Source organism: Dendropsophus ebraccatus, chromosome 7 (genome assembly GCF_027789765.1).
Source record: "Dendropsophus ebraccatus isolate aDenEbr1 chromosome 7, aDenEbr1.pat, whole genome shotgun sequence".
Lineage (NCBI taxonomy): Eukaryota > Metazoa > Chordata > Amphibia > Anura > Hylidae > Dendropsophus > Dendropsophus ebraccatus.
The window spans coordinates 22,584,653-22,656,741 of record NC_091460.1 but is presented as its reverse complement, the minus strand read 5'-3'; the positions used below and the strand labels follow the sequence as shown (position 1 = coordinate 22,656,741).

General features: G+C 45.3%; 1 protein-coding gene across 1 annotated transcript; it reads right to left on the bottom strand.

The window, feature by feature from the left end:
* Positions 1-40,475: 40,475 nt before the first annotated feature.
* Positions 40,476-58,270, bottom strand: LOC138796497 (vomeronasal type-2 receptor 26-like). Its single transcript, XM_069976102.1, has 4 exons — positions 58,064-58,270; positions 56,714-57,013; positions 49,419-49,545; positions 40,476-41,383 (listed from the first exon to the last, which is right to left on the bottom strand). Exons 1-4 carry the CDS (start codon positions 58,268-58,270, stop codon positions 40,476-40,478), a joined length of 1,542 nt encoding a protein of 513 aa, XP_069832203.1.
* Positions 58,271-72,089: the final 13,819 nt, after the last annotated feature.

The following is a 72,089-nucleotide window of genomic DNA, read 5'->3' as shown; positions in this document are numbered from 1 at the left end:
ATCTTGGGCGGGGGTAGGAAGAAAGCAGTCCCTTGATGCGACCCAATCCCCGCTTCCACATGTCTGTGTGTTAGTGGAGTGTGTGTTAGTGGCTGAGTGAGTATAACTACAGCTCCCAGCATGCCCTGACAGCCTGTGTATAACTATAGCTCCCAGCATGCCCTGACAGTCTGTGTATAACTACAGCTCCCAGCATGCCCTGACAGCCTGTGTATAACTACAGCTCCCAGTATTCCCTGACAGCCTGTGTAGAACTACTAGTCCCAGCATGCCCTGGCAGCCTGTTAAGGACTACTACTCCAAGCATGTCCTGACAGCCTGTATGTGTATAACTACTACTCCCAGCATGCCCTTACACCCAGTCACCCAGCTGCTCCAGCTGCCCTTTATTTACCCCCAGCTCCCTCTCAGTCACCCCCAGCTCCCTCTCAGTCACCCCCAGCTTCCCCTCAGTCACCCCAGGGGAGCACTGTTAAACTGGGAAGCAATACAGTTGTCTCAAATGTCATTTAAAAAGTAACTGACTTCACAGCTTCTCTGGCGACTTCTCTTCCCAGTTTCTCTGGCAATTTGTCATGTCCTCTCTCCGCAGTTGTACTGTACATCAGTAATACGTAAATATTGCAATTAAATATTATTGGAAAAGCTGGGGACATCTTTGGGATGTAACCAAAGTAGTAGTGAGTGGCTGCCCAGAGTTTAGGATCCTATGAATGAGGCTGCCGGCTGCCCAGTAGAATTGTCAGTGCTGAGAGAAGAGATGACAGATCCTGTGCGGTGAGAGACAGAAGTAGCTGGTATGAAGGTTACCATACTTTCACCACCACATCTCACAGTACATGGGCTCCAAAACATAGGCTGGGGATGGGATGGGCAATCAGAAGGGGGAGGGGGGCACCAAAAGAGTATTCTGCATAGGGCGCCATCTACCCTAAGGCCGGCCCTGTACCCAATGTGCCGTCAGGAAGATGTAGCATCTCTTGCCACAGGCGCTTGTCCATGGCAACATCTCCAGGGCCGGCAGTTTGGAGATGTGGCAGTTTAAAGCTTAGGCATGTGGGTGACTTGAGGCATACTTTTGCCTCAGATCAAATGCCTGGTAGATGGAAAATTGATGGGACGAGGTGCATGATGATGCAGGCGAAGTAGCGGGCTCATGCGGAGGGGAGGTTGAAGCTGAAGTCCCCAAAGTGGCAGAAGCAAAGGCAGATGGCGAGGTGTCCTTGCTGGTGGCCTGGACTGCAGAAGGGGAAGAACCAGTGGCGGCAACACCTGGCGCAGATTGTTGTGTACTTACTTTCTCCCACTCAGCCCAGTGCTTGTCTTCCAAGTGATGCCGCATGCTTGAGGTGATCATGTTGCTCTTCTCAGAGCCTCTTCTCAGCTTTAAATGGCAGAGTGTGGCAACTGCGCAGAGTTTCTAGTGTTTGGTCATTGCTACACAGAAAATCTTCAGGTAGCTGGGATTCTTCAAGTACTTTACTGGAGTCCAATTCGGGAAAAGGGCAAGGGTAGCATGACTCTGTTGGTGAGATTGGGCAGTTTGAGAGGAAGGATGGGACTAGGTAGATGATTGGGTGCTGGAAAAGTAAGTGCAAGCATTATCGTCTATCCACTTTACCACCTGTTCATGTTGCTCTGGCCTCAGCACAGGTGAAGCCTGGCCCCTGCTTAATTGTCCAGTGAACCCAGGGATGTTGGATGAGCGTGATGGTGGCTGCCCCTCATCAGCATGCATTGCATCTCCATTCTCTTGACCGCGGCTTGCGCCCCCACTGGAATTTCCACGCCCCCGTTCCTTCATGCTAGCCTTTTGGCCTTGCCACACAAGGAGTATACAGCCTTATACCCTATACAGACAGATACACTGCAGCCTATTACTCACAGTGAATACACTCCAGATCCCTGCCTCTCTGAACACACTGATGTGCTGCTAGCCGGTTTAATATCTTTATATCTTTAGATAAATATATTCTTTCTATAATTTTAGTCCTAACAAGGGCTTTTGTGGGCAGGGCCGTCTTAACAAAACGATGGGCCCCTGGGCATAGCTGTGAACTGGGCCCCCCGACCCAAGATCAAGTCCCCGCATCCCCCCTACCCCCAACCTTGTGCTGTGCAGCCCCATGTGGGTGTATATTGTACTGTATAGTTCTGTATGGGTGTATATTGTACTGTATAGTTCTGTATGGGCGTATATTGTTCTGTTTGGGTTAGGGCTGGGCGATTAATCGAATTAATTCGATTAATCGCCCAGACAGTTAGAATCGATTTGATTTTTTGTGAAAATCGTAAATTCGATTTTCACAAAAAATCATTGCGGGCGGCGCGGTAAAGTGTCGGGTCCGGAGAGAGTTGCAGGACGGCGCGGTGAGGTGCAGGGCCGGCGGTCAGGAGAGATGTGGTATCGGCGGCTCCAGCCTCTTCACAGAGCCGCGGCTGACCTCTCCCGCCCCTTACACGTTAGTGCCGCGCTGAGCTGCGTCCCGCTCTCTTACTGTCACACGTGCAGGTCCCGTTCTGTGGAGGAGGCGGCAGGGATCGCAGCAGAAGGAGAGAACGTCGCTGCCCGCTGTACAGCTCCAGGACCCGCAGCGACGTTCTCTCCTTCTGCTGCGATCCCTGCCGCCTCCTCCACAGAACGGGACCTGCACGTGTGACAGTAAGAGAGCGGGACGAAGCTCAGCGCGGCACTAACGTGTAAGGGGCGGGAGAGGTCAGCCGCGGCTCTGTGAAGAGGCTGGAGCCGCCGGTACCACATCTCTCCTGACCGCCGGCCCTGCACCTCACCGCGCAGTCCTGACACTTTACCACGCCTGCCTAGTCCCCCTCAGCTGCCCCATACCCCCTCAGTGTCCCCTCAGCTGCCCCATACCCCCTCAGTGTCCCCTCAGCTGCCCCATACCCCCTCAGCTGCCCCATACCCCCTCAGTGTCCCCTCAGCTGCCCCATACCCCTGAGTGACCCCCAGCCGGCTTCATATCCCTCAGTGACCCCCAGCCTGCCCCATACCCCTCAGTGACCCCCAGCCTGCCCCATACCCCTCAGTGACCCCCAGCCTGCCTCATACCCCTCAGTGACCCCCAGCCTGCCCCATACCCCTCAGTGTCCCCTCAGCTGCCCCATACCCCTCAGTGACCCCCAGCCTGCCCCATACCCCTCAGTGACCCCCAGCCTGCCCCATACCCCTCAGTGACCCCCAGCCTGCCCCATATCCCTCAGTGACCCCCAGCCTGCCCCATACCCCTCAGTGACCCCCAGCCTGCCCCATACCCCTCAGTGTCCCCTCAGCTGCCCCATACCCCTCAGTGACCCCCAGCCTGCCCCATACCCCTCAGTGACCCCCAGCCTGCCTCATACCCCTCAGTGACCCCCAGCCTGCCCCATACCCCTCAGTGTCCCCTCAGCTGCCCCATACCCCTCAGTGACCCCCAGCCTGCCCCATACCCCTCAGTGACCCCCAGCCTGCCTCATACCCCTCAGTGACCCCCAGCCTGCCCCATACCCCTCAGTGACCCTTAGCCTGCCCCATACCCCTCAGTGACCCCCAGCCTGCCCCATACCCCTCAGTGACCCCCAGCCTGCCTCATACCCCTCAGTGACCCCCAGCCTGCCTCATACCCCTCAGTGACCCCCAGCCTGCCCCATACCCCTCAGTGACCCTTAGCCTGCTTCATACCCCTCAGTGACCCCCAGCCTGCCCCATACCCACTCAGTGACCCCCAGTCCACCCCATACCCCCTCAGTAGTACTACTACACCCATCATCTATACCTGTACTACTACCACACTCCTCATCTTTACCTGTACTATTACACCCCTTATCCACTATACCCTCACTACTACTCCCTACCTAGATGAAGGCACAAAGAAGATCGCCTATACTATATGGGGGCACAGAGTACATAGGGCACATATTTGGGAAAACTACTTATATGGGGCACACAATGTGTTTGTCTACTACATGGGGGCACAGGAGGAGCACTGTTACACTGGGAAACAATATAGTTGTCTCAAACGTCAATAAAATCGTATCTGATGCTGCAGGGAGAAAAATGTCCTATTTATTTAGCAAAAACAAAAAAATCGAGATTTAAATCGAGAATCGTCCAAAATTTTTTAAAAATCGAGATTTTATTTTTTGGCCATATCGCCCAGCCCTAGTTTGGGTGTATATTGTACTGTATGGTTCTGTATGGGTGTGTATTGTACTGTATGGTTCTGTATGGGTGTATATTGTACTGTATGGTTCTGTATGGATGTATACTGTTCTGTATGGCTCTGTATGGGTGTATATTGTACTGTATGGCTCTGTATGGGTGTACTGTATATTGTACTGTATGGTTCTGTATGGGTGTGTATTGTACTCTATGATTCTGTATGGGTGTATATTGTACTGTATGGGTGTATACTGTTCTGTATGGCTCTGTATGGGTGTATATTGTACTGTATGGCTCTGTATGGGTGTACTGTATATTGTACTGTATGGTTCTGTATGGGTGTATATTGTACTGTATGGTTCTGTATGGTGTATATTGTACTGTATGGTTCTGTATGGGTGTATATTGTACTGTATGGTTCTGTATGAGTGTGTATTGTACTGTATGATTCTGTATGGGTGTATATTGTACTGTAAGGTTCTGTATGGGTGTGTATTGTACTGTATGATTCTGTATGGGTGTATATTGTACTGTATGGTTCTGTATGGGTGTACTGTATATTGTACTGTATGGTTCTGTATGGGTGTATATTGTACTGTATGGTTCTGTATGAGTGTGTATTGTACTGTATGGTTCTGTATGGGTGTATATTGTACTGTATGGGTGTATATTGTACTGTATGGTTCTGTATGGGTGTATATTGTATTGTATGAGTGTATATTGTACTGTATGGTTCTGTATGGGTGTGCATCGTTCTGTATGGATGCATATTGTTCTGTATGTGTGTATCCTTCTGTCTGGAGCAGTTTTGCAGCATCTGTGGGGGGGGGGGCGGGGGGTCATTCCTCTCCTTCAATGCTCAGGAGCAGAAAAAACAAAACAAAACCACAAATAGGAACCAAGCCTAACGTGTAACGAGATATATATATATATATATATATAATATATATATATATATATATAAATAATCTTTACACATGTTAGGCTTGTTTTTACATAGTGCAAACCTGGCCATACATGCAGTCTGGGGGGGGGGGGGGGGGGGTACAGCAGCCTCAAGTGTATGGGGGTACAGCAGCCTGAAGGGGAGAACACAGCAGTCTGGGGGGGAGGGGGTGCACATTGCAGCTTGGGAGGTACAGATCAGCTACAGGTGGACAGGAGCAAAGCAGCCTGGGGGAGAGGGGGCAGCTATAGGGGGAACAGGGGTAGGGCTGTGTGTGTGTGTTCTTCTCTCAGCCCAGATCTGCAGACTCCCCCCTCTTCTCTGTCCCGACCTCCCTGCTATCTACAGCCCCAGGTACCTGACATTTCCTGCAGTGGAGCACCAGGACAGGAGGGGGATGGTCAGGAAGCTCTGTAGCTGGAGGTTAGCAGCCTGTAGCCTCCTGCTCTCCACACTGCTGGTCTCCTGCTATGGCAGCACAGACTGCAGCTGCTGTGAGGCCCCGCACATAACCATCCCAAGGCCTGCTGGGGGCAGGAAGCCCCAGGCCAGGAGGAACATGGGACCAGTCCACAGGGGGTGGGGCTTAACGGAGGGGGGAGCTTCAGCCGCCCACATCACAGTGCGGCCCTGTAATGTACTGGGGAGAGGGGGCACAGGGTGGCTTATCAGCTTCCCTTCCTTTCTGCAGGGTAGGCGGCTGCCACTGGGGCCCCCCATGAGTCATAGGCCCCCGGGCAGCCGCCTACCCTGCCCAATGGGAAAGACGGCCCTGTTTGTGGGTCTCTCCTGCCTAAAATCACCTAAAACCTGACTGTCCCTGCTACACACCCTCTCCCTCTCTAGCTCCAAGTCTCATCTAAATACGAATCTCAAATCCACTTTTCTTTACCTGTAAAGGTCAAATGGTTTAGCCAGCCAATGAATGCAGATGTTTTTTTTTTTGTTTTTTTTTTACTTTCTGTGTGCTCCTAGTGCCTGTCCCACACCCCCTGCATAGTTATTGGTTAAAATAAAATCCCAGGCAAGGTGGGAGGAGAATCAAATTTTTACTACGTTTTTGATCGAATACTCGCTCATCTCTAGTGTCCACCCCATAATATCCCCCAGATATCTGGGGGAGAGAGAAGGGGAACGCTAGACAATTCTATCAACCAACCTTGACATATTCTCGGTTCCATGTATCTATGCCAAACATTGTGAAACTCAAGGAGAGACACAAAGTCAAAGGTCATAGATGTATACAGAATTATGTCCTGGTGAGAGCGTCCATCTGGGTCTTTCACACGGCCATAACTTTTGTCTGAACAGGCCTGAGCCTGACTCCCACATATGCTCACATCCTCCTTCCATCCTAATGGAGGCTAAACTAACCAGAAATCCAGGTCCAGTCTCCTGAAGGCAGCTTTTTAGACTTGTGCTGGTTGAAATAAAAACAGACTTAGGGTGCGTTCACACATACAGGATCCGCAGCAGATTTGATGGTGCAGATTTGATGCAGTGTTCAGTTATTTAGATGAAATCTGCTATGGATCCGGTACGTGTGAACATACCCTAAAAACAGGAATTCCGACCAGTATAGAGTCACGGCTCAATGTGTCCGTCAATCACATGACTGCGGTCCCTCTGCAAGCGCTCAGATGGCCTGGGATACACAAGAATTCCTGTTTTCTGACTGTTTCCTGTTTTATGAGAAAATAAAAAAAAGAGTCAGAAAACAGAAAGTGCCAGGTTTTCCATGATAACTAATATATATATATATATATATATATATATATATATATATATATATATATATCATAAAAATCAAAGTCTGTCTGTCTGTCTGTCTGTCCTTCTGTCTGTCTGTCTGTCCTCTATAGACTTCCAAACGCCTGAACCGTTTGACCCCAAATTTGGCACACAGATACATTGGGTGCACGGGAAGGTTATTGCGAAGGTCCCGTCCCCGCCAGATGTACAGGAGGGGAGGGGGAGGGGAAAGAGAGGCGCCCCATAGAGATGAATGGGAAAATCTCCTCACTGCAAACACAGGTGATATAATTAGCTGCAGCAGACACGGCAGCTGGAGCCTTAGCAACCAATAGGATTACTGCTTTCATTTTCACAGGGAGCAATGGTTGCTAGGGAAGCTGCCTCACAACATCCACAGTAATAACTGGTAGATCCCCTACTCCATCTATACAGTACATGTATATACAGGACCCCCTACTCCATCTATACAGTACATGTATATACAGGACCCCCTACTCCATCTATACAGTACATGTATATACAGGACCCCCTACTCCATCTGTACAGTACATGTATATACAGGGCCCCCTACTCCATCTATACAGCACATGTATATACAGGACCCCCTACTCCATCTATACAGGACATGTATATACAGGACCCCCTACTCCATCTATACAGTACATGTATATACAGGACCCCCTACTCCATCTATACAGTACATGTATATACAGGACCCCCTACTCCAACTATACAGTACATGTATATACAGGACCCCCTACTCCATCTATACAGTACAGGTATATACAGGACCCCCTACTCCATCTATACAGTACATGTATATACAGGGCCCCCTACTCCATCCATACAGTACATGTATATACAGGGCCCCCTACTCCATCTATACAGTACATGTATATACAGGACCCCCTACTCCATCTATACAGTACATGTATATACAGGGCCCCCTACTCCATCTATACAGGACATGTATATACAGGACCCCCTACTCCATCTATACAGTACATGTATATACAGGGCCCCCTACTCCATCTATACAGTACATGTATATACAGGACCCCCTACTCCATCTATACAGTACATGTATATACAGGACCCCCTACTCCATCTATACAGTACATGTATATACAGGACCCCCTACTCCAACTATACAGTACATGTATATACAGGACCCCCTACTCCATCTATACAGTACAGGTATATACAGGACCCCCTACTCCATCTATACAGTACATGTATATACAGGGCCCCCTACTCCATCTATACAGTACATGTATATACAGGGCCCCCTACTCCATCCATACAGTACATGTATATACAGGGCCCCCTACTCCATCTATACAGTACATGTATATACAGGACCCCCTACTCCATCTATACAGTACATGTATATACAAGGCCCCCTACTCCATCTATACAGGACATGTATATACAGGACCCCCTACTCCATCTATACAGTACATGTATATACAGGGCCCCCTACTCCATCTATACAGTACATGTATATACAGGACCCCCTACTCCATCTATACTGTACATATATACAGGGCCCCCTACTCCATCTATACAGTACATGTATATACAGGACCCCCTACTCCATCTATACAGTACATGTATATACAGGGCCCCCTACTCCATCTATACAGTACATGTATACAGGACCCCCTACTCCATCTATACAGTATATGTATATACAGGACCCCCTACTCCATCTATACAGTACATGTATATACAGGACCCCCTACTCCATCTATACAGTACATGTATATAGAGGGCCCCCTACTCCATCTATACAGTACATGAATATACAGGACCCCCTACTCCATCTATACAGGACATGTATATACAGGGCCCCCTACTCCATCTATACAGTACATGTATATACAGGACCCCTACTCCATCTATACAGTACATGTATATACAGGACCCCCTACTCCATCTATACAGTACATGTATATACAGGACCCGCTACTCCATCTATACAGTACATGTATATACAGGGCCCCCTACTCCATCTATACAGTACATGTATATACAGGGCCCCCTACTCCATCTATACAGTACATGTATATACAGGACCCCCTACTCCATCTATACAGTACATGTATATACAGGGCCCCCTACTCCATCTATACAGGACATGTATATACAGGACCCCCTACTCCATCTATACAGTACATGTATATACAGGGCCCCCTACTCCATCTATACAGTACATGTATATACAGGACCCCCTACTCCATCTATACAGTACATGTATATACAGGACCCCCTACTCCATCTATACAGTACATGTATATACAGGACCCCCTACTCCAACTATACAGTACATGTATATACAGGACCCCCTACTCCATCTATACAGTACAGGTATATACAGGACCCCCTACTCCATCTATACAGTACATGTATATACAGGGCCCCCTACTCCATCTATACAGTACATGTATATACAGGGCCCCCTACTCCATCCATACAGTACATGTATATACAGGGCCCCCTACTCCATCTATACAGTACATGTATATACAGGACCCCCTACTCCATCTATACAGTACATGTATATACAAGGCCCCCTACTCCATCTATACAGGACATGTATATACAGGACCCCCTACTCCATCTATACAGTACATGTATATACAGGGCCCCCTACTCCATCTATACAGTACATGTATATACAGGACCCCCTACTCCATCTATACTGTACATATATACAGGGCCCCCTACTCCATCTATACAGTACATGTATATACAGGACCCCCTACTCCATCTATACAGTACATGTATATACAGGGCCCCCTACTCCATCTATACAGTACATGTATACAGGACCCCTACTCCATCTATACAGTATATGTATATACAGGACCCCCTACTCCATCTATACAGTACATGTATATACAGGACCCCCTACTCCATCTATACAGTACATGTATATAGAGGGCCCCCTACTCCATCTATACAGTACATGAATATACAGGACCCCCTACTCCATCTATACAGGACATGTATATACAGGGCCCCCTACTCCATCTATACAGTACATGTATATACAGGACCCCTACTCCATCTATACAGTACATGTATATACAGGACCCCCTACTCCATCTATACAGTACATGTATATACAGGACCCGCTACTCCATCTATACAGTACATGTATATACAGGGCCCCCTACTCCATCTATACAGTACATGTATATACAGGGCCCCCTACTCCATCCATACAGTACATATATATACAGGACCCCCTACTCCATCTATACAGTACATGTATATACAGAACCCCCTACTCCATCTATACAGTACATGTATACAGGACCCCCTACTTCATCTATACAGTACATGTATATACAGGACCTCCTACTCCATCTATACAGTACATGTATATACAGGGCCCCCTACTCCATCTATACAGTACATGTATATACAGGACCCCCTACTCCATCTATACAGTACATGTATATACAGGAGCCCCTACTCCATCTATACAGTACATGTATACAGGACCCCCTACTCCATCTATACAGTACATGTATATACAGGAGCCCATACTCCATCTATACAGTACATGTATATACAGGGCCCCCTACTCCATCTATACAGTACATGTATATACAGGACCCCCTACTCCATCTATACAGTACATGTATATACAGGACCCCCTACTCCATCTATACAGTACATGTATATACAGGACCCCCTACGCCAACTATACAGTACATGTATATACAGGGCCCCCTACTCCATCTATACAGTACATGTATATACAGGGCCCCCTACTCCATCTATACAGTACATATATATACAGGACCCCCTACTCCATGTATACAGTACATGTATATACAGAAACCCCTACTCCATCTGTACAGTACATATATATACAGAACCCCCTACTCCATCTATACTGTACATGTATACAGGACCCCCTACTCCATCTATACAGTACATGTATATACAGGACCTCCTACTCCATCAATACTGTACATGTATACAGGACCCCCTACTCCATCTATACAGTACATGTATATACAGGGCACTACAGGACAGGTATACCAAACTGTGACTGGGTAACACCGCCACACCAGACCTGACCAATACCGCCATACTGTGACTGGATAACACCTCCATACCAGACCTGACCAATACCGCCATACTGTGACTGGATAACACTGCCACACCAGACCTGACCAATACCGTCATACTGTGACTGGATAACACTGCCACACCAGACCTGACCAATACTGCCATACTGTGACTGGAAAACACTGTCATACCAGACCTGACCAATACCGCCATACTGTGACTGGATAACACTGCCATAACAGACATTACCAATACCGCCATACTGTGCTGGATAACACTGTCATACCAGACCTGACCAATACCGCCATACTGTGACTGGATAACACTGCCATACCAGACGTGACCAATACCGCCACACTGTGACTGGGTAACACCGCCACAACAGACCTGACCAATACCACTATACTGTGACTGGATAACACCATCATATCAGACCTGACCAATACTGCCATACTGTGACTGGATATCACCGCTATACCAGACCTGACCAATACCACCATACCGTGACTGGATAACACCGCCATACCAGACATGACCAATACCAACACACTGTAACTGAATAACACTGCCATACGGGTAAATACAACCCTGCAGGTATACAGGACACTACAGGTATACAGGAACTCCACCAACTATATACTACAGGTATATAGGACCCCAAACTATACACTACAGGTATACAGGACCTCAAAACTATACACTACAGGTATACAGGACCTACACCAACTCTATAATACAGGTATACAGCACCTTCACCAACTCTATACTACAAGTATACAGGACCCCAAATATACTACAGGTATACAGGAACTACCCAACATAAAAACCAAAAAAAGAAATAACAGATGCAAGACCAATATATATATAAGTACTTATTTTTATTTCGAATATCAAAGAATAATTATTTCAGTTAAAAAATACATAATACATAACAAAGGGGCTGAAGCAAATACAAATCCCCATAAAAACGGTGGATTAACTGGGTTCTTATACATAAGATGCTATATCACAGAATAACTAACAGTAAAATAGAGAACCTATATATATATACACGTATACTGGGCACTGGGTTGGTACTACATACAATATATAAATACAACTCAAAGTGAGTACATAGAGAAAAAACACCATTTAAATGTAGTGAATATTACCCATACATGTCCTAAGTATACGAGTCCACCTCACCATACACCCGACGCGCGTTTCGATCGATGCTTTATCGAGGGTGATCGAGGGAGTAGTAGGGAGCGAGATCTCCAGCCCGTCCACTGCTCCTAACACAGATAACACAGACAAGTGGTCGGGAACCTAGACAATGAGCTGTAAACATGACTGTCACAGCTGAGAGGTTTTTTTTTTTTTTTTAACTTTTAATGACCTATTGTTTTAGATATTGTTATTGTGATGAGAATACCCCCTTTAAAGCGGAACTATCAATGCCACATTAGCTGTGTCCCTCAGTAGTATATTGCAGTTAGTTGCACGCCTCTCGGCCCACGTATTGTTTGTAAAATCACTAAATGCTCTTATGCAAATTACTTGCTTAAGAGCAGTTAAGGCGTTGCTCGGGGCTGGAGAGCATCGCTGCGCCCCGCCCAGCCCGCCCCCTCCCATACTGCCCACTAGGCATATTCATTACTGCATAGTGGGCTCTATACACCGCGGCTGTGCAGGGAAGCATTCCCACCGGACTGAATCTCCTGGGCCCCCGCCGAACCTCCCGGAGGTTCCTAAAGACGTGTGTATAAGATATACTTTATACTTTTGTCTTGAGGAACCTCCGGGAGGATCGGTGGCGGCCTGGGGGATTCATGCATGCACAGGAGCAGTCCGTCTCCAACGGGACTGCTTCCCTGCGCAGCTGCCGTATATAGAGCCCACTATGCAGTTATGAATATGCATACTGGGTGGGACGGGAGCGGGCAGACTGGGTGGGGTGTGGCGATGCTCTCCGGCCCCGAGCAACATCCTAAATGCTCTTAAGCAAGTAATTTGCATAAGAGCATTTAGTGATTTTACAAACAATGCAGGGACCGGGAGGGGTGCAACTAACTGCAATGTACTACTGAGGGACACAGCTACTGCGGCATATCAGCAGGTTCTCTGGAAAGAACCTGCTGATAGTGCCGCTTTAATATAGCCTGTCTACAGCAGCCAAGATAATGGATCAATAAAGAACATCAAGGTATTGCTCATAAAAGTCACCTTTATAAAGTTTTCATTTTTCCATCTATTAACTTCTTAACGACCCATGACGTATCGGTACGTCATAGGATCCTGTCACTTAAAAACCCCTGACCAGTGAGTCTGGCAGAACTATGAAGGTAGCTCACTTCATAGCACGTGGGCACCGGTTGCTATATGCAGCCAGATCCTCACAATGGCGGGCTGCCGCAAATGCACGGTGGCCCACCATTAACCCCTGCGTCACTTACAACAGTGACAGGAGCTGCACTCCTGTCACTGTCTGAACGGGACCCCCGCAGTCACACCAATCATTCTATCTGAATGCTGGGGGTCCCTCACCTTTCTCTGGTCAGTCAGATGAGCGATCAGTGTACAGTATGTGCGATGATCGCGTATTAAACTGATCAATGCTATGCTATGGCATAGCAATAATGAGTGTATATAATGTAATGAGAAAATGTTAAAGTCCCCTAGGGGGACATAAAAAGTGTAACATAAAAACGTGCCATAGCCCCTCTCCCATTTTATAAATAAAACACATAAAAATAAAATACTGTAAACAAACATATTATACAGTGATCCCTTAACTTACAATGGCCTCAAGATATTTTTCAACGTATAATGGTTCTTTCTGCACCATTGTTAACTTGAGACCAGACCCAACATACAATGCTACAGACAGTCAGAATCTGGTATCATCTGGTTTTGGTTAAAGCTCTCTGGCTTTTTCATTGCAAGAGTAGTTAATAGATGACAAAGGCTGCTATGTAATTCTCGTATGCACCATTAACAATTCTCAGTACACTATTGTGTCTGTGTATGGTCCAAATAGTAAACAACACGAATCATCTCCTACCTGTTTTATCTCTAATTAAACAGGGATCCTTGTGGGGCAGAGCCTGACCAGGCATGGGAGCGGACAGGAGTTCTGAGAGCTCCTGCGGGTTTTGCTCAGTATCGGAGCAATATTACTCCTGTGGCCCACCACTATCTCCCACAGTGCTCCCTGGGGTGCAAAGAAGCCCTGAGTGTGCTCCGGAACTGACAGGATGGCAGGAGGAATGGGCAAATCGACAATAGGGGTGAGCGGCCAAGAAATCCACAATGGCGGCGACACATCATTCCCCACACACCGCCCAACCAGGCAACCCACTGTAGGGACTGCTGCTAAGTTCCACAGTACATAGGCCCCACGGGTGAGCAATATACACACACCTCACACTGACCTGGTGGAGGGGGAAGAGATAGAGGACAACCCACTAGATCCTGAACCCTCAGAGGCTGAAAATATGGAGGAGGGCTGCAGAGACAAAGATGATAATGATTAGAGATAAGCGAACCTGGAGCATGCTCGAGTCGATCCGAACCCGAACTTTCGGCATTTGATTAGCGGTGGCTGCTGAAGTTGGATAAAGCCCTAAGGCTATGTGGAAAACATGGATATAGTCATTGGCTGTATCTATGTTTTCCAGACAACCTTCGAGCTTTATCCAAGTTCAGCAGCCCCAGCTAATCAAGTACCGAACATTCGGGTTCGGATCGACTCGAACCCGAGCCCGGTTTGCTCATCTCTAATAATGATGATGCTGGCGCCACGACAGGGGGAATACAGCAGATCAGTGCTCTAATACATGCCCCACCGACAGTCAGTGATCAGGAACCCACACTAAGGGACATTCCGCTCGCAGTCTCACAATGTACTGTAATTCAGTGAGAACAGTGAGAAGCAGTGGGGCTCAGGGAGACTGTGAGTAGTTACACTGTAATAGTCTCCATGGGAGAGATGGCAAAGCAAGTAGCACTGTAGCCTACAGATAGAGAGAGGGGAAGAGACTGCTAAGTGGCACAAATGAATTGTGGCAGATGGATGCTGAATATTGTTACATCTGAAAACAGTGACAATTGACATATTGGGAGCGTAAAGAAAAATAAAATAAATGACTGTTGCATAGTGTAGTTGTGGTATCCTACCACGGGTGTTACATTTATATACACCCGTCGCGAAAGTCTGTACTTATTGTGTTATTATGGTGATGAAAGCAGTTCTAAGTTTCGCCACTAGATGTCGCTGTATTATGTATATGTATTTAGAAGCCGCACAGCTGAAGGTTGTAAAGGGTTACTATTTCCTTGTTTGTCACCAGAATCTGTAGACCAGTAGGATTCTTGTTTTCTTCTATCACCTCTCCTCTTGTTTCTTCTATTGTACTCTTCACCCACTCACAGTGCACCTTACATGCTGGGAGAAAGTAAGTCACGTGGGAGACAGGAAGAGAAGTGCAGTCTTAGCTAGCACCCTGTATGGGAAGGACGCAATACAGTACACCTCCACAACTTTCCTATAAGTAACACTACCAAGAACTATGCAGTGTTAAAGCCTCTTAGTAGAGGAAAAGCCAGAGACGACCTCAACCCATACCGTGGACAAGGAGAAGTCACAGTGCAGGACAGTATCCACGACAGCCAAAGAGCAAGGAACTGATCTAGATAGAGCAAAGATGCAGTAAGCCTATGAACTCTATCTCACAGCGCAGGTGTCAGCAGGGAACCCTCAGCATTCCACTCATCCCACAAAACAAAAGGAGTAACACTTGGCACTACTACGACAAGCAGAGAGTCCAGGGTTCCAATGGTTGAAAGGGTGATTACAGCAGGTGGTGCTCAGCAGAACACACAGAGTTAATAGTATCAAACAAAATCCAGTGAAGTAAAGGAGAAACTCACCGTTCTGTAGCAAATTCTTGTTTATTGATGAAACAGTCTTGTACAAAAAGGCATCAGAGGGGTGAATGGGAGGACGTACACACGGACATACTAGGTAGCGACGATCATTTCGTGTGGATGAAAATTGTTACAGCGAGAATCTGCATTAATTTTGCTGCCACAAGTCCCCTTAGTTTTAATGACAGAAATGAATTTCATGATTTTCTCTAACATTGCATTCTGTTTGTTTTTAATATTTTTTAATCTGCACCTGTGTTTTGTATCACATGTTCAGTGCTGAGCCATCTGACCAACACGTCTATTTGTATGGAGGGTCAGTGTAGTGCTTGCTGTGTTAGCCAGATGAAGTGTGGCTAGTCCACACGAAAGGAACGTCGCTACTTACTGTATGTCCGTGTGTACGTCCTCCCATACACCCCTCTAATGCCTTTTTGTACAAGAATGTTTCATCAATAAAGAAGAATTTACTACAGAACGGTGAGTTGCAGCAGTTTCTCCTTTACTTCACTGGATTTTGTTTGATACTATTAACCATTTCAGCTATTGGAACTCTGGACTCTCTGCTTGTTGTAGTAGTGCCGAGTGTTACTCCTTTTGTTTTGTGCAGTTTATATAGACTTTCCTTTTTTACACTCTGAGCACACTCCTTGCCCAAGCTTATAATGCAAGTCAATATGGACACCACTACTGAGCCCAGCATAGCTGAAGAGTGGAGGGAAGAAGCCAAGGCATACTTTATCTCTTGCAATGTTAAAAATGAATTACAAAACATTAGTGTGAAATCTCTAGAACATAAAGTGACTAGTTTAGCGGACAAAGAGGTCCGTTTGTTCTGGACATTACAATCACTGCAGTCGTATGACAATAGTGATCGTGTACCAAGAGGCCTGAGGGCGTACAAGAAGCCGTCTCTGTACCAAGACGATTATTGATCAATGCGAACAAGCACATAAAGATCATGCTATGCGTTTGATGCTACTAGTGCTGGAACTAACCAGTTCTCAATCTGATGGTGCCGCAAAATCTAGTGTGAACAGAGCCGCAGTCCCTTTAGAAGGAACTGGAGGGGAAGAGGAAAGGAAAGGAGAAAAGAAAAAATACATGAAAAGGAAACAAGTGTATTGGCGCCATTAACAGCTGTTACCAATGTGGTTAACATTTCAGATGTTGCCCTGGACGAAGACTGTTATTTACTATTGTCCAAAGGACTTAATTTTGGTCTCCCCGAAAATTTTTCGTTTGCCAAATGTAAAGTTGATATATATAAAGCAGCTAGAAAAATCAATTTGTTTACATTTTTTCACAACAGTCCCAGCAGTGACAGTCAGAAAAAAGAAGGAGAAATTCCTGGTACCATAGGACCCCTTGGCTTCAAGTTATCTGGTGATCTCGATGACCGAGATATGGAAAGGATAGAGATTCTACTGGATTTAGCAGAAGCTAATCCAGTAGCACCTAATGAGTCTACCATTATACATGAGTTTAGAGGAGGTAAACCTGCTATTTTCAACCCCCCCACTCAACCTGGAGGTTCTATTGAAACTTTAACCCAGACGGTCTTGAATGAAGTCAGGGCCCTCTTCTACCCTAGCTGTCACAGTAATTTTAACGAGGGTGAGAGGAGAGCTTAAAAGACCTCCAAGTAGTTTGTGCAGATAAGGGGGGTAGTAGAGTTGTAATGTAAGCTTCCTATAGTAAAGAGGAATCCCTCAGACAATTGGGGGATGCTACAACTTATAAAATACTGACTAATGATCCTACTTTTAAAACTTTAAATAATTTACGTACCCTCCTTAGAACTCACATAGAAAAAGATGTTCTTTCAGAAAAGACAGCTTCCAAACTTATCCCGAATTTTCCTAAACACGCTAAATGGTACATCCTCCCCAAAATCCATAAGTCACTGAGCTGACCCCCAGGTCGCCCCATTGTGGCAGGGATCGGCTCAGTGACTGAATCCATATCAAAATACATAGATTGGTTACTCAGGCCTTTGCTTCCTACAATACCCACATATTTACAGGACACTAAAGATTTACTCAATGCTCTCTCTGATATACAAGGGTTGCCATCATATCATCTCACGTCACTTGACATAGAGAGCCTATATATGAGAATTCCTCACAAAGCTGGTATTGAGGCAGTTAATGCATTTTTACTTCTCACTCACAAGTCACAGGTTGTTCGGTCTTTTGTATGTGAATCCTCACAGTTCATTTTGTCTAATAACAACTTCAAATTGGAAGACACCTGGTATAATCAGTTGGTCAGTATGGAGTCTGTACTAAGAGAGCGGTCACACTATGGTGTATATACTGTAAGAGCGGTCACACTATGGAGTCTATACTATAAGAGCGGTCACACTATGGAGTCTATACTGTAAGAGCGGTCACACTATGGGGTATATACTGTAAGAGCGGTCACACTATGGAGTCTATACTGTGAGAGCGGTCACACTATGGGGTATATACTGTAAGAGCGGTCACACTATGGAGTCTATACTGTGAGAGCGGTCACACTATGGGGTACATACTGTAAGAGCGGTCACACTATGGAGTCTATACTGTAAGAGCGGTCACACTATGGGGTATATACTGTAAGAGCGGTCACACTATGGAGTCTATACTGTGAGAGCGGTCACACTATGGAGTCTATACTGTGAGAGCGGTCACACTATGGAGTCTATACTGTGAGAGCGGTCACACTATGGAGTCTATACTGTGAGAGCGGTCACACTATGGGGTATATACTGTAAGAGCAGTCACACTATGGAATCTATACTGTGAGAGCGGTCACACTATGGGGTATATACTGTAAGAGCGGTCACACTATGGAGTCTATACTGTGAGAGCGGTCATACTATGGAGTCTATACTGTGAGAGCGGTCACACTATGGGGTTTATACTGTGAGAGCGGTCACACTATAGAGTCTATACTGTAAGAGCGGTCACACTATGGGGTATATACTGTAAGAGCGGTCACACTATGGAGTCTATACCGTGAGAGCGGACATACTATGGAGTCTATACTGTAAGAGCGGTCACAATATGGAGTCTATACTGTGAGAGCGGTCATACTATGGAGTCTATACTGTAAGAGCAGTCACACTATAAGGTATATACTGTAAGAGCGGTCACACTATGGAGTCTATACTGTGAGAGCGGTCACACTATGGTGTATATACTGTAAGAGCGGTCACACTATGGTGTATATACTGTGAGAGCGGTCATACTATGGAGTCTATACTGTAAGAGCGGTCACAATATGGAGTCTATACTGTGAGAGCGGTCACACTATGGAGTCTATACTGTAAGAGCGGTCACACTATAAGGTATATACTGTAAGAGCGGTCACACTATGGAGTCTATACTGTGAGAGCGGTCACACTATGGAGTCTATACTGTGAGAGCGGTCACACTATGGGGTATATACTGTAAGAGCAGTCACACTATGGAATCTATACTGTGAGAGCGGTCACACTATGGGGTATATACTGTAAGAGCAGTCACACTATGGAATCTATACTGTGAGAGCGGTCACACTATGGGGTATATACTGTAAGAGCGGTCACACTATGGAGTCTATACTGTGAGAGCGGTCATACTATGGAGTCTATACTGTGAGAGCGGTCACACTATGGGGTTTATACTGTGAGAGCGGTCACACTATGGAGTCTATACTATAAGAGCGGTCACACTATGGAGTCTATACTGTAAGAGCGGTCACACTATGGGGTATATACTGTAAGAGCGGTCACACTATGGAGTCTATACTGTGAGAGCGGTCACACTATGGGGTATATACTGTAAGAGCGGTCACACTATGGAGTCTATACTGTGAGAGCGGTCACACTATGGGGTACATACTGTAAGAGCGGTCGCACTATGGAGTCTATACTGTAAGAGCGGTCACACTATAAGGTATATACTGTAAGAGCGGTCACACTATGGAGTCTATACTGTGAGAGCGGTCACACTATGGAGTCTATACTGTGAGAACGGTCACACTATGGGGTATATACTGTAAGAGCAGTCACACTATGGAATCTATACTGTGAGAGCGGTCACACTATGGGGTATATACTGTAAGAGCAGTCACACTATGGAATCTATACTGTGAGAGCGGTCACACTATGGAGTCTATACTGTGAGAGCGGTCACACTATGGGGTACATACTGTAAGAGCGGTCGCACTATGGAGTCTATACTGTAAGAGCGGTCACACTATAAGGTATATACTGTAAGAGCGGTCACACTATGGAGTCTATACTATAAGAGCGGTCACACTATGGAGTCTATACTGTAAGAGCGGTCACACTATGGGGTATATACTGTAAGAGCGGTCACACTATGGAGTCTATACTGTGAGAGCGGTCACACTATGGGGTATATACTGTAAGAGCGGTCACACTATGGAGTCTATACTGTGAGAGCGGTCACACTATGGGGTACATACTGTAAGAGCGGTCACACTATGGAGTCTATACTGTAAGAGCGGTCACACTATAAGGTATATACTGTAAGAGCGGTCACACTATGGAGTCTATACTGTGAGAGCGGTCACACTATGGAGTCTATACTGTGAGAACGGTCACACTATGGAGTCTATACTGTGAGAGCGGTCACACTATGGAGTCTATACTGTGAGAGCGGTCACACTATGGGGTATATACTGTAAGAGCAGTCACACTATGGAATCTATACTGTGAGAGCGGTCACACTATGGGGTATATACTGTAAGAGCGGTCACACTATGGAGTCTATACTGTGAGAGCGGTCATACTATGGAGTCTATACTGTGAGAGCGGTCACACTATGGGGTTTATACTGTGAGAGCGGTCACACTATAGAGTCTATACTGTAAGAGCGGTCACACTATGGGGTATATACTGTAAGAGCGGTCACACTATGGAGTCTATACCGTGAGAGCGGTCATACTATGGAGTCTATACTGTAAGAGCGGTCACAATATGGAGTCTATACTGTGAGAGCGGTCATACTATGGAGTCTATACTGTAAGAGCGGTCACACTATAAGGTATATACTGTAAGAGCGGTCACACTATGGAGTCTATACTGTGAGAGCGGTCACACTATGGTGTATATACTGTAAGAGCGGTCACACTATGGTGTATATACTGTGAGAGCGGTCATACTATGGAGTCTATACTGTAAGAGCGGTCACAATATGGAGTCTATACTGTGAGAGCGGTCACACTATGGAGTCTATACTGTAAGAGCGGTCACACTATAAGGTATATACTGTAAGAGCGGTCACACTATGGAGTCTATACTGTGAGAGCGGTCACACTATGGAGTCTATACTGTAAGAGCGGTCACAATATGGGGTATATACTGTAAGAGCAGTCACACTATGGAATCTATACTGTGAGAGCGGTCACACTATGGGGTATATACTGTAAGAGCAGTCACACTATGGAATCTATACTGTGAGAGCGGTCACACTATGGGGTATATACTGTAAGAGCGGTCACACTATGGAGTCTATACTGTGAGAGCGGTCAGACTATGGAGTCTATACTGTGAGAGCGGTCACACTATGGGGTTTATACTGTGAGAGCGGTCACACTATGGAGTCTATACTATAAGAGCGGTCACACTATGGAGTCTATACTGTAAGAGCGGTCACACTATGGGGTATATACTGTAAGAGCGGTCACACTATGGAGTCTATACTGTGAGAGCGGTCACACTATGGGGTATATACTGTAAGAGCGGTCACACTATGGAGTCTATACTGTGAGAGCGGTCACACTATGGGGTACATACTGTAAGAGCGGTCGCACTATGGAGTCTATACTGTAAGAGCGGTCACACTATAAGGTATATACTGTAAGAGCGGTCACACTATGGAGTCTATACTGTGAGAGCGGTCACACTATGGAGTCTATACTGTGAGAACGGTCACACTATGGAGTCTATACTGTGAGAGCGGTCACACTATGGAGTCTATACTGTGAGAGCGGTCACACTATGGGGTATATACTGTAAGAGCAGTCACACTATGGAATCTATACTGTGAGAGCGGTCACACTATGGGGTATATACTGTAAGAGCAGTCACACTATGGAATCTATACTGTGAGAGCGGTCACACTATGGGGTATATACTGTAAGAGCGGTCACACTATGGAGTCTATACTGTGAGAGCGGTCATACTATGGAGTCTATACTGTGAGAGCGGTCACACTATGGGGTTTATACTGTGAGAGCGGTCACACTATGGAGTCTATACTATAAGAGCGGTCACACTATGGAGTCTATACTGTAAGAGCGGTCACACTATGGGGTATATACTGTAAGAGCGTTCACACTATGGAGTCTATACTGTGAGAGCGGTCACACTATGGGGTATATACTGTAAGAGCGGTCACACTATGGAGTCTATACTGTGAGAGCGGTCACACTATGGGGTACATACTGTAAGAGCGGTCACACTATGGAGTCTATACTGTGAGAGCGGTCACACTATGGGGTACATACTGTAAGAGCGGTCGCACTATGGAGTCTATACTGTAAGAGCGGTCACACTATAAGGTATATACTGTAAGAGCGGTCACACTATGGAGTCTATACTGTGAGAGCGGTCACACTATGGAGTCTATACTGTGAGAACGGTCATACTATGGAGTCTATACTGTGAGAGCGGTCACACTATGGAGTCTATACTGTGAGAGCTGTCACACTATGGGGTATATACTGTAAGAGCAGTCACACTATGGAATCTATACTGTGAGAGCGGTCACACTATGGGGTATATACTGTAAGAGCGGTCACACTATGGAGTCTATACTGTGAGAGCGGTCATACTATGGAGTCTATACTGTGAGAGCGGTCACACTATGGGGTTTATACTGTGAGAGCGGTCACACTATGGAGTCTATACTGTAAGAGCGGTCACACTATGGAGTCTATACCGTGAGAGCGGTCATACTATGGAGTCTATACTGTAAGAGCGGTCACAATATGGAGTCTATACTGTGAGAGCGGTCATACTATGGAGTCTATACTGTAAGAGCGGTAACACTATAAGGTATATACTGTAAGAGCGGTCACACTATGGAGTCTATACTGTGAGAGCGGTCACACTATGGGGTATATACTGTAAGAGCGGTCACACTATGGAGTGTATATACTGTAAGAGCGGTCACACTATAGAGTCTATACTGTAAGAACGGTCACACTATGGTGTATATACTGTAAGAGCGGTCACACTATGAGGTATATACTGTAAGAGCGGTCACACTATGGAGTCTATACTGTGAGAGCGGTCACACTATGGGGTATATACTGTAAGAGCGGTCACACTATGGAGTCTATACTGTAAGAGCGGTCACACTATGAGGTATATACTGTAAGAGCGGTCACACTATGGATTCTGTACTGTAATACATAGCAGCATTTCCTGTGACTTGTGATATAATAACCTGCTAAACCTCCTGCTAATGTACAGTATTTTATTTTGATCAGATGCTGGAAAGTCTGTCATTTTCCGGTCTGTCCAGGAATCTGCAGATCCCTGTCATCTCTGGAGCCATAACCCCCATCATCTATTACAGGAATATTACACATAGAAGCCTGTACTGTGTCTATAGATGGAGAAGCTGTGTCTCCAGCAGTCACACTATTCTCTCTCCCTTATAGATGGTGCCTCCAGCAGTCACACTATTCTCTCCCTTATAGATGGTGTCTCCAGCAGTCACACTATTCTCTCCCTTATAGATGGTGTCTCCAGCAGTCACACTATTCTCTCCCCCTTATAGATGGTGTCTCCAGCAGTCACACTATTCTCTCCCCCTTATAGATGGTGTCTCCAGCAGTCACACTATTCTCTCCCCCTTATAGATGGTGTCTCCAGCAGTCACACTATTCTCTCCCCCTTATAGATGGTGTCTGCAGCAGTCACACTATTCTCTCCCCCTTATAGATGGTGTCTCCAGCAGTCACACTATTCTCTCCCCCTTATAGATGGTGTCTGCAGCAGTCACACTATTCTCTCCCCCTTATAGATGGTGTCTCCAGCAGTCACACTATTCTCTCCCCCTTATAGATATTGTCTCCAGCAGTCACACTATTCTCTCCCCCTTATAGATGGTGTCTCCAGCAGTCACACTATTCTCTCCCCCTTATAGATGGTGTCTCCAGCAGTCACACTATTCTCTCCCCCTTATAGATGGTGTCTGCAGCAGTCACACTATTCTCTCCCCCTTATAGATGGTGTCTCCAGCAGTCACACTATTCTCTCCCCCTTATAGATGGTGTCTCCAGCAGTCACACTATTCTCTCTCCCTTATAGATGGTGTCTCCAGCAGTCACACTATTCTCTCTCCCTTATAGATGGTGTCTCCAGCAGTCACACTATTCTCTCCCCCTTATAGATGGTGTCTTCAGCAGTCACACTATTCTAACATATGAGAAAAGAAAAGCCAGCTTACCGCTCCATCCAAGACTTCACTGCACGGACTCACACTCCAATCTGTGCAAAGGTGTTGTATGTGTCAGCAGTAACAAAATTCGAGTCCAGCTTTCCGTCATCCAATTTGAAAGCTTTATTTGTGACACCATGCGGTATGCCCCCAACAAATCCCTTCACGTTTCGGTTGTGTTACACGGCCTTAATCAAGGCTTAGTTCTTACTGGCATTGCCGAATTATATAGCCACAAGTGCTGGAGCATGTCGTCTGCTCCTTCCCCTCCCCCACGGCATCGGCTGACCAGCAAAACTGTGGACTAATGAGTGAAGTCAATTAGTGAAAACCATGTGACTGTGCATGTTAGAAACATCAGTTAAAAACATACATATATATATCCAAATTTTTACCTGATGTTGTTTCTAACATGCACAGCCCCAGCACTTGCGGCTATATAGTGCGGCAATGCCAGTAATGCCGTGTAACGCGACCGAAACGCATAGGCATTTGTTGGGGTCATACCGCACTGTGTGCACAGAACATGCTGTCACAAATAACGCTTTCAAATGGGATGACGGAACGTTGCACTCAAATTCTCCCCTCTTCCTATCGAGACAAGTATCACTTACAGATTACATTTTAGTTCTTCGTAGTTTCTCCATGGTTCTTCATTTTCATCAAAGGCTCGTTTCATTGCCAGTAACCCCCCGATGATGAGGTCTCCATCCTGGTAACGTGACTTTAACAGATCTGTAACTTTTTTTATCCTGAGATCACAAGCTTTTTGCATTGAGAGAAGCCATAGATGCAGCGATATCATGAGGAAAAGCATCATCTCCTCCTGGGAATGGGATGAGGAAGAAGAAGAGAATAATATTCTAGTATTACAGGATGGAGGCAGCAAGAAGAGCAGAGACACAGAGCGTGCGGCAGCTCATAGGATCAGTGACATTATGGGGACTGCTCTCATCTCTCCTCTTCTTATACAGGATGATGGGACATAGGTTACACTGTCTGGTTACATCACACATTATTCTGGTCTGATCCCTGATGATTGTGGCCTGATCCGTCTTTACTCTAGAGAATTGTAGAGTAAGAAGCAGAAATATCCTGATCGGCCATCTTTGTGTTATACAGCTGTATTTCCATATCCACAGTCCTGTATACAGATCCCCATCCCTCACAGTAACCCCGGCCTGTACTAAGGCTTACAATCTAACACACAATAAACACTGGGGACCATTCCATAGGAATCTGTAGGTTTCTGGAGTTGGGGATGAAACTGAAGAACCCAAAGGAACACAAGCATGACAAGGGAATGTCCTAGATCCGCTGTGTACAACCACCACCCTCCCCACCTATATCATGGACACAGGCATTGAGGTTTGGGGCAAAAGCCACCGCGGCCTAATTTTATTAATACATTACAACTTTACAGCTTATAAACCTTTAGAGCAAAACCCCTGAGTATGACAAATAGCAGTAAGGAGACTGGAAGGCAACCCACTTCTCATGAACCACTGTCTCCTATTACTCCCAGCCATGGGCAACACACCCAGGTGCACCATATACTGGAGACCAAACTCCTCCATGGGCCTTGACCACAGGATATCTGCTTATAGTTTAGTAGCATCCCAGCCCCAAAACCATAATATCAAAATGGGGAGGATTCTTGCTCCCCAAAACAAATTCTAAAGCGCCAATTTTACCATCAATGCCTCCAAATGTCCCTCCTGTTCCTGCCACTGGGACTAACACTATGCCACCCAATCTAAAAGTTACTCACAACAACTTAGCGGGCAGGAACTTTTACTGACTGGCTCTATACTGTCCTTTTGCTCTTACACCCTTCCTTATATATCCTTTGGCCTCTCCTAATGCCTGTGGCCTCTATTATTCTCCTGCCACAGACATATTAACCACTTACAAACAGATAGGAGAGTGATATTTTTTTTTGCTGGTGGCACAGTACATTTGAGGACAGTGGTACAGTACATTAGAGAGGGCAGTGGTACAGTACATTAGAGGGGACAGTGGTACAGTACATTAGAGAGGGCAGTGGTACAGTACATTAGAGGGGGCAGTGGTACAGTACATTTGAGGACAGTGGTACAGTACATTAGAGAGGGCAGTGGTACAGTACATTAGAGGGGACAGTGGTACAGTACATTAGAGAGGGCAGTGGTACAGTACATTAGAGGGGGCAGTGGTACAGTACATTAGAGGGGGCAGTGGTACAGTACATTAGAGGGGACAGTGGCACAGTACATTAGAGGGGACGGTGGTACAGTACATTAGAGGGAACAGTGGTACAGTACATTAGAGAGGACAGTGGTACAGTACATTAGAGGGAACAGTGGTACAGTACATTAGAGAGGACAGTGGTACAGTACATTAGAAGGGACAGTGGCACAGTATGTTAGAGGGGACAGTGGTACATTATATTAGAGGACAGTGGTACAGTACATTAGAGGGGGCAGTGGTACAGTACATTAGAGAGGACAGTGGTACAGTACATTAGAGGGGAGCAGTGGTACAGTACATTAGAGAGGACAGTGGTACAGTACATTAGAGAGGACAGTGGTACAGTACATTAGAATGGGCAGTGGTACAGTACATTAGAGGGAACAGTGGCACAGTACATTAGAGGGGACGGTGGTACAGTACATAAGAGGGAACAGTGGTACAGTACATTAGAGAGGACAGTGGTACAGTACATTAGAGGGAACAGTGGTACAGTACATTAGAGAGGACAGTGGTACAGTACATTAGAAGGGACAGTGGCACAGTATGTTAGAGGGGACAGTGGTACATTATATTAGAGGACAGTGGTACAGTACATTAAAGGGGGACAGTGGCACAGTATATTAGAGGGGACAGTGGTACAATACATTAGAGAGGACAGTGGTACAGTACATTAGAGGGGAGCAGTGGTACAGTACATTAGAGAGGACAGAGGACATGGAATTGTCCGCCGCGGAATGCCGTTAGCCTCCCTCTCATAATGGGAGTCTATGGGAGGCGCGCACTCCTGCTTTGTCCGTGCTGAAGAATGAACATGTTCCGCTAGTTTTTCTCAGTGGGAACGAATCATTAAACGAACCTACGTAGCTCCGTAAAGAGTGCATGTGTATGACCGGTTGGCTTACTCCACCGTGTGGGTGTGTCTGTTCGCGAGTGGAACACTCTTGGGGTTCCCTGTCTCCCCAGTAACGTAATAGATAGGGTGGTGGCAGCATATTGTGTTGGTGGGTGTGTGGAAGGCTGAGTCAGGGTGATCAGTGGCGTAGCCACCGTGGTCGCGGGGGTCGCCGCCGCGACCGGGCCCGCCACAAGGGGGGCCCGCGGGGCCCCCCGATCAATCACTCTTGTGACCGCAAGCATTGTTTTGCTTGCGGTCACAAGAGTCTGGCTCCGTCTCCCACGGCTGCTGCGCGGCTGCCGGGGGTGTCGCGTCTTACCCCCGGCACCGCGCCCATCCCAGAACTCCCTGCGCGCCTTGGGCCCTGACTTCCGGTTTCCGGCGCGCAGGGAGTTCTGGGATGCGCGCGCTGCCGGGGATAAGACGCGACACCCCCGGCAGCCGCGCAGCAGCCGGGGACAGATCGAAGGAGTGAGGATCAACGTGGGAGCGCGATGTCAGGTGAGTTAAGTTTTGTTTTTTTATCAGCCTGCAGGGTGGGGGGAAAGAGGGGGGCATCTATGAGGGTGGGGGGAAAGAGGGGGCCATCTATGAGGGTGGGGGGAAAGAGGGGGCCATTTATGAGGGTGGGGGGAAAGGAGGGGGGCATTTATGAGGGTGGGGGGGAAGGAGGGGGGCATTTATGAGGGTGGGGGGGAAAGAGGGGGCCATCTATGAGGGTGGGGGGAAAGGAGGGGCCATCTATGAGGGTGGGGGGAAAGAGGGGCCATCTATGAGGGTGGGGGGAAAGAGGAGCCATCTATGAGGGTGGGGGGAAAGAGGGACCATCTATGAGGGTGGGGGGAAAGAGGGGCCATCTATGAGGGTGGGGGGAAAGAGGGGGGCCATCTATGAGGGGGGGGGGAAAGGGGACCATCTATAAGGGAGGGAGGAAGGGGACCATCTATAAAGGGGGGGAAAGGGGACCATCTATAAGGGAGGGGGGAAAGGGGACCATCTATAAGGGAGGGGGGGGAGGGGACCATCTATAAGGGAGGGGGGGAAGGGGACCATCTATAAGGGAGGGGGGGAAGGGGACCATCTATAAGGGAGGGGGGGGAAGGGGACCATCTATAAGGGAGGGGGGGGAAGGGGACCATCTATAAGGGAGGGTGGGGGGAGAGGGGGCCATCTATAATGGAGGGTGGGGGGAGAGGGGACCATCCATAAGGGAGGGTGAGGAGAGAGGGGGCCATCTATAAGGGAGGGGGTAGAGGGGGCCATCTATAAGGGAGGGGGTAGAGGGGGCCATCTATAAGGGAGGGGGTAGAGGGGGGGCCATCTATTTGGGGGGGGCAACATAGGGGGAGAGGGAATACACAGAGGGGGGCATATATTATTAGGAGGTCACATAGAGTCAGGGCTACCCACTAAATGAGGGTGTAAAGGGGACAGTACAGATGTGCAGTGTGTAGAGAGATGGAGATGGTGTCAGAGTGTGGAGCCTAATATGTCTGTCTGGCAGATTCTGTGGATTCGTGGCTTGGAGAAGTTCTCATAACGGCCTAGAACGGATGGAGAAGATGATGAAAAGGAAAGAACTCCGATCAGAAAAGACGTCTCCTGTGAGTCACCTGATATAACTGCACAGTAATGTATATGGTGTATAGAACCTGTGTAGAGCTGGGGCCACCTCTATATGACTGGATGAGGTGATTTAGTATACTGGATTTGGTCAGTAACAATATGGTGGTGATGGTAGTGGTTGTGGTGTGGCAGTAATGTTTCCTTCCTATATACTGGTATTACTGGTAATATTGGTCTCAGTATACAGGATTTGGTCGGTAACAGTATGGCGGTAATAGGTAATATCTGTCTTGGTGTGTGTGTGTGTGTGTGTGTGTATATATATATATATATATATATATATATATATATATATACATACAGTGGTACCTTGGTTTAACCCCTTAAGGACCGGGCCTGAAATGGCCTTAAGGACCGGAGCAAATTTTATGAATTTGACCAGTGTCACTTCATTCATTAATAACTTCGGGATGCTTTTACCTATCCGGCTGATTCTGAGATTGTTTTCTCGTGACATATTGTACTTCACATATCTTGTAAATTGGAGTCGATACTTATAACGAATCTTTATGAAAAAACCCAAAATAGCGTGAAAAATTGTGAAAAAATGCATTTTTCCAACTTTAAAACATTTCTGCTTATAAAGAAAGTGGTTATACCACATAAATTATATATTAAATAGCATTAGCAACATGTCTACTTTATGTTGGCGGCATTTATTAAACTATATTTCATTTTTTTTAGACAATAGGAAGCTTAAAACATTAGCAGCAAATTTCCAAATTTTCTGTAAAATTTCAAAATCAGATATTTTTAGGGAACTGTTCAGGTTTAAAGTGTATTTGAGGGGACTGTGTGTTAGAAAGCCCCACGAAGCACCACATTTCAGAAACTGCACCCCCTAAACTCTGCAAAAGCACATCCAGAAAGTTTTTTAACCCTTTAGGGGAGTCACAGAAATAAAAGCTAAGTGTGTAAGAAATTTGAAAATTTTAATTTTCTGTGCAGAGATTTTATTGTAATCCAATATTTTTCATAATTATAAACCTATTACCAGAGAAATGCACCCCAATATTGATTGCCCCGTTTCTGCAGTTTATAGAAATACCCCATATGTGGCCCTATTGCGCTATTTGACGCAACCAAAAGCCTCAGATATAAGGGAGCGCCTAGTGAATTTCAATGGCTCCGTTATTTTTGGTCATTTTTGACTGTACCACTTCAGGTTGGCAGAGGCTCTGGGGTGCCAAAACCTAAAAAACACCCCTAAAGGGACACCATTTAGAAAACTACACCCCTCAAGGAATGTAACAAGGGGTGCGGTTAGCATCTGGACCCCACAGGTGCTTCACAGATTTTCCAAACAATATGGCTTGAAAAAAGACTAAAGTATTTTTTACACTAAAATGTTGTTCTAGCCTTCAATTTTTCATTTTCACAAAGGGATAAAAGGAAAAAAAAAACATAAAACATGTAGCGCAGTTTCTCCCGAGTACGGAAATACCCCACATGTGGACATAAAGTGCCAAGCGGGCGCAGGACGAGCCTCCAAAGGGAAGGAGCGCCAATTGGCTTTTGGAAGCTGGATTTCACTGGAATGGATTTCAAGGGCCATGTCGCATTTACAGAGCCCTCGTGCTGCCAAGACACTGGAAACCCCCCACAAGTGACCCCATTCTGGAAACTACACCCCTCAAGGAATCTAACAAGGGGTGCAGTGAGCATATGGACCCCACTGGTGACGGGCACAAATGTGGAAAAATGTGACGTGAAAGTGAAAATTTTCATTTTTTCACTTTCATGGCACAAATGTGCCCGTCATCCAGGGGTCCATATCCTCACTGCACCCCTTGTTAGATTCCTTGAGGGGTGTAGTTTCCAGAATGGGGTCACTTGTGGGGGGTTTACAGTGTTTTGGCAGCACAAGGGCTCTGTAAATGCGACATGGCATTCATCATCCATTCTAGCCAAATCCAACCTCTAAAATCCAAATGGCGCTCCTTCCCTTCAGAGGCTTGCCCTGCGCCCACATGGCGCTTTATGTCCACATGTGGGGTATTTACGGACTCGGGGGAAATTGCTCTACACATTTTGTGTTTTTTTTTCTCTTTTAACCCCTTGTGAAAATGATAAATTCAAGGCTAGACCAACATTCTAGTGTAAAAAATTTAATATTTCATTTTCACGCCACATTGTTCCACATTTGTGCCTGTCACCAGTGGGGTCCATATGCTGACTACACCCCTTGTTACATTCCTTGAGGGGTGTAGTTTCCATAATAGGGTCACTTGTGGGGGGTTTAACTGTCTTGGCAACACAGGGGCCTTTTGAATGCAACATGGCCCCTCGAAATCCATTCCATCCAAATCCAGCCTTCAAAAACCAAATGGCGCACCTTCCCTTTGGAGGCTTACCCTGCACCCGCATGGCGCTTTATGTCCACATGTGGGGTATTTCCGTACTCAGGGGAAATTGCTCTACACATTGTGTTTTTTTTTTATCTTTTAACCCCTTGTGAAAATGAAAAAATCAAGACAAGATCAATGATTTAGAGTAAAAATTAAAAAAAAAATTACACTAAATGTTGGTCTAGCCTTGATTTTTTTCCATTTCCACAAGGGGTTAAAAAAGAAAATGAACACAAAACGTGTAGGGTAGTTTCCCCTGAGTACGACAATACCCCACATGTGGACATAATTTGCCATATGGGCACAGGGCAAGTCACCAAAAGTACAGAGCGCCATTTAGAGGCTGGAATGGGGGATGGAGGCCATGTCGCAATTACAAAGCTCCTGTGCTGCCAGAACAGTAGAAACCCCCCACAAGTGACCCAATTCTGGAAACTACACCCCATAAGGAATCTAACAAGGGGTGCAGTGAGCATATGGACCCCACTAGTGATGGGCACATGTGTAGAACATGTGCCGTGAAAATAAAAAATACCATTTTTTTTCATTTTCACGTCCCAAATGTGGCCGTCACCAGGGGGCCATATACCCGCTGCCCCACTTGTTAGATTCCTTATGGGGTGTAGTTTCCAGAATGGGGTCACTTGTGGGGGGTTTCTACTGTCCTGGCCGCACAGAGGCTTTGTAATTGCATCATGGCATTCTCTAATGGGAATGGCGGCCATACCTATTTAGCTGGGGAAAAGGGACAATTCTAATTTATTTGGGGGTATTAGGCCAATTATTAGTTTATAAGGTTGGAAATGACAGGTGTCCATCAAATTCAACCTGTGTTGATCCAGAGGAAGGCAAAAACCCCTCGTGAGGCAGACGACAGTAGCCTCATCACAGGGGAAAAATTCCTTCCCGACTCCATAATGGCGATCAGAATAATCCCTGGATCAACGTGACCCCTGAAATAGGAATAAGGGACAGAATTTAAATAATGTAGAACTCCAGTGACGTGTGGTGCGCCTTGGAGCGATCCAGTATGCAGAGGCCGGGGGGATCAGGACAGGTGTCACACTGGAAAATGTTGTCCTTCCTGATCCCCCTGTTACCCCACACTCTGCACTTCTTCTGGGGTCTCCCTTTCTCCAGTGTGGGGGACGTCACCTGGAGAATGTTGTCCTGGTGCGATATGTTGTCATTCATATCCAGAAGGGCTGGGTCCGCTCCATGGCTGCTAAATATTAGGGCTCTATTACTACTTCTGATATGTTCGGATCGTGCCGCAAGCTACAGTAGCTCAGGCAGCGAGGGACCAGAAGAGGAGGTGCTGGTATAAAAGTTATCCCGTACAGGTGGTAACCTTTATCCAGCAGTGAGAAGATCAGTTCCCGGACGATCTCCCCACTAACTCCGAGGATGGGGGGGGGGGGGGAGTGGGCATCTGGGGGCTGGATTCGAGTGTCCCTTCCTTCATACACTCTAAGGGTACGTGCACACTGCGGAATGGCGAAGGATAACCCTTTGTGCATTCCGCAGTTGGCACCCGCCGGCGGACTGATGCAGGCGCACGTCTCCGTCCGTGTCGTAGACTCCATTCTATGCACGGGCGGATTCCGCTCTGCGTCCAACGTGTTGATGGAATGACGGATGATGGAATCCGCCCATGCATAGGATAGAGTCTATGACACGGGCGGAGACGCGCCCCTGCATCAGTCCGCCGGCGGGTGCCAGCTGCGGAATGCACAAAGGGTTATCCTTCGCCATTCCGCAGTGTGCACGTACCCTAAATCTGTAAGTGTACCCTGAGGTACGCTCACAGAGTTTGTAGAATTTCACACCATACCGTGATCTCTTATTGGGACGGTACTGGCAGAAAAGACGTGTCTGGGGGGCAGCGTACGCTACGCTACCCCCAGACACGTCACTGGATGATGAGGAGGATGAGGGTGAATGGAGGAACAAAGGATCCCCCATTCATCCTCACTGGCTGTTTCGGTGTCGGAGGCAATAATAACGTATGCGTCCGATACCGAAAACACCCTGGGGGCCATCTTTATATGGGGATTGGTATATAGGGTATGTAGTGGTGTAGTGTAAAACTTTATTCAATGTAGTGTGGTGTAATGTAGTGTTTTTTTACGTGTTTTTTACAGTAAGTATACAAAAAAAACCTACGCCAAAAATAGTGTTGCTGATAAATGCCGCACTTATGTTCGGCACTTATCAGCAGACCGTGGCAGTAGAATATAGAAAAAAAACACCCTACGCCAAAAAGGAGGAGTTGCTGATTAGCAGCGCACTTTCGTGCGATGCTGATCAACACTCAGCGGCGATAGGGTGCGGAAAATAGAAAAAAAAAAAAATTGGGAAAAAAAAATTTTTTTTTACTACATTCTGAACATCCCTGTAGTGGCTGATACGTGTATTACACTTATCAGCCGCTATGGGGCAGCAGAGCGCAAGATCCGAAAATAGACGACGCTGGAGCCGGAAAAATACGAAAAAAGACGACGCTGGAGACGGAAAAAGCCGATCGGGACTCACGGAAGAAGCCAAAGTCCCGACAAGATGAAGAGGACGCCGGGAACCCGGAAGACGCCGATCAGGACCCCGGGACAGGTGAGTAATGTACAAATACCTGCTCTGGACCCCTCAGCTACCTAGCTGAGGGGTCCGGAGCAGGTATTTATTACTTGTGGGGACTTTGATCGCCGTGAACGGCCGGCCGGCTGGCCGGCCGTTCACGGCGATCGGGACGGTGGTACCGTGACCACCATTACTTTTTACAGTAATGGCGGTCGGTGCCGTCCTCGGACAGCACCGACCGCCATTTTTTTCCGGGTCATCGGGCCACCGATGGCCCGGAAAGGTTCCGATCGCCGCTATGGGCTTATCAGCCAATAGCGGCGATCGTCGGCATGGGGGGGTTAACAACCCTCCATGCCGACAGGGAGAGATGGCCTGCTATGTATTATAGCAGGATATCTCCCCCGATCGGGACCCGGCCGGCCGCGGCGCCCGTTTAAAGGGCGGACGTACCGGTACGTCATGGGTCCTTAAGTGACAGTGATCCATGACGTGCCGGTACGTCATGGGTCCTTAAGAGGTTAAGAGTAACTTCGTTTAAGAGCGTTTTGGTTTAAGAGCTCACAGTTTTTCAAAATTGTGACTTGGTTTAAGAGCATTGCTTTGGTTTAAGAACTTCCTGTATTGGGTGGGAGCGCGAGTGGAGAAGGGGCATGGCCTGCATAGCGGGGTCTACAGCACTGTACTCTAAACACCTTCCAAATCATAGCAGATCCCCTTCAGGCTGGGGCTTACATCAGGGGACAGGACTGTGGGGGGGGGGTAATCTCTCCATAGCTGTAACCCCTCTCTCCCCGGACAGAGAGTGCTGCATGTATGTGCCCACATCTGCCCTGCTCATTCCTTCATGCTCCCTGCAGTCTCTGTCAGCCCTTGTGTTTCCCATCCGCTCCATTACTGTACAGTACAGAATAATAAATATATTTGGGGTGTGGAACCAATTGTCTGCATTTACATGATTTCTTATAGGAAAATTTGCTTTGGTTTAAGAGTGGATTTGGATTACAAGCACGGTCCTGGAACGAATTATGCTCATAATCCAAGGCACCACTGTGTGTATATATATATATATATATATATATATATATATATATATATATATATATATATATATACACACACACACACACACACACAACAATAGCATCACTTGGTCGTGAAAGGAGGGGGGGGGGGGGGGGGGGGCAAGTTGGCCTCTCGCACCAGGGCCCAGGAGACATTAGCTACGCCCCTGAGGGTGGTCCTTGTTCTAATCTATGGCCTGAGTGTAGGGGCGTGAGAGATTGAGAGCATGGTAGATCGACCCTGAGCCTGTTACCCGAGTCACATGATAAAGCGAGTCCCGTATACGTGACAGTGTATAAGAAAGCTGGGGTATATAATGTATGGTGTATCAGTATAAGGAGGCTGGGGTATACTATATGGCTGTATCAGTATAAGAAGTCTGTGGTATATAATGTATGGTGTATCAGTATAAGGAGGCTGGGGTATACTATATGGCTGTATCAGTATAAGAAGGCTGGGGTATACTATATGGCTGTATCAGTATAAGAAGGCTGGGGTATACTATATGGCTGTATCAGTATAAGAAGGCTGGGGTATATAGTGTATGGCAGTGCTTCTCAAACATTTTCTACTGGAGCCTCACCCAACAGACCAAGGCAATGCCTGGGCCTCACCAGACTGACCAAGAGGGTGCTGGGGCCTCACTATCTGTGGTGAAAGTCCATTTAAAAGCTTAAAATAATGCTAGGGCTACCTTTCACTCGTCTCTCAAGCTCTATATAGTAATAAAGCAAGTACAAAATAAATTAATAATGTTGCTAAAATTGAGATTTTTCCAAACAGCAAAAGGACTGTGGAGATTATAGTTATTTTTATGAAAACTGGTTCCCAAGCCGGGCCTCACCAACAACTAGGGGGCGCCTCACTGGTGAGGCCCGTCTCACAGTTTGAGAAGCACTGATATATGGTATATCAGTATAAGGAGGCTGGGATATATAATGTATGGAGGAGAAGGAGGAAGAGGAGAAAGAGGAGGAGGACTATTGTACGCAGTACTGCCTGATGGTCACTGTATATACAGATACAGGTACACTATAGACAGTGCTGCCTGATGGTCATTGTATATACATACACAGGTACACTATAGATTGTAGGGAAAGTTTTTTTTTTTTTACAATGTATATATGTATTTGGAGAGAGCAGTCATTAAGACCGTCTGGACCAAATTATTATTATTATTTTTTTACTAGTTCTGTATACATTACGTACAGTTATTCCCTTCTATTTTTTTCCGGGAGCCTCACCATCCTTAATTTTAGTCAAGATTTCATATTCAAGTTCTATTTGAGTTCTAAACAGGCTCATTTCCTTCTGCTCTGGTAAATTGACTTTCCACCACACCCATCTCTTCCCTTCTCCACCAAACCCATCTTTTTTAGCTGCCACTGATAGGCTAAGCGCACACACTGTTGGAGCAACCCAGCACCTCAAGCACTCTGAGTCGAGTCTGCTGAAGATTAAAGACCAACACCTGGGAGGGTAAGTATAATTTTTCTCCATAACAAATGTATTATGCATTTCCATAGCCTTAAAGCATTGGATTAAAAGCAGCTATCCAAAGGTACAAGCGGTTTGGGAGGGTCAGATTGTGGGTACAGAGTCACTTTAAAGCTTGATTTTACTACCGAGCACCCGAGCATCATTAGATATCCGCTCCAGCATACAGCACTCCCATGTAGCCCAATGCTCAAGTGAGTATACTCGAATGAGTGTGCTTGCTCAACACTAACTATATTTTCTAGTGTACGTACCCATCAGTAATTATATTATACCTTGTATTATATCCTGTAGTGTCTAGTCTATGTGTATTTTATACAGGAATACCTCTGTTCTTGAACTTAATTGGTTCTGATAGGCTGTTCCAGAACCAAGCCTTTCAAGAAGCGAGCTATCTGTTCTCATAGGGAACAATATAAATGTCTTTCATTGTTTTTTTACAGAGCACCTGGCCCACAAAGTGCAAAGACTAGCAGTAAGCAACAGTGCTCTCATAGTGCTGGGAATTCCCGCTTAGAGTGGGGATTCTCGTCATTATGACAGGAATCCCCTCTCCTTTACAGTGTGTTCCCCCCAGCAGAGGAAGAGAGAGAAGCCAGAGCAGAAGTGTATGAACTTGCCACGGCGCCCTTGCATCTCCCTGCTGCAGGTAACAGCTCCTCCAGCCTGCTCTAGCTGCTGGCACCCATTTCCAGGCCGCCGGCGCCTGTGCTTCATCATTGGCATCCTAAAGATGAGTGTTTGCAGCTGCGGCAGGCTGGGAGAGCTGTTGTCCGCAGCAGGGAGAAGCAAGCAAGTTGAAACAGCCATCTGCTCCTACCTCTCTCTCTCTGCCTCAACTGCGGGTAACACCCCTTTAGTGCGGGGATTCCCTTCATTATGACGGCAATCCCCGCTACTGTAACCCTGGTGTTCCTGAACCTCAATACCTCTCAGAGAACAGTAGAGATCAGAGTGGCAGTCACAGCTGTTGGGCTCCGCTCCCCCCGCCCAATGAGGCGTCTGGTTCGAGAGGGAGCAAGGCTGATTTGCTCCAATTTACCTCTAATCCTGACACCTCTCCAAAGCTATCTACCAGATCCATAACTTTACTAACTGCCCCCTCGCCACCTCTTACGAACAACAAAATGTCATCTGCATATAGCAAGATTTTTTCTTCTTGGCCTTTCAGCCCAAACCCCAACACTTGTGGGGAAGATCTAATAAGAGATGCAAGGGGTTCAATATAGAAAACTAATAAAAGAGGGGAGAGGGGACAGCCCTGTCTCGTACCTCTTGAGGGGGAAAACCAATCGGAGACCTTATTGTTGACAAGCACCTTAACCAGAGGAAGAGAATACAGCAACTTCACCCAAGAAATAAAGTTAGCCCTAAATTCCATTTTTTCCAGTACCCTCCAGAGGAACCCCCACTCCACCCTGTCGAACGCCTTTGTGGCATCAAGCGACAGGATGGAGCGGGGGACATCCTCATCCAACTGTAAATTTGCAAATACTCTAGAAATATTATCCTGAATGAACCTACCCGGGACAAAATCTGTCTGCTCTTTCCCAATAACTTCCGGCGCCACCTCTGCAAGTCTTTGGGCGAATACTTTCGCAAGAATTTTACAATCCGTATTCAATAAAGAGATAGGCCGGTATGAATCAATTTTTGTTAGATCTTTATTTTTCTTCCCTTTAAGGACTATACAGGCTTCCCGCATAGAACGGGGGAGAGCTCCTTCCAAACACGAGTCCCTGAACGTCTCTAACAATTTAGGAAGGAGTACATCCTGAAATTCTTTTTATATTTCAAATGGAAGCCCATCTGTACCAGGCATGGATTGACCCCGAAAACTATTAAGCGAGCGGACCAAATCTTCCATTGTTATTGGCCTATTCAAAGTTACTTTTTGTTCAGGATTCATTTTGGGCATATCTAGGCCATCTAACAATGCATTTACCCTCCCCATATCATTTTTATCAGCAGACTTGTATACCTCCTGAAAATGGTGTAAGACTATAGTTCTGATCTTATCAGGTTCATGTGTAAGGCGGCCTTGTCTGTCAACTAATGAGGTTACACACTTCCTAGAGTCTTGATTTTTAACTATATTCGCCAAATATTTCCCGGGCTTACCCCCCTCAAAGAAGCGAGTCTGCCCGTGAAAAAATAATTTTTGCTGTGCTTTAGAAATCAGAAATTCTGCATAACTATCTTGCGAGTGTTTTAATTTTACACCGTTCTTCTCTGACGGATCCGAGGAGAAAAGACCCTCTGCAGTATGCAAGTCATTTTTGAACTTCTCTTCCTCCAACGCAAACTCTTTTTTTCCCCTCTTAACCTCTCTGAACAAAACACCCCTCAGATATGCCTTTAGAGCGTCCCATGCAAAATGTAAGTGAGTAGACCCTATATTTTGGGCCCAAAATAAATTAATTTCTTCTCTTATCACTTGCTTACAGTCTAATAGTGCCAGCCAGTAGGGATTAAAGCAAAACTCTCTCCTAGGGCCTGCATCGGTTCCAGGAAGATTAATACAGAACAATAGGGGAGAATGATCAGATAGTGATCTAGGCTCATATCTAATGGAGCTCACCCACCTAATAGAAACATTACTGCAAAAAGCCAAATCTATACGTGAGGCCGCATTATGTGAGGAGCTGAAACAGGAGAATACCGGAGAGTCACCATGTAAGCACCTCCACACATCGTGCTAAGCCATCTCATCAATTACCTTTGAAAGAGGCGTAGGATGCGGGAAATCCTTCCGCATCCTACCCCTCCTGTCCAAGCAACCATCCATTGGACAGTTAAAGTCCCCACACACAAAAAGGGGCACTTCGCCCTTATCATATACAAATTCAACTAACTTAGTTAAGACTGTGAGGGAGAATAGGGGTGGGGCATAGATGGCTGCGATGATAAGCGTAACTTCATAAACAACACAATGTAAAAAAATATATCTGCCAGAAGGATCAATTTTACACTCCAGCTTCTGAAAGGGAATTCTATTATGAATATAAATTGAAACCCCGAAGAGAAACTGGAGTATACTGTATGATACTGACATATAGCCCAGCGTCTCTTAATCGTAATTCTCCTGTGAGCAATGAGTCTCAGCTAGACATACAATAGCCGGGAGAAATTTATTTATTCTATCAGAAATTGCACATCTTTTCGTCCTTTCCCCCAGTCCCCTCACATTCCAGAATAAAACCTTAAGTTTAGAGTAAGTCATACCTCACAGAAGAGAGAGAGAGAAATAAAAAAACCCTTCCTCCGCTTAGGGCCCCCCCCCTACCCCACTCCCTCCCGACCCCCCCCCCACCCTTCCAACCGCCCCTCCCGCATGACCCCCCCCCCTCCCAACCCTCCCCATACCCACCTACCCCACACACAACCTCCCCCCCAACCTCCACTTGGCTCCCTGGGCAGCACCATTGGCCCACAGAACCTCTTCTATACTCGGACTCCACTTCTTTCTGGCCCGACCCCCTACCTCCCCAAGCCTCCAACCGCTAATACAGGATAATATATTCACTTGATTCCCTCCCCATCCAGCCACCGTAGTGCCTCAGAAGGAGCTAAGAAGAAATGAACTGTATCATTGTAAATCACCCGTAGCTTAGCCGGAAAAAGCAATGAGAAAGAGATATTAGCATGATGAAGTCGTCTTTTTATGTCTCTGTAGGTAGAATTTTTAAAGTTAAACAAATGACTTTATTTTCTTCATAACAGTGACACAATAATTTCTGTATTGGTCCACAGATGGTTGCTGGGAAGATACGATACACCAACAGGTCCACCAAGGAAAAAACACTAAATGAAAACCCCTAAGGGAAGAATTCAATATCCTTTGTAGTATTTTTATGAATAATGTTCATCAATAATCCATAATGGGGAGGTGTGTGTGTGTGTGTGTGTGTGTGTGTGGTAATATTTTTAATCATTTCTTCCTTTGCCCCAACACTTCAGTTTTTTTGTTCATTTCTGATTTAAATAAAATAATAAAACATTTGGGGATAAACACACATCCTAACAGTCCAGCACTGGACGCCATCACTGCAAAGATCTCCACGGCCACCATGTTCTTGCCTCTGGTGGTCATATAAGCCGGGATCATGGCGATCCAGACACTGCAGAACACCAGCATGCTGAAGGTGATGTACTTGGCTTCATTGAAAGTGTCCGGTAATGTCCTCACCAGGAAAGCCAGAACAAAGCTCACCGCTGCCAGGAACCACAGATAAACCAACATGGAGTAGAACCAGATATCTGACCCTTCATTACACTGAATGATGATCTTCCCAGGATAAGACTCAGTGTCCAGTTCCTGGAATGGTGGCGATATAGACAACCAGATAACACAGATTATAACCTGAATGGATGAACACAACAACACTATGGTATAGGGCACCTTCACACTCAGCCATTTCCTCCAGGGGCTTCCAGGCTTGGTGGACTTAAAAGCAACACAAACCATCACAGTCTTGGCGAGAAGTGAAGAGACAGCAACTGAGAAGAAAACTCCAAAACTGGTTTCACGTAACCTACAAGTGACATCACTGGGACGACCAAGAAACAAGAAGACAGAGAGGAAGCTAAGGATGATGGAGACCAGGAGGAGATAACTCAGGTCCCGGTTATTAGCTCTAACAATAGGAGTGTCCCGGTAGGAGATAAATATTCTCAATATGGAGCCGGTCGCAAGACATCCAAAGAGAGACACACAGGAGAATACAGAAGCCATTGTGTCATTGTGGTAAGAGATGAAGTCCAGGACTTTGGGCAGACATCGGTCTCTCATTTCATTCGGCCATTCCTCACTTGGACATTTAATACAGTTGTCAGAATCTGCAGGAATATTTCATGGCATATTATCTATTTATTTCCTCTTTATCTATTTTTTGTATACATGTAGTGCTGGCTTTAATAACAAGTAATATAGCATGCCCTCACCATAACTAATGGTAAATTATCAGGTCAGGATAAATCGAATGTCTTGCGACACTCTTGTCTTGGAGACACATCTTACCAAGCAAACGGCACAAAGTGTTAGCAGATGATGGGCCTCACAGGCTTATCATTCTTTTGGTTCTGGTTACTCTGCTGGAGTGTCTGTTTTGGTTCACAATAAGATAGATCTGGTGGTGAAGAAAGTTATAGCTGATCCAAGAGGGCGATATGTGTTTATTTGGGGAGATTTGGAGGGCACTAGCTCAATACTTGCATTTGTGTATATCCCCCTCCCTTCTCTGCAGAGACACTGATAGAGTTACTGAGATTTACCAGAGATAGGGATTATACAAATATCTTCGTGACTGGAGATTTCAATTGTACTATGGAACCCAGAGATCGAAGATCCTCCGGACTTGGTACACCTGGAAGAAATTTGCCACTTAAAAAGTTCTGTGAGCAAGGAGGATGGTTAGATGCTTGGAGAGTTATTCACCCGTTTACCAACTGGAAATTCAGGAAATAACAGTGATCAGGGGTGCGGATGGGAAATTAAAAAACTCACAAGATCAGATTCAGAAGGAGTTTGTTAATTTCTTTGCCTCATTGTGTAATGCCAGAGCTGTCACCAGAAGGAAGCCGACATTCAATCAGAATGAAGGATTAGAGCTTTAATGAAAAGGCACAGTGTTAACATGTTTCGGGAGACCGTTCTCCCTTCCTCAGAACAAGCGTGCATAATAAACAGATAGCAATGACTGAATTTAAATAATATTAAAAAAGCCCGCCAAACACGCCTAGTGGGCGGAGAGAAGGAGGGTATTACACACAAAGCTAATTACAATAAAAACAGAACCAAATAACAAAACATATATATATAAACGTATATAATATTGTGAAATTAACCCATAGTATATTCCTAATGTCTAAATTTATGACCAAATGGGGAGTGCTAGCTGTCTGAAATCTCGCTAGCACTCATACGTAGATATCCAGCGCCATGCGGCTCAGGAGAATCCCCATAAAGCAGTCACAGAGCACAAAAGGGGCGTAACCAGCGGATTCTCACTTGAGATAATATGCTGACTGTGTGAAAAAACGTAACTCCTATTGCATTCTAGCGCCGTGTGGCTCGGGGAGAATCCCCATAGAGCCGTCACGGAGCGCAAGAGGGGCGTGACAGAATTGGAAATTGACAGAACGGAGAAGCGGCCGTAGCTGTGAGTTCAAAAAAGCATCATAGTATCATAGTGCTAGAACGCCCTATAGTTATATAGGAATGCATATAAAGTGTAATAGTGGGACCCAAATGAAATATAAACAGATATAATAGCAAGTGCCGCTGAATTGGAAATGACAAGGGATATATGTGTCTAAAAATATAAGTATGTATATAAAGGCATGAATGAACTATTGAATATATGCCTAATTTAATAAAAACTAATCAATACCAGGCAGATAAGTATAAATAATAATAATAATGATATTGATAATAGTAAATACACAATATTATCATGATGTAAATTAATCATGTAAAAATATAAAAAGAATGATAATATCTAAAATAGATGGTAGTATAAAAAGATGATAGTATTATAAATTAGTCTTATCTAAATCATGTAGTCCTATAATAATATAAAAATAATAGTGATAATATAAGCTAAAAATAATCATGTAGAAATATAAATTCATAATGTACAATAGCTATATTATAATGTAATCAAAATGATATATGGTGTAAATAAATCATGTAAAAATAAAAATACATAAATTCATCATATAAAGGTCTGTAAATATGACAAAAATAAAAATAAAGATAAAAATAAATATATTATAACTATGATGTAATCAGTTTCCTATAAAGGGGGCCAAAAATCAATTGAGTACATTCTCGATGTACTCATTAAGACCTTGTGGTATTAGGGTCTTCATTTTAAAGATCCAGTAATTTTCGCGTCTACGTAACTTCTGGAATCTTTGGCCACCTATTGGTATATGTTCAATAGGGGTAATGGTAAAAGAAGAAAAATTACAATTATTACACATCGTGGCGTGGCGGGATACGCTGTGAAGGACGTATCCTCTCTCAACATTCGACCTGTGTTGGTTCATTCTTGCCCGTAGTGTCAGGGTGGTTCGGCCTATATACTGAATTCCACAGGTACAGGTAAGTAAATAAACAACAAAAGTCGTACTGCAGGATAAGAATGATCTGATGGGATACGTTTACCCTGTCACAGTTGATTTAAAGTTAATAGCCCTATGAGTAATGTTGTTACAACATTTGCATTTAGTTATACCGCATTGGAAAATTCCTAGTTGTTTGGCCAAAAATGTGGACGGTGAGACTGCCGGGATGTTAGTTTTCGTAATGTTTTTTAGGGTACTTGGTGCAAGGATATTCTTGAGGGACCTCGCTCTCCTGAACGTAACCCCCGAACGGTTGGGTATAATGTCCTTAAGAAATGGATCACAGCGTAATATATTCCAGTGCTTATTGAGAATGGATTTAATATTTTTATGTTCAGAGGAATATGTAGTAATAAAGTTTTATATGATTATAGGACTACATGATTTAGATAAGACTAATTTATAATACTATCATCTTTTTATACTACCATCTATTTTATATATTATCATTCTTTTTATATTTTTACATGATTAATTTACATCATTATAATATTGTGTATTTATTATTATCAATATCATTATTATTTATACTTATCTGCCTGGTATTGATTAGTTTTTATTAAATTAGGCATATATTCAATAGTTCATTCATGCCTTTATATACATACTTATATTTTTAGACACATATATCCCTTGTCATTTCCAATTCAGCGGCACTTGCTATTATATCTGTTTATATTTCATTTGGGTCCCACTATTACACTTTATATGCATTCCTATATAACTATAGGGCGTTCTAGCACTATGATACTATGATGCTTTTTTGAACTCACAGCTACGGCCGCTTCTCCGTTCTGTCAATTTCCAATTCTGTCACGCCCCTCTTGCGCTCCGTGTTGGTTTTATGGGGATTCTCCCCGAGCCGCACGGCGCTAGAATGCAATAGGAGTTACGTTTTTTCACACAGCCAGCATATTATCTCAAGTGAGAGTCCACTGGTTACGCCCCTTTTGCGCTCCGTGACTGCTTTATGGGGATTCTCCTGACCCCCCCCCCCCAGCGCTGGATATCTACACATGAGTACTAGTGAGATTTCAGACAGCTAGCGCTCCCCATATGGTCATAAATTTAGACATTAGGAATATACTATGTGTTAATTTCACAATATTATATACGTTTATATATATGTTTTTTCATTTGGTTCTGTTTTTATTGTAATTAGCTTTGTGTGTAATACCCTCCTTCTCTCCGCCCACTAGGCGTGTTTGGCGGGCTTTTTCAATGTTATTTAAATTCAGTCATTGCTATCTGTTTATTATGCACGCTTGTTCTGAGGAAGGGAGAACTGTCTCCCGAAACATGTTAACATTAAAGCTCTAATCCTTCATTCTGATTGAATGTCGGCTTCCTTCTGGTGACAGCTCTGAACCTCAAGGTCCAGTTTTATCACTTTTTATTTTATCCTATCTTACTGCATTACATGGGCCCCTTTCATTGGGAGCACCCCGTTTCTTGAAGTTATCTACAGCTTCTTGCAGTCCCAGGTCTTCGGATACCAGCATTCATCTAAGTTCCATACCCTAGTTTAGGGTGATATGCTACTAGCTCAAGGGGCTACCAGGTGAGCATACCACCTACAATACGTTTTGCTATCAGTTCCTGTTGTGGGGACCAGGGTGGATTTGTTTTAAATCAAACTGATTTAAATCACGATTTAAATCACAATTTAAATCACTAGTCCGGAAGGCTTGATTTAAATCAGTGATTTAAATCAAAGTTTCTACCTAAACTAGTTCTTGCTACTTTAACATGCAAGTAGATGAAGATTTTTAGAATCACTTTTTATATTACTTTTTTCTCCCCAGTTTAATGGGTTAATCATTCATATTTGGACACCACTGTTCTGTTGTACTTAGGAAGGAGAAAAATAATCCTGAACTTAATAACAATTTAAATGGATTTATTCAACTGAAACAATAACAACATTACAGCATACGTTATTTGCTTAAACAAACATCCATGTTAACTAATTTGGCTAAACAAAAAAAAAAAAAAAAAAAAATAGTCCAAACAATCAGAAACATATTGTCTAACTTCTTGGACTTGGTACTGAAGGGGATGATTCTGTATTCATAGGTTTGTAGAACAATAGGATTAAGGTCTTTTTCTCAACTCTGTTCATGTTGTAACATTTGAGAACATATACAGCCTTTATTCTACTGAGTTAAACAACTCAGCTTTATCTCATGATGGAAGAACCTTTGGATGGTAAAATATTTTCCTCAAAAAGCAGTTTATTGAAAAAAATCCGATTTAAATCAAAAAAATCCGATTTAAATCAAAAAAATCCGATTTTTTTGATTTTTTTAAAAAAATCATTGATTTTTATCCACCCTGGTGGGGACACACGAGGTGCCAGCGCCATTTTTTCCTTTTTTTCCTTTCACACTCTATTAAAGGTAATACAGCCCCTGGTCCCGACGGATTGCCTTACGAATTCTACCGGAAATACGCTAAGACGCTGCTGCCTTATTTTTCAAAGGTTCTAGATGAATCCTGTAGAGAGGGGAAGTTTCCAATGTCTATGGAAGAAGCGAACATCATTCTTATCCGTAAGAAGGGGAAAGATGGTGCTGAGATGGAGGCTTACCGCCCCATCTCTTTACTAAACACTGACTATAAAATATTTGCAAAACTACTCGCTAAGAGGTTAGAGAAAGTTATGGAAACATTGGTTTCAACAGATCAGTGCGGATTCATGCCTGGTAGAACGGTATTCCACAAAATTAAACAAGCATATTTGAACATGCAGATTGAATGTGAAGAGCCAAGAGCCCTAGTGGCTCTGGACGCGACAAAAGCATTTGACCATGTTGAATGGCCTTATTTGTGGAAGGCGTTAGAAACCTTCGGTTTTGGGAGTAATTTTTTTAAGACTGACCCAACTACTGTATACTAACCCTAGAGCATTAGTCATGGTGAACGGTTCCTCTTCTTCTTCCTTTAGAATCTCGAGAGGAACGAGACAGGGCTGTCCCCTCTCGCCTATGCTATTTTGTTTGTATATAGAGCCTGTTGCTGAATGGGTTAGGCAATGCTGCTCCTTTAAGGGGTTCGGAGTGCGAGGAGACAGAGAAAACATTTTGCTATATGCCGATGACCTACTTCTTTTTGTCTCCACCCCCGACGATAATCTGTCTGGTGTTATAGTTGACTTTCAGAAATTGGGGTCTTTTATGGGGCTGGGGATAAATTGGACCAAGTCATCGGTACTACCGCTGGGCGGGAAACTCTCTGTCCCCTGGAGTAACCTGAAAATCCTATCAAATGATGAAGGACTAGAATAGTGCACTGTATCTGATGAAGAGAGCTTAGGCTCTGGAGACGCGTTATATTTGTGCTATCTGAAATAAACGCTTCTTATTGCTTTCACCTAAAACTTTGGTCCCATGACTTTGTGAAGACAGCGCTGGTGTTTCCAAGGAGTTTCCTTTCCTGCAATTTTACACGGGCCTCCACATAGGGAGCATCCCGGCGTGCTACTCCATACTAGCTTGCAGTGTTCAGCACCATGACCATTCAGACTCTACATTGGTACCCCATTTCAGGGGTGATATGCATTAAGCCCAAGTGGCAACAAGGTGAGCCTCCTACTTACCTCACCTTTCTTCTTCCTTACTGTACGGTATCACACGAGGTGCCGCCTCTTGCCTGTTTTCTTTTTCCTCTACTATCTATCCTTAAAGCGACTCTGTACCCACAATCTGACCCCCCCAAACCCCTTGTACCTTCGGATAGCTGCTTTTAATCCAAGATCTGTCCTGGGGTCCGTTTGGCAGGTGATGCAGTTATTGTAATAAAAAACAACTTTTAAACTTGCAGACCCGTGCCCTATGGCAGTGGCTTACATTGTGTATGCATTAGGCTGGCACAACCTCTCTGTCCTTCCTCCCCGCCCTCCTCATCATTAGGAATGTTCCAGGCAGATTGCCTACAATTCGGTAGCTGTGTGAATACTGAACAGGATTGTTAAGACACCTGTGCAATGTTCACACAGGAGACAATCTGCCTGGAGCATTTCTAATGATGAGGAGGGTGGGGAGGACGGACGAAGAGGTGGTGCCAGCCTAATGCATACACAATTAAAGCCACGGCCATAGGGCGCGGGGCTGCAGGTTTAAAAGTAGTTTTTTTATGACAATAACTGCATCACCTGCTGAACAGACCCCAGGACAGATCTTGGATTAACAGCAGCTATCCGATAGTACAAGTGGTTTGGGTGGGTCAGATTGCGGGTACAAAGTCGCTTTAACTCTGCTCCCCGACTAATCCACCTTTCCCCTCTCTTGACTGTTGACCATGACGTACAAGGCCATCCACAACCTGTCCCCTCTGTGAATTTCTGACCTGATATCCCGCTACCTCCCCTCACGCAACCTTCAATCCTCCAGTGACCTCCTTCTGCGATTCCCCCTTGTTCGTACCTCACACAACCGCCTCCAAGACTTTGCCCGAGCCTCCCCCATACTCTAGAACTCACTACTCCAACACATCTGGCTCTCATCCACTATCAAGTCTTTCAAAAGTAACCTGAAAACCCATCTCTTCAAAATAGGCTACAACCTATAACAATTCGGCATCACACCTGACTGGCTGCACTTTACCTCCTGTTTGTCTCCCATTACCTTATAGATTGTAAGCCCTCACGGGTAGGTTCCTCTTCCCCCATGTACCAGTCTGCTATTTGCCTTCATGCAATGTGTTTTGATCTTGTATTGTTCCTGTTTGTTACCCCTATCGCTTGTATGGTGCTCTGGAATTAAGGGTGCTCTATAAATAAATAAATAAATAAATAATCATAATAATAATCTCTGCAGATGTCCTTTTGGTCACATAGTAGTGATCTTCATTTGTTCTATTTTGTTGCTGCAGTTGTGTAAGCTACATGTGGCGTGCACTGCTGGTGTGAGTAGAAATGGACTGTACCTCTGTCTTCTTGAACTGGTGCTGTACTATATCCATCAGAGGTGACATACTGGTACATTGCACAGCACTGCATGCCACAGGTAACAGGCTGGTCACCTCTATGTGTGTTGTCTGTATGACTTAATGGAGGAGATTTATCAAACTTTGTGCAATGAAACGATGGTTTAGGTGCCAATAGTAGCAAGTCAGATTTCAGCTGGACTATGTTGCTTTGGCAGCTACACCATTGTTCCATTTCATTGTTCCCACTATACCGTGTTCACAGCGAGTTTGCTGCAATTCTTAGTACCATTACAGCCTATGGCCGTGCATTTTCGCAGCAGATTTTCATTCCACTGTGAGAATGTAGTGACGCTTTGGTTAACTATTTAACTGCCATAGGGTTAATAAATACTAAACAGCCAATGTTTATCTGCCTGCGATCCCCTGGTGCACTCCTGCTTCAGTCTCTGGGTCCCTGCTCACTGGCAGCCTGCTCAGCCAATCACTGAGCTGTCCCGCCACAGTCACTGATTGGCTGAGTGATGATAGAGGTCTGACCACTGGAACCAACACCAATCCTGAGAAAGGGAACACAATCTCCCCCAGAGGGGTGCAGTTATGGCAGTATTGTATTTAGCAGGTATGATGTTTGGCGGTATACACAGGGGTCAGTGTGTGGCAGTATTATATTCAGATCATGCAGTATGGGTTGCTAAGATGAGCTTTCCTTAGTTTGAAGGATCAAGAAGGGGGGGGGGGGGGGGCGAAATTGATTTTTTTCCCCTGGGTGCAGGGAAAGCTAGCTACCCCTCTGCTGGTAAGACAATACTACTACCGGTCTTATTGGATATCTCTCCTTCTGAACACGGGACGCAGTTATAGCAGCAGGTATGGATGGATGTTGGTCTCGCCATTTTCCTACTTCCAGGTAAACAATGGTCTGAGCAGCGGGATACTGGGACCTGAAGGAAAACACAAGAACCTTTACAGAATGACAAACAATAAATCACTAAAATATTTAACTATGATAAAAGTAATAGAGGACCTAGGGTTACAGACTAGAGCAGGGGTCTCAATTTCGCTTTGGCTGTCCCAGGCATGATGGGAATTGTAGTTTTGCAACAGCTGGAGGGCCGCGAGTTTGAGACCCCTGGACTAGAGGAAGGGTCTATCATATGAATATGGGTTTCTTATATACAAATGCAGTGTCCTGGTCAGGGCCAGCCTTAGGTTAGATAATGCCCTCTACAAAACTTACTTTCAGTGCCCTCTTATACATATGTAATATATTTTTTTGTGTGTGTGTGTGAGTATATATACTCAGATGTTCATACAGGCTAGAATATGAAACAGTGACTTATATTCATTAATGGCCGTTATGTTTAGATTCCAGCACAACCAGAACGTATGGCCGATTGTGAGGAGTGCGCCAATGGTGTCCCTGGCAACTGGCCCGGACGGTTTATAGGGGCGTGTTGGCAAAGGGGTCCTTTGTTCTTGCCGCAGCCAGGGCTTCAGTGCTTCTGGCCGATCAGCACAGGTGTCCCTTGTTGTTTTAGGCTGACTGGCGAAAGGCACCGCCAGTAAGCTCTATTGTATGCTAGGAGTTGGAGACTCGGGCTCCAATCAGGCCTGGGGCTGTGACTTTACCTCCTATAAGTTCCTGCCTATTCCCCTCCCTCCTTGCCTGCGATAGAGCCTCAGTACATGAGTGTCTCTTGACCTAGAAATTATCCTGACTGTTGTTCCTGTGCTGGTACCCTGATTTTGGCTTTGGTTTTCTGACTTCCATTTTGCCTGACGATTTTGTACTTTGTCGACCATCTATTACTGACTTGGCTTTCCGACCCTGTATTATTGTGTTTGTCTATCTTGTCTGCGTTTTGTGTAACACCTGTGCAGGCCAGGGACTGTCACTTAGTTATCCGCTGCCATTTAGGTTGTTTGTGGTAAGAAGGCAGTGATAGCGGGATGGGTGTCAGTGCTACGGAATCACCTATCTCGTGTCCTTCCGTCCCCAAGTCCTGACATCAGAGCCATTCACTTTTCTTTTCCATTTGCCCATCAGCATCTTCCAGAGAAACCCTTTAGGTTTCCCTCCAGCATATACAGTATAGTAAGTGCTGCAGGGAAAGTAGTTACAGTGGTTTCTCTGTTTTCAAACTTCATTGGTTCAGGAGGGCAGTTTGAGAAGTGAGCAGTGTCTTCCCATAGGAAATAATGTAAATGGCTTTAATTGGTTTCAGCACCCACCAATAATCACCTACAGTATAACTTACTACATTGAAAAGTGCCCAGTATAATCCCTACAGAAGAGCACTATATACTGTACAGGACATTACAGAGCAGCACTATATACTGTACAGGACATTACAGAACAGCACTATATACTGTACAATACATTACAGTGCAGCACTATACACTGTACAGGACATTACAGAACAGCACTATATACTGTACATGACATTACAGTGCAGCACTATATACTGTACAGGCAGTAGCATAATTTGGTGGGGGCAGAGGGGGCGGCTGCTCCGGGGAAAATTACCAGTAATGCTGTCTGCAAAAGCTATTGTTTTTGCAGACAGCCTTAACAAATGTCTATTGGCTTTAATTGGCCTCTGGCCAGCCCCCAGTAAGTGCGGGCCCCCTGTACCTGAGGGGCCTACTTGTCTCCTGGGTGCTGTGCCCAACTATTTAACTGCATGTTCTCCTGAGAAGCACATACAATTAAGTGCGGCTGGGTAATTGACAAAACAAAGAGAGCATTGACTGCCCCCCCCCTGCCAATCAAAGGGAGGGCCACTCCCTACCTTAAAGATGCTGTACACAAGTGACATGACTCAAGAGCTCGCAGAGCAGGGAGAGAGGTGACTCCAGAAGACTATAGTGTTGCAGCCGCGCAGGGACAATGCCACCCTGTGCTGGGGGAGGGGGGTGTCTGCCAGGGGGCATGTCTGCATGGGGAATACATACTGGGGGATTATCTACATGAGAAATGTTGGATATTAAATGGAGGATACTACTTTCTGGGGGTGGGGTAATACTATATAGATGCACAGAGGGGACACTAACTTCTATGTGGGAGAACAGAGAGCCCTAACTACTACTAATACATGGAAAAAGAGGGACGTACTTACTATATTGGGGCACAGAAGGGCTAACTACTATATGGATGCACAGAAAAAGCTTAACTACTATGAAGGCAAAGACGGGCATGACTACTATATGGGTGGCACAGGGGGTCTATCTTCTTTATGGAGGTGCACGGGGGAGGGGGGATCTACTATATAAAGGTATCAATGGTGGCCTTTTTACTATATGAGGGCATAGGGGGAGCCTGTGTAATATATGAGGGCTAAGACTGAGTCTAAATGCTACATGGGGGCATAAAGTGGGCAACAGTGAGGAGCAATACACAGAGATGGTGCTTTAGCAAGGAGCCTAAAATATTTGTCTGGCCATCGTCGAGCCATCTTCAGGATAAGTCTTTCAACTTTATGCAGAGAAGACGCCCCATTTGAGGCACTGGATGTAACTGCACTATAATCACTTATAGGATATGCAGAATCTTTAAACAGCTGGCTCTACCTCTATATGGTCACTGATTAGGAAGAATATTGGTCTTTATATAGTGGATTTTATTCAGTCACAGTATAGTGGTATTATCCAGTCATTGTATGGTGAGGGTAGAGGTCATCCTTTGGCAGTATTATTTGTCTTATATATGTGGTATTATTAGTAATATTTTGTTTATATAGTGGACTATATTCAATGGCTGTATAGAGCACAGGTGTTAAACAGCAGCCCTCCATCCCAGCTGTTGCAAAACTACAGTTACCATCATGTCTGGAATGCTAAAGCTTTGTCTTTCCAGGCTTGATGGAAATTGTAGTTTTGAAACAGCTGGAGCTGGGAGTTTGACACCCCTGGTATAGTGGTATTAGTCATTATGTTGTGATGATGATAGCAGACATGGGGGGACATTTATTAAGTCCGGCATTTTTTACGCCGGACTTATAAATGTCACCGCATCTCCGGCGCTACAGGGATTTATGTAAAGGCGGACTGCCTCTACATAAATCCAGTGCGCTCTGGTGCGCACCGCCGAAAACCTACCCCAGCTGAGGACTGGAGTAGGTTTTCGGCGTATCTTTTGGCGGAACGGATTTCGGCGCCCCCTTCACACCCCTCCTCGCATCCCCCCCCCCCCCCCCGGCGTACTCGGCGGAAAGTGCCGATTTGCGAAAATTTTATTTGCAAATCGGCCATTTGCGAATAAAATAATGCGCAAATCGGCACTTTACGCCGAAAATCATCTGTACGCCGGATGATACATGTCCCCCATGGTGTTGAAGTATTGTTTGCATATTTGTCTTATGTTAACATTATATATATATATATATATATATATATATATATATATATATATATATAATGTATTATTATTATTATTATTATTATTATTCATTCATTCATTCATTCTAAAATTTGCTGTAGCATTTAGCTAGTGTATGTGTCCCATGCTAGGCCCATTAGATATGGTGTAGTCCTCATGCTGTCTGATAGATATTAGACAGATAAATATGTGATAAATAGATGGATGGATGGAAGATAAAGTTATAGATAGGTGTGACATTTCAGACCATTTAACATGGTCTATTTTCAAGCAGTGATCTGAAACATGTCTGATGGGTAAATAAATTCACTTCTTTATTTTTTCAAAAGTACATTTTGGAGTGTTGCTTTTTTTTTTGTTTTCTAGGAAGCTACTGTATGTTCTTCCATTTCCAGATAACTTTTTACCCAGTTATATATGTGAACTGCAGAAAGTCTTTTACACTGTTCTCAATCCCTATTCATTGTAATATAGCAGAATATACCCTTAATTATTCGAAAAGCATTGTCGTCTGCTGCGGTTCCCTATAGGAAACAATTGGTTGGGGGCCCACTGAGATTCACTCGCCCCCCTTAGGCTGAAGTCCTAGCTACGGCCCTGACATTCGTTCTCCCAGCTCCCTGGTGCACCAGTAACGTCATTCATGCGCCGGAGATCTGGGTGAACAAAATGCCACGGAAATGCGCTTGGTCAGGTGAGTATGTTCATTCGAAGGGGGTATTTCTTGCTATGGGGCCCCATGAATCCTAATTACGCCCTAGTTATATAAAGATATCTACTATATACAGGGGGAACATGGAGGTATACAGATCTACAATATACAGGGAGCATAGGGGTGGATACTGATCTACTATATACAGGGGGCTTATGGAGCGATACTGACCTACTATATACAGGGGCACATGGACAGATACTGATGTACTATATACAGGGGCACATGGACAGATACTGATGTACTATATACAGGGGCCAGGGCTGGACTGGGACTTAAAATCAGCCCTGGCACTCAAACCTCAGCAGCCCACATATAACATATCTTCCTTGATATATTACCAGCGGAAGTGTCACCTCTTGCCCCCGCCCCTTCCTGCACTGACTGAATGACATACATGGCGGTACTGTGACACTTCAGCTGGTAATGAAAATAATTATTATAAATCAAGTCATGAAGTGCTATTACATCCAGTGACTCACGTGGTGTCTTCTGTGAGCAGTTGATTCCCAGATCAGATCCCCCCCCCCCCATAACAATGTGACTAATCTGTAGGACCCAGTAATAATGCTCAAGTAATAAATAATAATGCCCCCTTCCTCAGTAGCAATGCCTCTTGTACTCAGTAATAATGCCACCTGTAGCCAGATATAGTACCTTCTGTAGTGTTAAACAATGCCCCCTGTAGCCATTAATAATGACCCTTCCAACCAGATATGCCCCCTGTGGCTAGAGGCAATGCTTCTTGTAGACAAAACATGCCCCATGCATCCAAAGTATACACCTGTGGTCTGATACAATGGCCCCTGTAGAAAGGTATGTCTACTGTAGTAAGCTATGCCCCATATAGCCAGGTATGTCCACCGTAGTCAGATATGCCATCTGCAGCCTTGTATGCCCATTGTAGCAAAATATGCAGCTTATAGCAAGATATACCTCCTGGAGCCAAATATGCCAATTGTAGCCAGGTATCCCCCCTGCAAACACATATGCCCCTTGTAGCCAGGTATGCCCCACTGCAGACCTATTCCCCCTTCTGATCAGGTGTACCCCCTATAAACTTATGCCCCTTATGGCCAGCTATACCTCATAGATAGATAGATAGATAGATAGATAGATAGATAGATAGATAGATAGAGGCAAAAGTCTGCAGCACACCGGAGTAAAGGTGAAGAGTGTTTATTCCATCAACAGGTACAAGATACAACGTTTCGAGAGATAGAGAGGGAGATAGAGATAGAGAGAGATAGGACATAGAGAGATAGGACATAGAGAGATAGGACCAGGGCCGCTTCTGCCATGAGGCGGAATGAGTATTCCGCCTCAGGTGGCAGATTCTGCACCCCTGCAGCCGCTCATCTGTCCTGCTGCAGCCGTCCGGTCCGGCTGCCAACGCTCACCGCTGTTCCCCAGCCACATTCCTGCGTCGTCAGTCAGCAGCTGTCATCGTTCTGCCCGGGGACCGCGATGAGGGGACATCGGTGATTGTTGGTGGCGGGACGGGACAGCTGCGACAGGACAGGTGAGCGGCTGCAGGGCCGGGGAGACAGCAGTGAGGCGATGAGAGCTACTGACTGACGGCCCGTGAGAGCGGCGGGGGACAGCGGTGAGGGTTGACGGCGAGACAAGACGGCAGGACAGGTGAGCGGCTGCACGGCCGGAGCACGGGAGGGGGGTGGGGTGTTGGTTGGTTACAGGGGGGGGGGGGTACGCGTTGTGGTCCGGGGGGGCGGCGGGGTTGCTAGCGAGGGGGACCCCAGAATCGGCCCTGGATAGGACATAGATAGATGATAGATAGATAGATAGATAGAGGACTTAGATGGATAAGGAGATAGATAAGAGAGACAGACCGACAGACAGAGGAGAGGACATAAATAGATAGAGAGACACAGACAAACAGACAGAGGAGAGGACATAGACTTACTTTAAGAACCAGCAGTCGCACAGGTAGGCATGGAGGGAGCCAGAGGACGCTGCACAGGGAGGAGGAGGGAGGACGCACTCAGGCCGTGCAGGGGTCACAGGTCACCTCACTGACAGGAAAGCGGCCTGTGTAAGAGATGCAGCTGCTACAACATACAGCCGACTAATGACCCCTGAGGCAGAGTTCAGCCCTGTATGTCAGGGCTGCTGTAGCATATCTCTGAACTACACGGAACTGCACTGTCCTGTCGGCTTCCTGTAAAAGGAGCCGACAGTCTCTAACTGCCCTAACAGACTCCCCAGCGTCTTCATCTTGTACCTGCTGCCGGCGGCATCTTCTGCTCTGCCCTGGATCCTCTGCGGCGCATCCAGGAAGTGACATCAGCCGTCAGAGGAGGAGGGCTGTAGCAGACGTGCCTGCGTGCGGCACGTCTGCTACACAGAAAGGAATTTTAAAGGGGCAGAGCGGCCCCTTACTGCTAGCCACACACGGGGGTGGGGGCTGTCTGGGGATTTTGCAGACAGCAGAGCAGGTGAGTGAATAGCGCCGCGCTAGAGGGCCGCCGGTGTAAGTATCTAGTGGACCGGCGGCCCACAGACTGGTAATCCTGGCGGCCCAGCAGGCATTTGCCCGGTCCGCCAGATTACCAATCAGGGCCTGACAGGGGCACATGGACAGATACTGATGTACTATATACAGGGGTAACAGGGACAGTTACTGATCTACTATATACTTGGGGCATATGGGGGGATACAGTAGTACAGTAGATGAGGGCACGCAGTGGGACATTAGGGGGAGTCACCTTGGAGTAATTGGATAAAATGTTTTTGTTTTTTTTGGCGTTTGATGTGCCTGATTGGATGGGGGCGGGGGTAACCAAAATTCTGCACCAGGGCCCATCAGCAATTAGTGAACTTATTGCCTTGAGCAGGGGCGTAGCTACCATATTTTCCGTCGTATAAGGCAACTGGGCGTGTAAGACGACCCCTGACTTTTAATCAGATTGTCAGGGATTCGCCTTATGTGCCGGAAAATGTTAACCCCTGCCAGGGTTAACTGCAGCTAAGTTAATAAAAAAATAAACAGTTAACTCACCTGGGCCCCGTTCCCGGTGTCCACAAGTCTTCTCCACTCCCCGGTGCAGTCAGTGTTCGTCACACTGGCTGTGTCGGGGATGCCCAAAACTCTCCCGAGCAGCGAGCATCGAATTGGAGACGCTCGGCTGCTCGGGAGAGCTTCGGAAGAATGACAGAGGCTTCGGGTACTTCCAGAGTCTCCCGAAGCCTCCCTCATTCTTCCGAAGATCTCCTGAGCAGCCGAGCGTCTCTGATTAGACACTCGGCTGCTCAGAAGAGCTTTGGGCATCCCCGGCACAGCCAGTGTGACGTACACTGACTGCGCCGGGGAGCGGAGAAGACGCGCGGACACTGGGAACGAGGCCCAGGTGAGTTAACTGTTAGTTTTTTTTTTTAAATGGTCGCCTCATGTGGTGGGGATGCGGCCATTTTTTAGCCCCCCCACCGTATGGGGCAACCATACCTGGCGTATAAGACGACCCCCGAAATCTAAGAAGATTTTTCGGGGTTAGAAAATCGTCTTATACGCCGGAAAATACCGTAAGTCTAAAATAGGCCGCATCCCTATATGGTGAGGGACAGTCCCATAATATACATGAGTATATATAAAATCATATAGATATAAGCTGTATATTACAATGCTTCTTACCGCCCGTGTGCTTTTCCATGTTATAGACTCAGGATTGATATAAAGCTTCTGACCACTCACATCCCAGGGTGTAAAGTTTCCCACTTTGGTCATATATGCCATCTCATCTCTATATACCCAGTTTATTATCTTATATGCATGTACAGCTTCTCCTTGGTCAGTGAAGTAATATGAAGGTCTCATCGGATCCAGTGAGGACTTCATCCTCTGTATGTAACGCTGTAACCTCCGTGTATAGTGTAGGAGCCCAGGGATTGAATTTTCTTGATATTTGTCTTTTATATATAAGAACATTTCATGTAGAGATTTTCCCAGGATTTCTACTGCGTGATACAAGTTAGGAGAAACCCCGGAGGAGAGGAATGTCCTCATAGTTGGCACTGAGTGCTTTATAATTGTGGATAAATTTAATAAAATGAAAGAGTCTATTTCCTTACTTCCTGCTATCATATCTATATATGACCACATGTACTCAGTTCTGTATATATCGGGGAGTTTTCTGTAATTTCTCACAAAATCTTCTACTTCAGGGAAAGGTTGTGATAAAAAGTCCACGGCTAGACTTCCATTCAGTATTGCAAGGGTGCTTTCTGTAATCACCTCACTGAACGCCCAGGATGGGGGAACGATGAGAGTTATGTTTAAAAAGATAGAACTATAAAAAAGTAGCATATGATGTCCATGCTCAGTGTAGCTGCCGCATAGTATAATGACACTGACTTCCGCATAAGTCCGCAAAATTTCTGTGATCAGCTGTACATCAGGAAAACTGTTCCTTTTAGGTTTTATGATGAAGGCGACACAGATCCCGTTCTCTCTCATGTACTTTCTCAGTATCTGCAGTTCATTCTCTCCGGCATCATTATCCGATAATAAAATCCCAACCCAGGTCCAGTCAAAGTGCTTCACCAGTTTGGTTATTACCATATTGTGGACATGGTGACTTTGGACGGTGCGGAAAACATGTGGATAGAGGTGTCTATCAGATAGTGAGTGGTCAGTGGCTCCATAGCTGATCTGTAAATCACACATGGAAAGAATGAAAACATGTTGTTCTGGCTATCTCTCATGACAGGGCTACAAACTGGGAAATGGTCACCCACAAACTTCAGGAGTGTCCCTGGAACGTCTCCAGATGGTAGCACTTCTTTGGCTTCACCAGATTTATCACCAAACGAGCATTTATGGCGAGCCAGCGCCACAACCTACAAGTGTGCAGGATCTACAGGTCCAAAGATCTGTGGGAAATGTGCTGTAGGATTCTATATGGAACCTGTATCCCCTATGTCCAGCCGTATCTTATCTTGTATCCAGGCTTGAGGCGACCACAGGGTCCTAGAGGCTACTTTTGTTTAAAAGATTTTCCCCAGTAAACTTATCTTTTCGCTCTTATATTGTAATCACTTTAAGGTATCACATACACTCACTGGCCACTTTATTAGGTACACCTGTCCAACTGCACGTTACCACTTAATTTCTAATCAGCCAATCACATGGCGGCAACTCAGTGCATTTAGGCATGTAGACATGGTCAAGACAATCTCCTGCAGTTCAAACCGAGCATCAGTTTGGGGAAGAAAGGTGATTTGAGTGCCTTTGAACGTGGCATGGTTGTTGGTGCCAGAAGGGCTGGTCTGAGTATTTCAGAAACTGCTGATCTACTGGGATTTTCACGCACAACCATCTCTAGGGTTTACAGAAAATGGTCCAAAAAAGAAAAAACATCCAGTGAGCGGCAGTTCTGTGGGCGGAAATGCCTTGTTGATGCCAGAGGTCAGAGGAGAATGGGCAGACTGGTTCGAGCTGATAGAAAGGCAACAGTGACTTAAATAGCCAACCGTTACAACCAAGGTAGGCAGAAGAGCATCTCTGAACGCACAGTACGTCCAACTTTGAGGCAGATGGGCTACAGCAGCAGAAGACCACACCGGGTGCCGCTCCTTTCAGCTAAGAACAGGAAACTGAGGCTACAATTTGCACAAACTCATCGAAATTGGACAGTAGAAGATTGGAAAAATGTTGCCTGGTCGGATGAGTCTCGATTTCTGCTTGAACATGACAATGAGGTCACTGTACTCAAATGGCCTCCACAGTCACCAGATCTCAATCCAATAGAGCATCTTTGGGATGTGGTGGAATGGGAGATTCGCATCATGGATGTGCAGCCGACAAATCTGCGGCAACTGTGTGATGCCATCATGTCAATATGGACCTAAATCTCTGAGGAATGCTTCCAGCACCTTGTTGAATCTATGCCACTAACAATTGAGGCAGTTCTGAAGGCAAAAGGGGGTCCAACCCGTTACTAGCACGGTGTACCTAATAAAGTGGCCGGTGAGTGTATATTCACACAGGAATCTTACACTATCCCTTCTGTCTCCCTGTGACATAAAACAGTGATTGGCTGAGCGGTCATCCAAAACAAACACAACAGGAACACATCCAAAAGTGAAAAAAATGTTCCAGCAAAAAAAAAAAAAAAAAATTAAAACACTTTATTGTAGAAAAAACTTCCATAAAAAACAGCATGTTAACAGGTAAGTATAATCTAGACTCGTTTCGGCTAGCTTACACGTAGGTGTTTTTAAGGACTTTTTTACTGGAACATTTTTTCACTTTTGGATTTGCTGCTGCGGACTGTTGCCCGTAAAGTTCCTTCTGCATTTTTGTCCCAACACGACGACTATGGACAAGGTAAAGTGTCTCTGAATCTACTATCATATTTCAGCATAATTATGGTGTATGCTTTTTTCTCATTTTGCTTGATTTGGACAACAGGAACACAGCCAGGATTGGAATATTGCACAGCAGGGAGAGGGTGGGGTTTGGATTGGGGTAGTGTGGTGTCCCATCACTGGTGTTTATCCTTGGCACCTGTTCTCACTCAAGTTTTCACTCAAGTTAACCAGTTGGAGATGAAGTACCCTAATTTCCCCACTAGATGTCAATAGTGTTTTATTTTTTCTATTAACGGCTGTAGAGGCTAGGGTTAAATGTTTATTGTCATGTTTTTTTTTGCTGACCAGTCACAGGTGCTCTTTCTTCTTGCCCTATCCTATCCCTCTTCTATCTTACACACACTCAGCCCCACCACTCACAGGAAAGTTTAGACATAGCCCCTGTAGGAGGAGTTAACCTGGTGGAGGAAGTGAGTCAGTCCTTACTTAGTTTTCAGTTAGAGAGGACACACAGAGACCAAGTTTCTTCAGAAGTTAAGCCAGGGCCTGGATTTGGCCAGGACCACTGACAGGAACCAGAGTCAGATGCAGTAAAAGACTTTATTTTTTGTACGAGCAACCACTACACTTATGCAGCGCTAAGTTAACCTTAGGGGAGAGAAGTCACATAGGATCATCCTAGCCCACGCCAGGAACCTCTCAAAAACGTGCAGGGCAGACTCCTGATACCAGAGGAGCTGACCCCAGTAGGACTAAGCTACCGAGTTCGGGTTCGAGTCCATCCGAACCCGAACGATCGGCATTTGATTAGCGGGGGCCGCTGAACTTGGATAAAGCTCTAAGGTTGTCTGGAAAACATGGATACAGCCAATGACTATATCCATGTTTTCCACATAGCCTTAGGGCTTTATTCAAGTTCAGCAGCCACCGCTAATCAAATGCCGAACGTTCAGGATTGGATGGACTCGAACCCGAACCCAGTTCGCTCATTTCTAGTGCCCACATATATCTTGCTCATTCCTTCATGCTCCCTGCAGTCTCTGTCAGTCCTTGTGTTTCCCATCCTCTCCATTCCTGCTATAATGTGCCTGCACTCACACTCAGCTATACACACTGCTGCTATAATGTACCTGCACTTACACTCAACCATTCATACTGCTGTATAGAGAAGTTTCTGTTTCTGTCCTCCTGCACAGCTCTGTGATTCTTACTTCCTGATTGATCCATGCTGAACACACCCCCTTCCCCATTGCTGTCATGTGACCACACAGACCTCTGACAGCAGCCCTTCTGTATTCTAGCCTGTTGTACTACACTACTGTATTATGGGGATCTGCAGTTCCATCCTCCATCTACAAACTGCTGATGTTTTTTCAGGTTTATGCACTTACTATACAATATACTCCACAGGCTGAGTGCTATACTGTAACTTATAATATCACATATTCAGTAGTTTCTCATTGTTGTTTCATCAGTTCTACATGTTATTCAGAATAATAAATCATTATTTTTGGGGTGTGGAACCAATTTTCTGCATTTTAGCGATTCCTTATGGGAAATTTTGCATTGGTTTAGGAGTGAAGCACAGTCCCAGAACGAATTATGCTCGTAATCCAAGGCACCACTGTATAATCCTCCACATTTTACATCAATGCTTCATGACACAGACATGACTCAGATATATCTCCTATATTACAACATATGTTTTAAGTACTGGAAGACAATGTGTGTAGTATCCATTACCTGAGGATATACATATAGTCCAAGGACCTGTGCTGCAGGAATAGTGGTATATGAGTGTTGATCTCCAATGACACCGGCCAGCTGGCCTCTAGTACGTCTCTTACAAAAGTAGTTCGGTATCTTTTTATGTGGGCCAGACAGAAGATGTAAAACGTGTAGTACAGCCACTTGCTCATCAAAGCAGGAGTCATATATATGATATCCCAGAGTAATGTTGGGTAAAATGTCAGGATTCCGGTTAATTTTATCAATTGCAAAGAAAAATATCAGATGAGGTATGAATCCCTGAATCGTTTTCCTGTAAATACAAAGTACATTTACTAAAGATTTGGTCTCCAGTTATTCCCCACACTGCCTAAGTACATGAGATATTCCTGACGATTCCTTATCAGCTTTATCTTATCAATTCTGTGATAAAGTATATGGCCCCTTCCTGATTCCCTAATAGCTTTACCCCCAACCAGTTGATGGCACAAGGCGAGCATACTCATCCTGAGGGCATCAAACCCGAAAGCACCTGTTTTCACTAGATGACAGCCGCCACTTTCAGATGTCAGCTATATTAAACCCTTAAAGACGGAGCCAATATACGCTTTTGTGTTTTCGTTTTTTTACTCCGTGGGAGAGATTTATGAAAGGGTGTAAATATACACCTGGTGTAAACTGCCCCCAGCAACCAATCACAGCTCCTCTTATATTCTACCAGAGCTGAAAGCTGAGCTGTGATTGGTTGCTGCGGGCAGTTTACACCAGGTGTATATTTACACGCTTGTGTTTAAAAGGCCATAGCCCTTGTATTTTTCCCCTACAGACCCACATGAGCCACTAATTTTACTTTGCAAAGAAAGACTTAATTTTTGCATAAAATACGCTGTGAAAACAGAAAAAAATTAAATGTGGAGAAATGTGAAGAAAAAAAAAAAAGTTTTTACGCTGTTCGTCCTATGGTAAAACTGATATGTTATCCATGTTCCTCAAGTTGGTGTGATTACAGTGAAATGCAACTTGCATAACTTTTACATTATTTGATGGCTTTTAAAAAAAATCTAACCTTTTAAAGAAAATAAATGTTTCTTAAAATTGCTCTATTACCATGCATATTTCGCTTTTATCCTTTGGTCTATGGGGCTGTGTGAAGTGTCATTTTTTGTATCATGATCTTTACTTTCTATCGGTACTTTGATTGCGCATATAAGACTTTTTGATCACTTTTTATTTAAATTTTTCTGGATTTGATTATCCCAAAAATGTGCAATTTTGCACTTTGGCAGGTTTTTGCGCTTATGCTGTGTACCGTGCAAGATGAGAAATGGGATAATTTAATAGTGCGGGCGATTACGCATGCGGCGATACCAAACATGTTTATTTATTTATTTATTTATTTATTTTTATTTATAAAATGGGAAAAGGGGGTATTCTGACTTTAATTAGTGGAGCGGATTTTTTATTAATAATAAAAACTTTTTTTTTTACTTTACAGTAATTAGAAGTCCCTCTTGTAACTTCTTCTAATACAACCAAATAGTAGAGACAAAAAGGGAACAGGCGAGAGGCGTCACCTGGTGTGATACCGTCCAGCAAGGAAAAAGGAAGGTGAGGTAGGTAGGAGGCTCACCTTGTTGCCCCTTGGGCTTAATGCATATCGCCCCTGAAATGGGGTACCGAAGTAGAGTCCGAATGGTCCTGGTGCCGAAGACTGCAAGCCAGTATGGAGTAGCACGCCAGGATGCTCCCTGAGTGGGGGCCCGTGTAAAATTGCAGGAAAAGAAAAAAAAAAAGAAAAAATTGCCAAACTCCTTGGAAACACCAGCACTGTCTTCACAAAGTCATGGGACCAGTTTTTAGGTGAAAGAAATAAAAAGTGTTTATTTCAGATAGCACAAATATAACGCGTTTCCATAGCCTAAGCTATTTTTTATCAGTGTAATGAAGTGTCAAAGTGTTGTTTGTGCCACAATCTAGCACTCCCCACCACTCCTTTCTCCTCCCTCTTCAAGAATAATCAATGCTGCCCGGCCTCCTGCTTGCTCAGCTGTCAGCCAGTGTCTCTGATTGCAGCTCAATCCTCTGTAAGCAGTTTATGTCTGAAAGGAACACTCAGATGTAGTGGAATCTCTGACCCTCATTGTGTTGAAGATGTGGTCTAGGGGTAACCGACCTGTCCAGTTGAAGTTGTGTGGATGGCCACCATTTAACCCCTTAAAGGACAACTCCGGCGAATTTTTTTTTTGGCTTATTTAACACACATTACAAAGTTATATAACTTTGTAATGTGGTTAAATACCCGGTCTGGCCCCCTTCCCCCACTTTCCGACTCCCGACCCCCCACCCCGGAAGTTAAAGAATGTATACATTACCTATTACGGTCGTCACGGTCCTCTTCTCCCGGGCGGCATCTGGTGACGGGTGACGTCAGAGCTGGGGGGCGGTCCGGGTCTTCTTCCTCTTCGGCGTCTTCATTGAGAGTGAATGGGAGAGAAAAGGCTGCTGGTGCACATGCGCACCAGCAGCCTTTTCATTGGCTGGAGCGCATCACATGGCTTCCAGCTTGCTCAGCCCTGATTGGCTGAGCTTGCTGGAAGCCATGTGATGCGCTCCAGCCAATGAAAAGGCTACCGGTGCTTTAGCGCACTGGCAGCCTTTTCTCTCTCATGGACCCGGAAGCAAGAGACATCGCTGGACGGCGGACGCAGGTGACAGTGAGGCGGACGGCGGGCGAATGGAGTGGCGATCGTCACCGGAGGGATGGTGAGTATGGTGTCTGTGTGTGTCTGTGTTTTTTTTTTGGGGGGGGGGTGTCCCGCCGAAGTTGTCCTTTAAGGACAGAGCCTGAAATGGCCTTTAAGGACTGAGGCAAACTTTATGAATATGATCTGTATCAGTTTATTCATTAATAACTTCGGGATGCTTTTACCTATCCGGCTGATTCTGAGATTGTTTTCTAGTGACATATTGTAATTTACATTTCTGGTAAATTGGAGTCGATACTTATAATGAATCTTTATGAAAAAAAGCAAAATAATGTAAATAATAATAATGAATAAAATTGCATTTTTCCAACTTTGAAACTTTTCTGCTTATACAGAAAATGGTTATGCCGCATAAATTATATATTAAATAGCATTAGCAACATGTCTACTTTATGTTGGCGGAATTTATTAAACTATCTTTTAATTTTTTTAGACAATAGAAAGTTTAAAACATTAGCAGCAATTTTCCAAATTTTCAGTAAAATTTCAAAATCAGATTTTTTCAGGGACTTGTTCAGGTGGGTTAAAGTGTATTTGAGGGGACTGTGTGTTAGAAAGCCCAACAAAGCACCCCATTTCAGAAACTGCACCCCCCAAACTCTGCAAAGCACACCCAGAAAGTTTTTTTTAACCCTTTTTAGCAGTTTATAGAAATACTCCATATGTGGCCCTAATGCGCTATTTGACGCAACCACAAGCCTCAGATACAAAGGAGCCCCTAGTGAATTTCAACGCCTCCGTTATATTTGGTCATTTTTGACTGTGCCACTTCAGGTTGGCAGAGGTTATGGGGTGACAAAACATGAAAAACACCCCTAAAGGGACACCATTTAGAAAACTGCACCCCTCAAGGAATGTAACAAGGGGTGCGGTGAGCATTTGGACCCCACGGGTGCTTCACAGATTTTCAGAACAATGTGGTGTGAAAAAGGAAAAAAAATATTATTTACACTAAAACGTTGTTCTAGCCTTCAATTTTTCATTTTTACAGTTTCTCCTGAGTACGGAAATACCCCACATGTGGACATAAAGTGCCAAGCGGGCGCAGGAGGAGCCTCCATAGGAAAGGAGCGCCAATTGGCCTTTGGAAGCTGGATTTCACTGGAATGGATTTCAAAGGCCATGTCGCATTTACAAAGCCTCCGTGCTGCCAAAACACTGAAAACCCCCCACAAGTATGGAAACTCCACCCCTTAAGGAATCTAACAAGGGGTGCAGTGACTGGCACAAATGGTGACGGGCACAAATGTGGAACAATGTGTCGTGAAAGGGAAATTTTTCATTTTTTTCACTTTCACGGCAGTGAAGTGCCAGTCATCAAGGGGTCCATATCCTCACTGCAGCTCTTGTTAGATTCCTTGAGGAGTGTAGTTTGCAGAATGGGGTCACTTGTGGGGGGGGGGGGGTTTCACTCAAAATAGACAATGGAGTCCTGAACCTGGTGAAAAGCAACATCAAGCAATTAGCAAGAATCCTCCGGTTTTTGGGCGGACTACCCTCCTACATCACCATTTAGATACTGGTGATCACCCATCTATCAAGGAGAGACATCGACCTCTGGCTCCTGCAATATATCAGCCTTGAAGAAGTTCATCCAGGAGATGAAAGATGCCAAGGTGATTCAAGACAGCTAAAGTCCTTGGGCTGCATCCATAGTCCTGGTGGAGAAAAAAGACAGTGCAATCCTTTTTTGTGTTTACTACCAGAAGTTCAACGACTAGTGATTAGCAAACATGCTTGTCCGAGCTTGGAACTCGATCGAGTATTAGGGTACTCGATGGTACTCGCGATACTCGAGAAGATCTCATCATCTGTTTTCTGTAAGTTTGGGCGCTATTTCTCAGCCAATAAACATGCAGGAGACTCTTTGGTACATCCTGTGATCACGTGGGACCCATACATGTCGATAGCAGCGATTAGTTGGCCAGATCAGATGACCCTGCCATATAAAACGTGCAGCCGGCAGTACTCGCTTCAGACGTATGCTGTGAGAGAGCTGCTGCTTCTCAGGGAGAGCGTCAGTGTAGGATTTAGCGTTCCAGTAGGCAGGGAATACTAGCGATACAAACAAACAGCTATTTTCAGGGCTTCAAAGCGTTTTTTTTATAGTGTTATTACAGACTGCTGGCTGGAACTTGTAGTGCTGCTACCACGATTTCACTAGAACACTGTGTTGATCGGCTGCTGGCAGAAAGGGGACATTAGGTGTTGCATACACACCCCTAAGAAGGGCTCAGTGTATTCTTTTTTGATTCTGGGGCTGGTGGTACTGCTATATTACACTGTATTACTGGGATTTGTAGTACATCCTGCATAGAACTTCACTGCTCATTGTAAGGGGGTGTCAGAGTGTGTATAGTTCACGCCAATAAAAGATTGTACCGACCAGCCCCCTTTGTACTAGTGGGCACTACACTGTATTGCTGGGATTTGTAGTACATCCTGCATACAACTTTACTGCTGATTGGAAGGGGGCGTCAGAGTGTGTATGCTCCCCTAACACCCCCCCCCCATCCACACACACACACACACACACACACACACCCCACTGCCAAACACAGACAGTGAGGCACATATACACACAGAGGCACCATTAACATATATACAGATACGCCACTGACAGACACACATATATACGCTGTAATGTGATTACACTAGTGCTGATGTATACACCATGAATAGACTGTACACAGGGAAATCCTCTCAGTGTAATAAGAAATATTCAACCAGAAATAAAAGAAAATGCAGCAGATATTAGTGGTGGGTTCTTTTATTAGAGTCCAGCATTAATAGAAGCTGCTGCAGAACATCTTTGGGAGCAAACCTGTCAATCACTTAAACACTACTGACATACACAAACACACACACACACATATATACACCAGTGTTACAGACACTACTGACATACACACACACACACACACACACACACACACACACACACACATATAGCCACAGATACATACACATACTGACATAGAAATATATACACAGATACATATATACACACACTGACACACACAGCACTTACAGCTCCCAGGCTTCCCCCCTCCTTCTCCTGTAGTCCGGGCTGATCTTTACTTAGAAGTATTGAGGACCTTTGGGTCATGTGATCACAAGGTCCTTCATCCCTCTTCTGTGCCGTGCAGGACCTGTCCCTCTCCTTTTGATGTTAAGCCCACTCACCGGCACTACGGTGAGGGGGCTGAACAGTGCAGTGGTGGGTCCCTCTTCCTCTCTGGACCCCTGGGGCATACAGTAGCTACCATGAAGGCAGAGCAGGCTTCCTTGGGCCCCCTTCCTACGCCACTGCCCCAGGGGTAAGGGTCGAGGGCGTGGGGTTTCAAGTGATGTGGCTGCCGGAGGCCGTGGTTCAGGGCAGGGTGACACAGCAGCACCTGTTGAGGAGGTAGCAGTGGCACACCACAGACGACCACTCCCTAGCTTCTTTGCCCAACTTACGGGGTCTCAAGGTAGACCGTTTTTAAAACGGCAGCAGTGTGAACAGGTGATCACGTGGATAGCGGATAATGTGTCCAGTAACTTATCCACCACCCAGTCTTCCACGCAGTCCTCCCACGCTACCCAAGGGAGTGGAACCATTGCGCCATTAGCTCAGCCTCCTTCCCCACAGCCTGGCCCCTCCAGGGAAAGAAGGGATTCAAATACACCACCATGCTCCCAGGAACTCTTTTCTGGACCCTTCCCTGAGTCAGAGCAACCAGAGCAGTCGATCTGTCCTGATGCCCAAACTATGCAGCTCACGCAGTCAGTGGGTGTGAGAGTGGGGACTTGCAAGCGGGGTTGGAAGAGGTGTCTGATAATGATGATGAGACCCGGTTGTCACACAGTGAGGTTGTTGTCATGGATGTAACTCAAAGTGAGGAGGAGAGTGAGGAGCTGGTGGATGAGGATGAGGTGACTGGCCCGAGCTGGGTGGATAAGACTAGTGAAGACCATGCTTCTGAGGGGGAGGAAAGTTCACCAGCAGGACCGGTTGGAAGAGGAAGAGGGGTGGGCAGAGGCAGGGGCAGAGCGAGTAGATCAGCAACTGTTTAACAGAGTCAAACTCCCGTGGCCAGGGCTAGATGTTCCCAAGTCTGGAGGTTTTTTAAAGAAACTGGGGATGACCGACGGACTGTATTGTGCAACGTGTGCCACGCCAGGATCAGCAGGGGAGCCACCACTACCAGCCTAACCACTACCAGCATGCGCAGGCATATGAGTGCTAAACACCTGTGATACAAAAGCTAAAATCACTGCCATTAGCACATAAAATGGCGGTCGAAGTACATAACAAGTCCGCCACATCACCTAACATGGCGGAGTATTACCTGAGATGGCTGCCGCACTACAAAATGGCGTTGAACCAAGGTGTCATGGCCGCCGCACTACAAAATGGCGGTCTATTGAGACAGATCACTTCACCTCAACACTTCACCGCCTTTGTTTCACCCATACAAGTTGTGTAGTAATTTGGATACAGTAATATCTGCACTCTGTCAAACTTGACATATTCTAGGATGAGGTTTACACTAAGACTTGATCCAGGAACTCTTGGCCCGGGTTCTTTGGATCAATTCCCGGTTATCTAAGTAATGCCTTACAGATGTGTGAACACATCTGTAACGGCCTACTTTTAATGACACATATAAGGGTATATAAGCAGTTGAATGATACCACCCCTTTGTTAACCGTTGCCAGTAGCGATTGGGGACGCCTGATGCTGCTTGATGTACCTGTTACGAGGCTTGGTGACGTTCTCCTGATGATCCCCCTTTCGGAAACTCATCAATGATGTGTGACAGTGTGGTAAGTTCTATATTATATTTTCAATAAACTATGTTTAACTATTGCTGATTTGTCTGACTCTCTTTTCATGTTCTTTAACGGAATCCAAAGAATCTAACTCTAAGCAAAACATTTTTGGCGTAGTCGGCAGGATTCCAATTATAGAATAAGAAAAGGGAGAAAGATCATAGTTATGAACATGTTTAAGCGTAAGATACAAACCAGTTCTGAAAAAACTGTTGATGTTATACTGGGGTGGGAGCTGGCTCCTTATACCGTTTTAGCTCCGGAATGGGCTAAAGTTATAAGACTAGGAGGAAACTGTGATGAACAATTGAGAATCGGCAGCCCAGTAGATGTAACAAAATGTTTAGAAAAGGTGCCGTTGAGCTATGAAAATGATTATTTAGCCGTATGTAAGCAGCAAGATGAGAAAAAAATGTTGTTACAAACCTGTGTCAGTGAGCTAGAACTGCAATTGTTTACCCTTCAGTCCCAGGAAACTATGCACAGATGTAAGAATGAAATGCTCGCTGATATAGTAACTGTGAGGGTAACACAATACAAATATAAGAGGAAAAAATATGCAGAGGAACAAGGCAAAGATGGAATGGTGTACCGAACTGATATGTTCAGGGCGTTGCTGAGCACTGGAGTCTGTCCTGTAAGAGCGGTCACACTATGGGGTATATACTGTAAGAGCGGTAACACTATGGTGTATATACTGTAAGAGCAGTCACATTATGGAGTCTGTACTGTAAGAGCGGTCACAATATGGTGTATATACTGTAAGAGCGGTCACACTATGGTGTATATACTGTAAGAGCAGTCACACTATGGAGTCTATACTGTAAGAGCGGTCACACTATGGTGTATATACTGTAAGAACGGTCACACTATGGGGTATATACTGTAAGAGCGGTCACACTATGGAGCCTGTACTGTAAGAACGGTCACACTATGGAGTCTGTACTGTAAGAGCGGTCACACTATGGAGTCTGTACTGTAAGAGCGGTCACACTATGGGGTATATATTGTAAGAGCGGTCACACTATGGCGTCTATACTGTAAAAGCGGTCAAACTATGGAGTATATACTGTAAGAGTGGTCATACTACACAGTCTGTACTGTAAAAGCGGTTACACTATGGGGTATATACTGTAAGAGCGGTCACACTATGGAGTCTGTACTGTAAGAGCGGTCACACTATGGGGTATATACTGTAAGAGCGGTCACACTATGGAGTCTGTACTGTAAGAGCGGTCACACTATGGGGTATATACTGTAAGAGCGGTCACACTATGGAGTCTGTACTGTAAGAGCGGTCACACTATGGTGTATATACTGTAAGAGTGGTCACACTACGCAGTCTGTACTGTAAGAGCGGTCACACTATGGTGTATATACTGTAAGAGCGGTCACACTATGGAGTCTATGCTGTAAGAGCGGTCACACTATGGTGTATATACTGTAAGAGCGGTCACACTATGGTGTATATACTGTAAGAGCGGTCACACTATGGAGTCTATACTGTAAGAGCGGTCACACTATGGTGTATATACTGTAAGAGCGGTCACACTATGGAGTTTATACTGTAAGAGCGGTCACATTATGCAGTCTGTACTGTAAGAGCAATCACACTATGGGGTATATACTGTAAGAGCGGTCACACTATGGGGTATATACTGTAAGAGCGGTCACACTATTGAGTCTATACTGTAAGAGCGGTCACACTATGCAGTCTGTACTGTAAGAGCGGTCACACTATGGTGTATATACTGTAGGAGCGGTCACACTATGGTGTATATACTGTAAGAGCGGTCACACTATGGGGTATATACTGTAAGAGCAGTCACACTAGGGAGTCTGTACTGTAAGAGTGGTCACACTATGGTGTATATACTGTAAGAGCGGTCACACTATGGGGTATATACTGTAAGAGCGGTCACACTATGGGGTATATACTGTAAGAGCGGTCACACTATGGGGTATATACTGTAAGAGCAGTCACACTAGGGAGTCTGTACTGTAAGAGCGGTCACACTATGGTGTATATACTGTAAGAGCGGTCACACTATGGGGTATATACTGTAAGAGCGGTCACACTATGGGGTATATACTGTAAGAGCGGTCACACTATGGGGTATATACTGTTAGAGCGGTCACACTTTGGAGTCTGTACTGTAAGACCGGTCACACTATGGTGTATATACTGTAAGAGCGGTCACACTACGCAGTCTGTACTGTAAGAGCGGTCACACTATGGTGTATATACTGTAAGAGCGGTCACACTATGGTGTCTATACTGTGAGAGCGGACACACTATGGTGTATATACTGTAAGAGCGGTCACACTATGGAGTCTATACTGTAAGAGCGGTCACATTATGGAGTCTATACTATAAGAGCGGTCACACTATGGAGTATATACTGTAAGAGCGGTCACACTATGGGGTATATACTGTAAGAGCGGTCACACTATGGGGTATATACTGTAAGAGCGGTCACACTATGGAGTCTGTACTGTAAGAGCGGTCACACTATGGGGTATATACTGTAAGAGCGGTCACACTATGGAGTCTGTACTGTAAGAGCGGTCACACTATGGGGTATATACTGTAAGAGCGGTCACACTACGCAATCTGTACTGTAAGAGCGGTCACACTATGGTGTATATACTGTAAGAGCGGTCACACTACGCAGTCTGTACTGTAAGAGCAGTCACACTATGGTGTATATACTGTAAGAGCGGTCACACTATGGAGTCTATGCTGTAAGAGCGGTC

Coding starts and splice junctions, on each gene's coding strand:
- LOC138796497 (XM_069976102.1), bottom strand. CDS start 58,270: ATGGTAATAACCAAACTGGTGAAGCACTTTGACTGGACCTGGGTTGGG. Junction 57,014..58,063: donor TTTTGCGGACTTATGCGGAA/GTCAGTGTCATT, acceptor TCCCCGGCGCAG/TCAGTGTACGTCACACTGGC. Junction 41,384..49,418: donor AGAGATATCCAATAAGACCG/GTAGTAGTATTG, acceptor ATATTCCTGCAG/ATTCTGACAACTGTATTAAA.